Consider the following 72,089-nt stretch of genomic DNA (forward strand, 5'->3'; position numbering starts at 1 on the left):
CTCTATTTCTAGAACAGGCCAAAGTTACTTCTGCCTGTATGCCTTTGTGTTTGCTGTTCCTCCTATCAGTAATATGCAGACCTCTGTTCTTTGCAAGACTAGGTGCTTGTCATGGGCTCAAGAGCCACCTCCTTAGAGTTCTCCAACCACAGTCAAACCAAAATAATTCCTTACTCTTATTCCAGTCATTTCCTGTCATATCACTTTTTTTAGATTCAGTTTTCATTATAGTGCATAGTATTACTAGCTGACACTCCTTTTTATCTGTGGACTCCATAAGGAAAAGAAGGATGCATCCCCAGTTCTTAGAACCATGCATCAATGTCAAGGCCATCATGGGAGTGGTCTGAAATGTTTCATTTGTGTTTAGTTAAGATTGTTCCATTTTAACTACAATGGTTGAGGAGAGCCAAGCTGAAAAGCTGGAGAGCACATGGATGCCAACTTTCTATAGTCCCAAATAGAGATGGCCCAAGTGGCTCTCTTGACAAAACACCACATTGCTTTGTTTCTTTCTGTTTTCGTTTGTTAGTTTTACTTTTCTTTAATATGAACTAAGTTATCAGTAATCAAATAGGTGCTCAACATTAACTTGTGTCAATTTTGAGACATCAAACATCAGAATATTCTGTAATAAAGCCCTAAAGTGTCATTTACCTGAGAATTATTGTATTTTTGCATTATTCTAAATTATTTTTTAAAGTAGAAATTTAATTTATATAGTATGAAATATAGAAAAAAATTTCATTTTCTAAACATGAGACTACACTTTAATATTATTTTAATTATTTTCAAAATACACCCCAGCCCAGCTGCTGTACCATCTGCAGTCATCCTCCTCCTGCTCCTTACCCCCTCACCTTGAGAACCACTGAAGGAAAGCAGAGCTTCTCCAGTCATTATCCTCTTACCCTTGAGGGTGTATAGATGTATTTTCAGGAGTCCTTGAAAATGTGTTTTCCTCCACGGGGAGTGATGCAGCAAACACAAGTTTGAGAATCATTGAGGGAAAAAATTAAATGAAGGAGGATGTCCATTTAAAATGCTAATATCTCTAGGAGAACAAAGTTTTCATCAGTCATTTATGCTATAGAATAATTTTGCTTAGTCACCTTATTTTTTCCTAATGCACAGCTGAGACTAGCTACTCTATGAGAATAAAAGTTTTGCAAGAAAGAAGAAAAAAGAACAGCAATTTTATACCATGAAGCCACTACTCTTGTTCTCTGAACAGAAGTGCCTGTGCAAAGGATATTGACATAAAAAGGAGGTAGGAGAAAATGAAACTGGGACTTCTTTTGCTGAAAGAAGCTATCATTTAAAATTTTTCCCATTGGCCTTGAGTTCAGAAAAAGAAAATGAGATTACCTTGTTTCATCTTTTTATTGTTGTCATAATCTGTAATTTAGACTATACCTTTCAGGCTGTGGTTGGTGTGACTCAGTGGGGAAGGCATTGTACTGCAAGCCAAAAGGTCGCCGGTTGGATTTCTGGTCAGGGCACATGCCTAGGTTGCGGGTCAGGCCCCCGGGTGAGGCTGTGCAAGAGGCAACCAATCAATGTTTCTCTCACACATCAATGTTTCTGTCCCTCGCTTTCTCCCTCTCTTCCCCTCTCTCTAAAAATAAATAAATAAATAAAATCTTAGACTATATCCTTCAGTGGTTTATTTAATTTCTTTAGTTTCAGGCAATTTTTACTGGTTAATTTGGAAAATCTAGTCTCCAAACTTAATGGTATTAATAAAGCATAATGTATTCTGAATTTTAAATCCAATATATTAATTCTTTAGCTCCTTAGACTATAATCTCTCAAGCGTAGGACTTCATTTAATTCATTGCTGAAATCCCAGAGCCCTATCTATAGCCTCTAGAGTAATTCTCAGTGAACACTTTTGAGCACAAGTATTAAAATTTGGGGACACAAATGTTCATATGTTGGAACATGTATTTCTGGTTTTCCAATTTAAAAAAGCTGTTAATTTCTGATCAATTCATATGGCTCAATGATGGTTTCTCATATTCTTTTCTCAGGCCCTTTCCATGCTGAAAAGGATAGATAGCCTCCCATTGCACATCAGCCTCCCAGCAGGTGACAGAAGGACTTAGGGGCAGAGCTGCCAGCGACAACTTCCATGATTACAGGCAGAGGGTCACCTAAGATAGTGAGAGACAGCCATTTCTTGCCTCAAACCAGGCAGCAACTAGGTATGAAAAACTTCAGGGGAAAAACACACACACACACACACACACACACACACACACACACACACACACCATATCCTATCTTCATTCCCTTTGCCAAAGGAGCAGCATGCTCCCTGTTTTATGAACTTTAGAAAACACACAGGACTCAAAATACAACAGGGGGACAAACAAGGTTTGAGTAAAGAATTTAGTTGTATATTTCTTTTAATCATTCAGGGACCAGAAAGAAGTCTGACCCCACTTTCTCTAGAGAATCATCAAGTTATTGCGGTGGCAAAGGGACTGGATGCAGGGAGAATAAAGGAAGCAAATCTACAGCTTTAAGAGTGGAAAAGTTTTGAAATGAGTTTAATAATGCTGGGGGAGGGGTACTGACTTTTCAGCTTCTTATGCATGTAGTGAAGGCAGAGAAGAGTAATGTGAATATCTTCCCTTTACAGCTTAGTCTAATTTGGCATGCCATTATAATTTCTGGCTCAGTTAGCAAATGACTGGAAACACTGCTTTCTGCAATTTTCCATAAAATATGACAATCCTATAAGTTGTTCTATTGATGTACTTAAAACCAACCCAAAATGGGAGTGACTGTTATTCTTAATTTTTATAACTAGGGATATTTTAGAAGTGCCTGTGTGGAACTACCATCTACATACTGTGATTATGAATTTGGGAAAAGATCTGACCAATTTCAGGAATGAAGATGCCTAGAGTTCTAAAAGGTATGAACTCCTTTGGATCAACATTTTGACCTCTGGAATAATTTTTTATTCCAAGGTAATAATAAGGAGTCACTACTGATATCTGCACGACAGCAGGGGCATGAATGTCTTGAAGTCACTGGAGGGGCAAGAGAAGAGGAAGCAGGTTTAAGAAAAGATACAGGAAGAAAATGTTTTAAAACCTGGCTTAAGTTCTGAAGCATGGCACTTAGGACAGGTGTTATTTTTCCTTACATAGATGATAACCTTGGTAAATTAACTCTTTGAAGCTTTATGATTTATGTTTGTAAAGTGAGTGATAGATAGAAAACGAAGTTGAAAAGGATAAGAAAGAAAGGCAAATTAATGCTACATTATCAGACTGCCCATTGCTACAGGAGGTTCTTGATCACTGCGGGTCTTCTGAGAACCCTTGTAGAATATACCCGAGTTTGCACATCAGCTCCAGACTACCATTGGCTGAGGATAGCGCCACATATATTAACTTCCCTGAATGGGGTTATGCACATACGAGTGCAAGATACCCTCAGTTTGCTCCTGCAAGTGACTGGTGGAACTCTTAGCCCAGCTGGTCTCTACAGCAGAGATTGGCATAAGAGGCAGGATGGAGGATATTTTAAATGTCACAAAAGAAATGCCTAATGCATATATATTATATTTATGTGTTTAGTTATTTAACATTTTTCCTCTCTCTGTAACCTAAGCTCTATGAGAATGGGCAATTTGTTTTGACTCACTCTTGTCACAGTTGTTCTTACTCAGTATTTATTGAGTAAAGGAAAGAACAAAAATAGTTGCTTTTATATTTTAACTAAGAATATTTTTTGCTTGTGTTTTAAATCTGAACTGCTTATTTTTGTTGTTGTTTTGATGTGTTTATCATTGATTTTTAGTTTAGTTCTCTTTAAGCACTTTTCCTTTTTCAATTACTTCTGTTTTTACTATTTTTGCTTTGATGCATTTTTTATATGTTCAATAACTGAGTTATGGGTCTTTTCAAATCTTGTTTACTTTTAGATATTTTAATTTGGTTTTATATTATATTATTGATTTCTTTAAATCCTTACTAAACTTGCTTTTAATTTTAATGATTTTGCTCAGAGATTATTTTTGTTTCCAATCTACTTTATTTTCCTTGTGAAGAAAATGGTTTATGCTTTTCAGTTAGCATGTTTTATTACTGTTGTCCTATTTGATCATCAGATAGACACAAACTGGCAGAAGTGATAGGGGAGAATTAGACTCCTTCCCTGTTTTTGCAACCAGAAAGCTGAGGAATGTTTTCAAACTGAGGTCCGCTGATCCTCACTTTATGTCCTTTCCACTGTCCTATGTGGGGTGCATTGTGTGAAACTACTGAAACAAGTTAATTTGAAATCACTGAAAGTATTCTCAAGAAAAGCTGGAATATGGTAACATTTATTTTAAGGAAGCAGTTAACATAAAATGCTACTATAGTCACTACCCACTTAATTACTTGCTTTTGCATAATCGGTTTACTATGTTCTGAATGCTTTACGTCTGTAAATGTGATAATAAAATAAAAAAGGAAGTTAAGCTGACATTGATGACTACATTTAATTGACCATTTGATTTCTATGTCTCCTCCAAAGCAGTCAGTATAACTCATTTTTCTCCCGTATTCAAATAGTTGCCTTTAGAATCTATAAACCCAATATTCTAAGAAATTTTCTTTCTCTGACTTTTTGCAAGAGCTAAATGTAAACATACGGAACTGAACATGGTTAAATATCTATAATTATAAAATGTATATATGTAAAAATAAACACACACATATAACTCAACTATCTCTTCTCATCAACAAAATGAAAAGAAAAATAAAATACTAGTAATTCTCATTATCAGTATAAAGATTCAGTGGAAATTGTAGAACACACACAATTTTGAATTAGTTGGCTGATACTCAGCTTCAATATCTGACTTTGAAGAACTGAGTGACTTTAGGTCACTTGATTCCTTTGCTTTCCTTAGTTACAAATCGAGATAATATCTGTTTCAGACTATAGAAGTTGTTGTAAAAATAAAATGGGATGATGCATTAGTGAAAGAGATTAAAATAATTTTAAAAGTTATATAAAATTTATGTGTTTTGTAAAAACAAGAAAATACATTTATGTTTTCTTATGAAGAAAATGACACATGAGGATTATGGAGAACTTGGAAGATGCAGGTTAGGAGAGAATGAGGTGGATAGCCTCGGATACTCACCCACTTCTCCCTTTCAATAATTGAGCAAGTAGCTGGCTGTGCAGATCTGAGATAACTCAGTGGAAAGAAAGACAGATTCCAGAAGCTGAGCTCATGACACTTTACTCTTTTTGAAATACCATTTTCTCTATCAAGATGATTCTATTATTATATATTTACCTGGATATTCCCTGCATCCCCTTTTTCACATAGGCAGACTACACAACAGTGGGTTTCTCTCAACCAGGCTGCTTTTCACAGCATGGCAAGCTCTGCTGGTTCTAGCCTCATACTTGATGGAAAAACAATATGAGCTTCTGTATCATCTGCTCTGAAACTGCTGTCAATAAATCTTTTCATATGCCTGTACCATGTGACACAAAGAGTGGGTATAGCCATGCCCTTTTGCACAAAAATAAATTAATAGATGCATAAATAAATATTAAGCCAGCAATTCTATAGTCCATGGATAATCATTTACTGACATTTTAACAGCATTTTGAATTCATTTGAAAACATTCAAGTATTTGGAGGTCGCAGATAAAAACAACTCACCTCTGTGAGCTTCTCCCATCATCACTAGAGCAGACTGATTAAGAACGATATAACAAGGAGATTTAGAAAAATCACAGCTTTTTGCCTCTGAACTCTGTGTGTGGAGAGACTTCACTTGTTGGATAGAAGTTTCCTGATATTGTTACTCCCTCTCTGTAAAAAGTATTTTGTGTATACTCATTTATTTTTTCATTTTATTTATGTATTTTTGTTAACTATAAAAACATCTAAAAGTGTTTACAATCTCTTAAATCTAAATTGTCTCCTATATCCTAGGGAATGAAAACAATAACTCAAATTTATGATGCTTACTCTGACTAATTAGAAGTCTTCAAGATTTTCCAGAGAATATACAGTGCACACATAAAGGAGCTTCCATGATGGAAAACATGAAGTAAATTAGTCACCCCTTATCCATACTTTTGTTTCTCATTGTTTCATTTACCCTCAATTCATTAAGTTCTGAAAAAATTAAATGGAAAATTTCAGAAATAAACAATACATAAGTTTTACATTGTGTACCGTCTGGGTAGTGTGATGAGATCTCGAGTTCTGCTCTCTGTCCCACCCAAGATAGGAATGATTCCTTTGTCCAGCATCTGCACACTGTATACACTACTCACCTGTTAGTCACTTAGTAGCTGTCTCAGTTATTAGATTGACTGTCACAGTATTGCAGTGCATGTGTTCAAGTCACTCTTATTACTTAATAATGCCACATTCACATAAGTTTTATTATAATATATTGTTATAATTTTTCTATTTTATTACTAGTTATTGCTAACCTCTTACTGTGCCTAATTTATAAATTAAACTTTATCATAGGTATGTATATATATAGGAAAAAAACATATCTTATACAGGGTTCAGTACTATCTGTGGATTAAGGCATCTACTGGGGGTCTTGAAACATATGCCCTGCACATCAGAGAAGACTGCTCTATGATAATTTGTCATTTCCTTATTTCCTCAAAGGAATGCTTTAATAATGATTGATGGAATTGGATGACAGAACCATCCTACATTATCACAACTGTATCATTTGCATTATTTCATGTGACCCTGTGATTTAGGCAGGGCAGATAGATTCTTTTTCCCTTCCTCCCTTCCTTCTTTCTTTCTTTCCTTCCTTCCTTCCTTCCTTCCTTCCTTCCTTCCTTCCTTCCTTCCTTCCTTCCTTCCTTCCTTCTTTCCTTCCTTCCTTCTCTTGTTTTTCTCATGTTATCCTCATTAAAACAGTCTTGGAATTCTTGATAACGATGGTCACAGAAGTGTGAATGGCTAAATTTCACTTACTGAAATAACAATATTGGCAGAATTTCAGGGTGCTATGAAGTGAGTTTAGTACAGTTCTGGACATCTCCAATGCCATAATATGGTAAAGGCGATGTTATCACAGGTCAGGGCATGTCATGAACAAGCCATGGAATCAAATGAGATTTAAGAAAAGTTAGACTTATGCAGGGATATCAGATTAGATTGATATCAGATTGAAAGGATTCAATCATGTGTCAAGTTTCATAAAATATAAAGACAATAAGTGCTCTACAAATGGGAGCCCTCTGATACCCTAGCTATGATGTAAGTGGGATAAGAAACTGTTTATGACCTTGGCTAGCTCCCAAAGAAAGGGCTCTTATTTTGTTAATATTAAAAGTCATCCTGGAACATCTGTATCTATGTTTAGATCTTCAGAATAGTCTGGTTGAATAAATGGTTTTCCTTGTGAGTACTTTGCTTAATATTTATGAAACAAAGAGTTCCTCATTCACAGGAAGAGCATTTAGTCTTCATATCTACATTCAGAAGAGAAATCCAAGACTTTTATCTTCTCTACAGGTTTCACAGGGGTATATTCTAATTAGAAGACCATCATCCTGGAACTCTGTACTCTGCAACACTGGATGTCTCAAGTCCTGAGGTTTCACCTCTGTTAGATCAAAGATAAAGGTCCAGCACATTCATCTCCAAGACAGCTACCATCTGTCATTGAATCAACCAACATGTCTACAAAAGGGGAGTACAGATTACACAGGGAAACAATTTTTAACATAATTCCTGTTAAGTTCAATTTTTCAGCTGTTTTAGACTTAAATAGGCATGTTGACTTCAAAACTGCAGTTAGTTTTCTTCTATCATGTCAAGTTTTTTCTGTACAGCTTATCTTAATGTGACCACTCTAGGCTGGATAGAGCCTGGATTGAAGGAAGCACTAGTGCTCCAACTGGCTGAGAGCAAAACTCCCTTGAGATGGGAGGGGTGGGGTTTGACCTTGGAGACCAGTGACAGGCTCATACTTGTCTAGGCTATTCAGTTACACAGGAGACAGTGTGGTGAGGGGTTGTGTGCCACTCTATATAGTGAATCGTATTCAAAGTGTAGTCCGAGTTCTTGTCTGTATACAAGGAGTTAGCAGAATTTATTTCTTTATTTACATACGTACTTATTTCCTTTCCTTCAGGTCATGTCTTCCTCTGCTACTTCTCATCGTAAGTGCCTAAACAACCCTGATTTGTTTTGTTATATCTGTGGCAGTTTCACCATTCCCAAAGGACAAACATCAGCGCATTTGTCAGGCAAGCTTATTTTGCATATTTTAAAGTAAAACTTGATGATCAAGGTAAGTGTTGGACCCTCACAAGGTGTGCAAAGCAGTGTGTCGAGAGTTTACGATCTGGACGAAGGGAACACGTGATAAATTGTCATTTGGTATACCTATGGTTTGGCCAGAGCCCAGAGATCACTCAAGTGACTATTACTTTTGCAGAGTGAAAACGTCAGGATAGAACAAGAAAAATAAATGTAAAATAGAGTATCCTTGTCTACCATCAGCTATACACCCAATGCCTCATTCAGCTGAAATCCCAGTTTTCATTGAACAACCCTCTTTCAAAAAACAGGAGTATGGTGAAGAACTAAGTGACAGCAACAATGAAAATTTTGAAATTGAAGATGACTCAGTTTGTAATGAATTTGATCAGTATGAGTTGAATGATTTGGCATGAGATTTGGGACTATTTAAAAAGGCTTCAGAACTCCTAGCATCAAGACTGCACTGCACGAGAAAAACTTGCTTGAAAAAGAAGCAAAGGTATCCTACTTTCAACCAAGAGAAAGTGCATTTCTGCAGTAATTTCAAAGTGATGGTGCCTTTGTGTATTGCCATAACACATATGGTTTAATGGAGGAATTGCGAATTCCAATCTAGAAGGCAACTGAATGCTGACTGTTCATCGATAGCTCAAAGCGGAGCTTGTAGTGTGTCCTCCTCCACAATGGCGATTTATTTGGTGCAGTCCCAATTGGCCATTCAGTCTGTTTTCATGAAGAATATAAAGACATAAAGAGAGTCATTGATCTGTTGCAATATCACAAGCACAATTAGATCATCTGTGTTGACCTTAAAATGGTCTGTTTCCTTCTTGGTCAGCAACACAGATACACCAGGTAACCCTTTTTTCTGTGTATGTGGGACAGCAGAGCTCATGAGAAGCATTGGGTGGAGTCAAATTGGCCTCCAAGATCTGACTTCAAACCTGGTGATCCAAACATTCTACACGAGCCACATGTTGACAGAAAAACATTATATTCCCACCTCTGCACATAAAACTGGGTCTCATGAAGCAATTTGTTAAAGCTCTGCCAACTGAAGGAGACTGTTTCAAGTATCTCATTTTGGCATTTCCTAGTCTGTCCTGTGAAAAGATAAAGTCTCTTAATATGTATATTTGGTAGCAGAACTTTACTACTTGTACACAATTTGACTTACAGTAACAACATATAGCCTTTATATGAATAATATAACTCTAAATAAACAGTATATTCAGGTAACTCTTTTTTTATTTTCCTTTGTATGTACATTTTGTATGATTTGGGGGACAAAAGGAGGGTATCCTGTACCTTAAAAAATTGATGCGATAGAGAAAAACTGTGATTATTTCTGAATTCAACTGCCAAATGTTAGTCAAAAACACGTGTCAGATCTAAACGAAAATAATATTCTCCAGTGTTATACATTAGTTTTGTAAATGCTGTAAGTAATTTAACACTATTAAACTGTGTGTGCATTGTCTTTCATTCAATTACATTCATGTTTTGCTTTAATATTCTAGAAAGTTGTCATAGAGACTGGGAAGACCCAAATCTCCATTTTATCTTCCACCTGAACATATGGGTGAACTTTGTGTTCCTGTCTTCTTTCATGCTGCCATGTGACCAAGTTTGGACCAATAGTATTTGCATGAACGTGTCATATACCACTTTCAGGTCTGTTTTATGCATTCTTCTATGCTATCTTCAGTGATTTTTCTTCTTTTTTTAATCTCCCAATTTGATTAAAGCAGGTCCAGTGGAACATTTCAAGATTTTAGATCTTAACAAAGCCATTAGATGGAATAAGCCTGGACATATAAATAATTACATGGAGCAGAAATAACCTTCCTCCCATCCAATTTAAACTGGGTATAATATGACTAGGAAATGAAAGTTTATTGTATTAAGTCACCAAAACTCAGGGTTGTTATAGATTTATCCACTGCGACTAATGTATGACTCAATAGATATTTTAAAATGTTCTATATAATCAAATCACATTATATGAAAATGAAGATTTCAACCATGACCAATGACCCTTGTATTTTAATAAGCCAACATTTTTGCATACATAATACATTAGCATCTTGAATTTTGAAAATCAACTCTGATTTTCTGAACCCAAGAACAAGACTTAGTCTACTGTTGGAAATATAAACCCTTAATATTACTTAAATATTATGATGATAATGATGGTGATGGTGATAATGATGATAATATCTATAAAGTTATTGACTTAATCACTTTTTTAAACCAAAGGTCATGTTTTTATTAACTGGGGATTGAACCTGCAACCTAGATATGTGCCCTGACCTGGAATAAATAGAACCCATAACCTTTTGGTGTATGGGATGACACTCTCGCCCAGCCAGGGCTGAATTAGTCATCTTTATAATATATTAAATTGAATTGTCTCATTCTCAAACATATTCACATGAACACTATTATTCTCATTTTAAAAACACTAAAACTGAAACCCAGACTAATGTTATTAATGTTAAGTAACTAATAAAATTATTAATCCAGGGCTTTAAACTGTTGTCTCTAAAGTCCCTGTTTTACTATTACTCTTCAAAATTTTAGGCAGAACCTGTCCCCAAATTATGAGTGTGCATGAGTCTACTTAAAGTGTACAAGCTCTTTGGGAATGTCACTTGACAGATGTTACTATAAAGCATCTTATTACTGCAAATCAAAGCATTTCCATTTAATGATGTCATTACTGTAGCCAGGACATTATATTGCATTTAAGAGATATATAGTCATCATTTAAATACTTACTGTTTTGGCCTCAATTTTATTATCGATAGCAGCTTTGAGATGAGAATTTAAACACTTTTCTACATTTATTTCTTAAGCTCTGCCATAAAGGATTTCTGCACAAGACAATCAGACAATTTTTGAAGTGGCTGCTTCTTCCTAGCCAATTGTATCTGGTCAAACTTATTTTTCTACTTGCTGTTAATAACTGTAATAAGTGGCTTCATATTAGGGATTGAAATGGGACAATTGTCAGCTTTCCAAAACTTTTTCTAGAAGAAATGTAATCTTGTAGGAATGATATATCCAAATGCAATACTAAAAAAAAAAGGATCTAAAAAACTGCTATAGACTGAATATTTTTTCCCCTCAAATTCGTACGTTGAAACCCAAACCCATTGTGATGGTATTTGAAGGTGGGCCTGTGGGAGGTGATTACATTAGGAAGGTGGAGCCCTTATAAAATAGAACCCAGAGAGCTCCCTTCCCCTACACATGAGGATACAGTGAGAAGTTGACAGTCATCAATAAACCAGAAAGTGAACATTTACCAAACACCAAATTCAGCAGCACTTTAATATTGGACTTCCAAAACTGTGGGAAATAAATAGTTGCTTATGCCATCCAGTCTGTGATATTTTTGATCTGCAGCCTATAAAGATGAAGACAGAAATTGGTACTAAGAAGTAGAATGTTGCTCTAAAACATATCTAAAAATGTGAAAGTAGCTTTGGAACTTGGTAATGGACAAAGGCTGGGGGCTTTTGAGGTACAAGCTAAAAAGAGCTTGCATTATTGTTGATGGACCCTTAAAGGTGATTCTGGTGAGAACTCAGAAAAAAAAAAGGGGAAAGAGTGTAAAGAAAGTTTGTTTTCTTAGAGAACACCTGCATAACCACAAACAGAATGTTGGTTGACATATGGACCATTCTGATAATTTCTCAGACAGAAATGAACAAGTTACTGGAAACCAGAAGAAAGGTAATTTTTGTTATAAGGTGGCAAAGAACATGGCTGAATTGTGTTTGTGCTCTAGTGTTTTATAAAAGGTAGAACTTTTAAGGGATGAAATTAGATGTTTAGAAGAGATAATTAAACAAAAATCTTGAAGTAGAGGCTTGGCTCCTTCTGACAGCTTATACTAAAATGCCAGACAAAAGAAATAACTTAAAGATTGAATTATTAAGCAAAAAGAAAACATAACTTAAAAATTAAAAAAAAGTTTTTTTCAGGCCATCCATATTGCCCAAAGTGTGAACACTAAGGGAGTAGCCAGGAGACGATAAGATAAGGAGATTAGTATTGATAAACCGTCTCCATAGAGGCCAGGCCCTGTTCTATAAGACAGTGAAACAATGAGCATAATGGTGACTCAGAGGTCATCAGGGCTGCCATACACATTGTACCTACAGTGCATGGCCTCCTCTTAGTTTTCAAAAGACAGGGCTTCCTGATGCTGCAGAGCTATGATCTCAGCCCAGAAGAATTGCAGGTACAGGATGCCAGCTCAGCAGAGCCTCAAGACCCAGGCAGGGAGCTGCTGGGAAGCCTTCCTACCAAGCTTTGAGATGATGGTGTCACCCTAGTGGGCTTGGGATTCAGAACATTAAGCCAAAGAGGATTATTCTGGAACCTTAAGGTTAAATTTTGTTTGCTTAGGTTTTAAACTTACTTGGAACTCATTTCCCCTTTCTTCTTTATTATTTCTCCCTTTTGGAATGGGAATGTTTATCCTAAGCCTGAGGCACCATTGTATTTTGGAAGCACATAACTTGTTCACTTCACAGGTCCACAGCTGGAGTAGACTGTGCCTTGAGATGAATTGAATTTTGAGTTTCATTCACCTATATCTGATTTGGATGATATTTAGATAAGACTTTGGACTTTGATTTTAAAGTTGGTGTTGGAACAAGTTAAGAATTTGGGAGATAGCGAGGTGAAATAAAAGTACTTGGCATGTGAGAAGACATACGAATTTTGAAAGGCCAAGGCTGGAATGTTGTAGACTGAACGTTTGTCTCCTACCCCATCCCCCCCAATTCATATGTGGAAACCTAATCTTAAATGTGATAATATTTGGAGGTTGTGCCTTTGGGAGATGATTAGGAAATGAGGGTGGCACCCTCATGAATGGGATTAGCACCCTCATAAAGAGTCTTCAGGGAGCTCTCCACTGGTACCTTGATCTTGGACTTCCCAGTCAGCAGAACTATAAAATAAATGTTATTTAAGCCATCTGGTCTATATTATTTTACTTACAGCAATCTCAACAGACTAAGACAGTAATTTCTTCAGACATGTCTGTGGGTAACAAATTCTTAAGGACATGATTTGTAAGGTGCAAAACCCTTGAGAAGTCTTAGGGAGAGCGGGGGGAGAGGAAAGGCATTGTTTCTAGCATAGGGCAGTATTGCTTACGGCATACAATTACAGGGCTTGAATATGTTGCTCTTCTTTTTTTTAATATTAAAAAAATTTAATTGATGAGAATATGGTCATTAGAAACAACACAATCTGCCAATTCTAAGAGAGTATGTTTTCTTTACTTCAAAAGAAAAGAACACGTTTATATATTGTATAAAGCCTGCATCAACTGTTTTTAATAAAATAATTGCAAATTTTTGTGTGGTAAGAATTATTTCACCTATTGTTTTTAATTATGTGAAAACAGATCCTTTAATAGTCTTTTTGACTACCACACTATTCTCTGTAATTATTACTTTATCTCCTCTCTGATAATTTAGATTCCTTTTCCAGAATTCTGAATGCCCAGAGATTTGTTTCTCTACACACTTCTCTCTCTAATACTTATTATTCTCATATTTTCACTAATTTTATTTAATTTAAACAACTGAAAGGTTAATACATTAGTTTAAAACTTGCTCTAATGTAATTTACTTCATTTATCCAACAAATACATATTTTTAATTTTCCTATTTACCATAATGAGCAAGACTCGGGAAATGCAGTTATTGGTTGCTGGTAAAGTGAAGTTCTTTAAAAAAAAAAAAATTCTGATTTGTAGTGCCAATTTTTATGGTATAAGTAGTGCCATCACAATGATTTCAATTGCCAAAGATTTAGCAAATGCCTCACCAGCTTCTCATATATATAAATCAGTTTTCCTGAGTTTATACATGCCAACTGCATTACACCACTGGCTGTGTGAATTAAAATCAGTGCCAGTTCCCATGGAGCTTATGGCATGGTAAGGAAGATAGGTATTCAATTTAAGAAAATTATTAACTGTTAGGTAATAATTGCTATAATGAAAGTGTTTACTAGAAAGAGAGACATCGCAAGGGAAGGAATGATCAATTATTTGGGAAATGGAAATTAGGAAAGTTTTCTTTGAAAAAAATACTTGAATCCCTGCAACCTTGAAAATGAGTGTGGGTTTTTTGTTTGTTTGTTTGTTTGTTTGTTTGTTTTTCTTGACATAAGTAGCAATGGTCATGTAAGTAGATGGAGTGGTGTGTTCGAAGGCAATGATGTGCGACTTGCCATGGCATGGTTGTTTACTCTTGGCGCAACAGGGGAAGCTGCCAAAATAGGAGAGGTAGCCGGGCATCAGATCATGGAAGGCCTTTGGTGCTCTCTCTAATTGCTGTTTAGTTGATCTCTCAATTAGATAAACTCCATGACAACTAAGATGTATCTGCATCTAATTCTTTTCTCTAAAACTTTGTCTAACTCCATGCTTTATCTAAAATCAGTGCATTTTCCCATCCTGTCTGCAAAAATTCATCTCATCTGTCAACCCCTGGGAAGATATTCCGGACCCTTCTCCATGCGCTCCCCTTCTCTCCTGCTTTGTGCATTCAATCACAATGAACATTCTCTCCTTCGGGGCAATTATCATGTGCCTCTGTGCATTTATTAAATGTAAATTTATTTACTTGGACATCTCTCTCTGTCATCCAAAGTGGCAGTTCCTTAGATTTAGGACTGCCCTCCATTGTTTTTATTGCCAGAACTTAGAATAGTGTAAGATATACGAAGTTGCAACCAATATTTATGAATTGTGTTGAATTAATGCTGTTCTTGATTGTAACTGAAAGGTAAAACAAAGGATACTTGGATTCTTAACTGTTGGAAATGGGAACGTCCTCTGTGTTTTGGCTTTACCATTCTAATTAATGCTGCCATATACTCAGAGGGAATGCTTTCTAAGAGCTCATACTAACATTGCTTAGAGAATGAAAATTTACTAAGCCCATCAGTCTGTTAAAACTTTCCCTCAGGCTGAAATCCATCTAGCTTAAATTTAGCTCAAACAAGGTTATAGCACAGCTGATAAGAAAAAGCAAAGGTTTCTATGATGCCCAGAAGTGGAATAGAAATGCTGATTCTTCAATTTCTGTATATGGCTTTAGGACATTTCTAAACTTGGCACCAACATAAGTCTACCCTCAACAGCTTCAGAAGCCAAAAATTTTCTTTTAAAATAAGTAAATTTCAGGGCTGCATAGGGCTTTTAAATATCTACATTGGCACCTCTTAACCTGAATAATACACTGGCTTTGACTCTAAAGGTAGAGTCTATTGAACATTTTACTACCTTTAGCTGCTACATGTATACAACTGGGATAATAAGAATAAGTAAATTATGGAGTTATTGTGAAGATTAAACAAGAAGATGCATATATCTGTCCGTCCTCTAGTTACATCTCTAGTCATGCTCTTATGAAATCATTGTATTATATGTATTTCAAGAGTGGGAGTCAGGACCCAGGCTGGTTGAGTTCAAATTTCATCTTTTCTATTTGCTGCTTGTATCATCTTAGGTAAATTACTTGACCTATCTAGGCTTCAGATTTTTCATCCCTATAGTGGGAATAATAATGGTAACTACTACAAAGGATTGTTGTGATAATTAAATAATAAGATATGAAGAGTTTAAAATATGTATGGTCTGGCCCATTAGGAGATGAAGTTGAGCAGTAGACTAGCATTAGATCAAATTAGCAATTGAACATCATGCTTCAGGAAAAGAAGTTAAATCCTGTAGGGTTTCTACTATACATTTTTAAATTTTTGTGAAGTTTTGGCCCTCTGATAGTACTCATTAGTTACTATTGTTCATTCATTACTATTTCAATGCACTTATACATTATATCTTATTATTTGCAATCATGATAAATGAAGTCATTTCTGCTTCACAGCTAACTTCTGAACATCAAAACTATGTCCAACATTTTATAAGGGTTTCTTCAATTTCCTTTTTAAAAATTCAAGCAAGTGTTAGGGTGTACATTTTTTTTCCATAAAATAAAGTTATTAGACACTAACAGAGTCCTCCAAGCCTCCTGCCTCTTTATTTTATTTGTTTCTCTAATAGGCAAACATGCCTTAAGATTACTTTTTTTTTTTCTGTCAGAGTTCCAAACATGTTGCTCTTTAACAAACATGGCAATAAAAACAAAGTCTCAAGGCCCCGCTCACTCATTGTCATACTGAGGTGGATTATGGAATGTTGTGAATGAAGAACAGGTGCTTTCCGAAGAACAGCACAGGCTCACAAAAAGGCCTCGATTTCACTATATATCCAATGTTCATTATAAAGTATAAGCTCCTTGAGGACAGAAATTGTATTTAATCAGCCCTTCGTCCCTAACCCCTGGCATAGAATAAATCAACATAAGTAAATATAAATATTTGATGCTTCTTAGCCACTGAATTACTGTGGGTTACTGATGTTCCCTTTTCTATTTGATTGTGTGTGTGTGTACACACACACATGCACTGGCATATGACTATTTAAAGAATGGGCAATACAAACATAGGCATTATAGTCAATGAGTTGATTATATAGGATTTCAGTACATTTTAGATGTGGGCTTTTGAAGTGAGTTTCAAGAGTCTAGTAGGTTCAAATTCCTAAATTCAGATATCAAGTCTACATTGCTTCTTTATGGAAATGCAAACACCTTACAAATGTGCTAGGAATAAAAATGCTTGCTTTAATTTTCAATTATACCATGCAAGATAAAGGATATTAATTTAAAACTTGTCATACTTAGCTCCTATGGGGGGAAGGATGTAGAAAAAACAAATATTTACTGATCCTGCATTACATATGAAACCCATTACATATGTTCACGTAGAAAAAAAAAAAAACAGGTTTTTTGAGTTATAATTTACATAAAACAGAAGTCCATGATGAGGTCTGACAAATGCGTATATTTGTGTAACCACCACCACAATTGAGAGAGACAACTATATTACCCCCCAAACTTCATTTGTGGTCATTTTTAGATAATCTCCTACTCATACTGCCAGTCACTGGCAAACATCCCTCTGATTCATGCCTAAGATTTTACCTTTTCAGGGATATTACAGCCCTGGCCAGTGTGGCTCAGTTGGTTGGAGTGTCATAACATATACCAAAAGATTGGGGTTCAATTCCTGGTCAGGGCACATGCCTAAGTTGTGGGTTTGATATCCAGTCAGGGTGTGTATGGGAGGCAATCAATTGATGTTTCTCTCTCATGTCAGTGTTTCTCTCTCTACCTCTCTCCCTTCATCTTTCTCAAAAATCAATAAGCATATATAAAAAATTTATACATTATGTGTTTTGTCTAGCTTCTTTTGTAATGTGGTCTAATTTAATTATTACTAAGAATGCTATTAAGTAGGAGTTGTTATTCCCATTTTATAGATGAAAAAATTGAGGCTCAGAGAGTTTAAGAAAATTACTTTCTCTAAGTCTGGTTTTGATTCTGTATCTGAAGAAGGTGATACTTTTGAGCTGTTAATCAAATTCTGTTACTTAGATTTCTGCTCACAACCAGCTAATGCTAGCATATTGGAACATAAATGGAAAAGTTATTGGGTCAGATCCACCTGAATCTAACATCTTAACATCTAGTTGAACAGAGGCTTAAAATATTGATATAGAAAGCAATTAATGATTAGCTACCAGGAGATGGGCCATAAGACTCTACCCTGCCTCTTAAAATTAGATTGAGTCAGTATTATAATGCTTGCTTTAGCTGAAAATAAGTTATAAGGTGGAAAACTTAAAAAATACAAATGGAGATAAGAAAAAATTAATCCACAAAGTACAATGCTTACAGAGAAATCTCTCATACTGTGAATGAGGGTGATATAATCATTTACCAGCCTAGGTATGTGAACCCCTATATCTAATAAAATCCTAAGACAAATACATGTGTGTTTTGAGTCTTACAGAAAACAGAATAAATGGGACAAAGATTTGGAGCAACATACTATAAAAAAATTTTTGAATTCTTCCACTCTAAAAGATGATTTTTATACCCCAGCAAAAAATATTAGGGTAATCCAGATATAATGTGAGAATTGGGGAAAAAATCCTTCTACCAGGATAAATAATTTAGACTCTACAATAAAGAGTCTTCTTCAATAGTTAATCTTACTTGATACCTATTATTGACGCTATTGCACTGGCCTGAGGATGAAGGGTGTTATGAGAAGTAATCTATCTTCCTTTGAAAAAACACTAGTGCTCTTTATGTGCTTGCTATATGATTAGATTGTGTGACTTATATATATATATTTTTAAAGTTAGAAATGTTTAATGTTTAATTAACCTTATATCAGATTAAGATCATACATGACTATGGAAAAATATGCAATTTTTGAAAGTGTTCTCAAGATTAAAAATCACATGTTTCCCTTTCCAGTTCAACTCAGAAGGTCAAGTGGGTTTTCCCTGTGCTAGGATGAAGTCTCCCTTCCTATTTCCATATTGACTGATATATGAGTGCTATCTCTACAAAAGGAGATCCTTTAGGAAATAATTACTCTGTTTTTGTATCTAAGTTATTGTCTTCACAAAATCTATTGCATTCTTTGTAGAAGCTACACACTGTCTTTGTTTTTCTCAAGTCATTAATTCTTATGAGAATGGACTCTGTCTAGGGACTCTAGCTGCTGAATCGAGAGACAGATGAGGAACCAGACAGGCAAAACAACAAGGGGCATTCTGGTGGCTAATTTGTGAGGACACAGTTCAGGTGAGGACAGATTTACTTCTACAAATGGACTGCTGCCTAGTTGAGCACTGTCATGTGTGAGTCACCCTGCGCACCACTCTGGCTGGACTAATGTCCTGAGCAACAAAAATCTTCACTGAAACAAGTTTAGGATGTAACAAGTTGTCAGCTTCCTCTTGGCTAATATATAAGATGTGTGGAGCCAATTGTCTGACAGAAGTTCAGGAATGCAATTTTCCTCAGTTACTGCTGCTCACAGATTTTTTTCTCAACATATTCTAAATGAATTAGCTTTGAAAAATGACACTTACCAGCCACAACCACCATAAAGTGGGTAAGTGTTTAGACTAATAGATAAATTAAACATAACATTGATAACCAAAGTTCTCTAGTGTATCTGACACTAAAACATCTTTCCTATTGCAGTGAACATTTTTCATTTAATTTTATAACTATTTCTTGCTAAGGTTATCAAAAAGACAATGCTGAGGCAGAATTTTTTTTTTTAACGATTTTTGAATATGTGAGTAGTTCCTGGAAATCCTGCTTATTCTTTGTAGAGAAATGACCTACAGATGAAAGAAAAACAGCCAAAACTCTATAAGTGGAACCTAGGTTATAAAATAAATTCAGAGCTGACTAGAATAGCATTGCTGTTCAAGGTCAAAATTACGCTTTATGTAAAAGATTTTTCTATCTCTTACAGTCCATGTGCTTCCTCCTTTCCTCCTCCAATTACATAAATGTGCAAATATTATGTCTTCTTTTCATGTTTATTTGCTATTTAAATACCAATTAAATTCATTTAAGTGGGGTTACTAAATCAAGGGGAAAGCACATTGTTTTTGAGGGGGGAGTTTAAAATATACTGCTCTTTTTCTTTTGCAAAAGTTGGACTCTTATCAACATTGTGTGAACACTGTTTCTCATATTTTCATGTCTTCATGTAGTTGAATCATTAAGTCTAGCATGTATGCAGATATCTTTGCTAATGTAAAGACCAATTTCATTCCTATAAATAAATTAGAATAAAACTACAACAATAATGTTAGGAATTTCTCCTTCCATAACATATATGCCCCCTTTCCTATATCATGAGGGAGCCTCCTAGGAGTATAGGACACTGCACTGGAGTGGCACTCTGACCCCCCGCTTCTCCCTTACTCACAACTACCCAGAGAAGAAGGAATGCTTTCCATAGGCTTTGCTCATTATAGCGGAAGGAACCTAACATGAATGATTTGGTAGTTTTCCTCTTTGTCTTTTAGAACAGGGTTGAAAACAAAGACAAGTCATTTTGTTCTGTGTATGGTGAAAGGTTTTGCTCATGTTGGGGAGAAAATAATTTTTCCAGCATTGCCTAAAACAGACCAGGTCGTTTTTTGGTCTAATTCAGGGGCAGAGTATGCTAACTCCTTTAGCCAAAGATCTATAGTCTTACTTTCCAATCAGCACATCAGAATAACATTGTCTCTCTTTTCCAGTCTCTTAATTGATGCTAAACTCTGAAGATCAAGAGGAATTTATGTCTCTTAATCCTCCATGTGTCAGTGCATGTGCATGTACATATGTGTAGAACCATGTTCTGTTATATAGGTATTTCTATTTCTATTTGTAATTATTCATAATGAAGCAAATTTGAGCTACTAAAAATTATTAGTGACATAAAATTTGATCCCTGTTCTGTTCATAGGATCCTGCTAATTATACTATTTTTCTCTGACCACAAAAACATCAAAGCAAAATTTAGCAATTCCTGACCACCTGCTCAGTACCTCATGCATAGTACCTCATTTTCATCTTGAGCCTTAAAACAACCTAATGAAGGAATAAGCAATGAAATTAGTTTCCCTGTTTGAAAGAGGAGGCTCTTTCCATGTTACCCTATCATGAGTGTTCTGGGAATTGGGTTCTGGGAGGTGAGGGGGAGAGAAAGAGAGAAAGTATTTGTAGATTTTCTAGAGTAACTGTTCTTACCAGAGCTAATTTCATATTGCCAATAGTTTAGCATTCAGGCCACAGAATTCGTAAATATGTAATAAGAAGCATCTCGCTGCAAAACAACTACTAACCCAACCCAAGTTTCTAATTCTGACTCCTATGTTTTATTCTTCCACACTTTTTTCTCTCTTTATGTGGTCCTCTCTTTTGCCTAATCCACTTTAGTTTAATTTAACCTTTCAAACTCGGTTTCATAATTCTGTCATCTAGATCATCCCCTTTCAATCATTGTCTAAGTGGCAAGCTGAGAGATGGTTCCAATCTGCAACTTTGATTTGGTCTTGTTCTTGATGCATAAAATTAAGTCAGAGGCTCCGCATTGCCCTTATAAAAAAAATCCAGACTTTTAAAGTAGCTTTAAATCCTGCCAGGATTTGGAATGTGATTCCCACTGCAATCGTGTACCATTGATCTGATTCAGATAAAGATAACTTATTCAAATATCGACACATACCATTATCTTACCCATTTTGGATCCTCATTGAAGACAGAGCCAGGTAAATTTGCATTATCTTACATCCTTTAAATCAAACCCTGTGTTTCTGGCAGATGTCCCTGTGGTAAGCAGAATAATAACCCAATGATGTCCCTGGAAAATGTGAATATATTACTTCACATTGTGAAAGGGACTTCACAGATGTAATTAAGATTATGAACCTTCAGATGGCAGAATATCCTGGATTATCCATGTGGGTCCAATCCAACAATATAAACTGTTAAAATTAGAGAATCTTTCTGGAAGCTGTCAGAAAAATGCGATATAAAAGGACACAAACCACTGGCTTTGCTATTTGAGGAAGGGGACAGGAGCCAATTAATGTGACATTCTCTAGAAGGTAGGAATGGCTTTCACTTTACAGCCAGCAAAGTAATGGGAACATGGACCCCCACAGCTGCAAGGAACTGAACTCTACAATAACCGTAATAAGCAGGAAATGAATGCTCTCCTTGAGCCTTTAGAAAAGAATGTGACCCTGCTAATAGTTTGATTTTAGTCCAGAGACTTCTGGACTTCTGACCTCTGAATCCGCTAGATAATACACTTGTGTGGTTTAAGCTGCCAAGTTTGTGGTTGTTGGTATGGCAGTAACAGAAAATGAATGCAGGTCCCTTCAGCAGTTGTCAACAGTCAGCTCTGGGAAGCAAAGTGTACATAAACCCCACCCTATTTAAATTCAACCCATTCTTCAGATCTTGTCCCCAAGCCACCCTTTCCAAAAGATTATCTCTGTTCTGTATTCCACAGGGCTATTACTGCTATCTGACTTTGTTATCTCTGTTATTCATTTAAGCAATTATTTTACTTAACTGTTAATTAGAATATGTTTTTTCAAGATGGAGTATAAAATTAAAGAAACACTGTGCTATTAATTCATAGTTTTCCTTTATTTTGCAATTTTTCAGTGTTTTGTATGTCTTATTACATCCTTATTGGATACATCTTTTTTCTCTTTTATTTCCATTATGTTAGAGGGTGTTATGAACTGAATTTTTATATGATCTCCCCTCCCAAATTCATATGTCAAAGCTCTAATCTCCAGTATGATGATATTTGGACATGGGGCCCTTGGGTGGCAATTAGGGCTAAATGAGTTTAGGAGAGTGAAGCCCTCATAATGGGATTAGAGCCGTAAAAGAGACCCCAGAGAGCTAGCTTTCTCTCTCTACGAGGAGCGGACAAAGAGAGAAGGCAGTTGTGTACAAGCCCAGAAGAAAGACCTTATCGAAAACTGACCATCCTGAAACCCTTATCCAGCATCAGAAGTGAGAGAATGTAAATTACTATTGCTTAACCATCTGTGGACTTTTGTTATGGCAACACAAACATACCAAGACAATGAGTAATCCAGAGGGTTTATCATACAAACTTATTACTGTCTCAAGTCAATCAATGCTAACATTGGTGACCACAAGTATTTGAATACTTTAAAAGACTATAACACTGATCATCCCTTTCTGATTTACATGAATTATTATTTAGCATGTATATGTTTTTATTTTTTAATTCCTTTTCATTATTCTTTTGCATTTTTATTGTATTTTTCCATTACCATTTGTCCCCCTTATACCCTGTCTCCCCAGCAATCACCACACTGTTGTCCGATCGATCCCTCCACCCCCTAACCACCTCCCTACCCCAAGCTGTCAGCCTGCTCTCTATCTATGAGTCTGTCTCTATTTTTCTTGTTAAGCTTGTTTATTAGATTTCACATATGAATGAAAATCATTTGGGAATTTATTCAAAAAAACCCACAATACTAACTCAAAAGAACATATGTACCCCTATGTTCATTGCCATGTTATTTGCAATAGCTGAGATATGGAAGCAGCCCAAGTGTCCATTAGTAGATGAGTGGATAAAACAACTATGGGATATTTACACAAAAGAATACTACTACTCAGCTGTAAAAAAATGAAAAATACTTTGCCGTTTGAGACAGCATGGAGGGCCTGAAGAACATTATGCTAAGTGAAATAAGCCAGTCAGAGCATATATATATTTAAACCTTACACAGAGAACATTATTGTTGTGGTGGTCACTTATTTTTAAAGATAATGCATGTTATATTTACTTAGATGCTTACCAATTTCTCTGCTCTCCACTCTTATTTAACCCTCAAGCTTTTTTTGGACTCATTTTCCACCTTTCACACTATATGTCTTAGAAATTTATTTGATAAAAGTCTGTCATGTTAAAAATTCAGTTTTTGTCTACCTGAAAATGTATTTATTTCAGTTTCATTTTGTTCGGTGTAATTCAGGATTGATTTTATTTTTCCTCTGAGAATTTTGAAGATAGTATTCCACTGGTTTCTGTCTTATCTGTTTACATAAGAAGAGCTTGCTCTCAGGCCAGATCAATGGCTCTCAACCATGTGAGAAGTATTAAAAGAAATAGTGATATCCAGACCCACTCAGGTAATTAAAATGTGCTACCCTCTTTAAAAATCATTGGCTTAAATGTTCTTGCTTTTTCAGTGATCTTTCTTCTTATATCTTCTTTTTATCATCTTCTTTTTAATATCTTCTCCCTCCTCCCTTTGGTATTCTATAATTTTTCTACAACATGCTATAACATGAACACCCTACTACTTCTCTTTTCTGTGGATTCATATCACTCATCATTTTTTGAAACATAATACATATATTTTTAATTGCCTCTCCCCCATTCTCCATACTTACTTCTCTGGTACAGCAATTAGATTTCTCTCTCACCTTTTCATTCTATTTTATATGCCTCCTAACATCAGTTTCATATCCTTTAACTTCTTTTTAGTTATTTTCTTTTAGTTTAGCAGTTTTTCAATTTATGAAATTTATAGCTGCTTTTATCCCACCCATGGAGGATTTTATTATTTTTTATTTTTATATAAGTTTAGATTCATATGTTACCGAACAGCAAGCAGAGCCCTGCTGCCCACCACCACCCTCTGGGAAAAATCTGGAGGCAAAGATTTGGTGATAAAGGAAAGGAGTCTTTATTCAAAAGCTACACAATTTTGGAATAACAGCTTTCCATATGCATTAGTCACTTAAGCTTATCAATTGAAGTGAAAATCTTAACTCTTTAGTTACAGCTTTAATCACTTAAGCCTATCAATTAAGCTAAATTCTTTCACCCAAGTTCTATCATTCCTCTGTTAGTTTTTAATTATCTTATTTCTATGGGGTTAGTTTACAAACTAAAACAACATAAGATGCAAAAGCTACACAAATTTGGAAGGATGGCAGGCTTCTGCCTCAGAGGTCATCCCCTCTAGAACACCCAAAGAAGAATAATAACCTTGCCATCCTCTGCTAGGCCAGCCCTATCCTAGGCTGTGCCATGAGTTCCTTCCCATCCAAAATACCATCTGTTGGGAAATGCGGGCAACATTTTCAAGGAAAAAAGACCAAGAGCCAGTCTCTGCCCTCCTTTTATTTTAAATCTTCTGGCCCATAATTCCATGTGCTCTGGAGACATCCTGCTTCTCAGCCAATCCTGTGTAGACTATTTACCATGGTCTCGGGCAACCTCCTCCTACAGCCCCTCTTTTCTCCTCCCCAGTGATATCTGTATCACATAGAGAGTTGCAGTAAAGGTACATAGGGTCCCGTAAAACTTTCAGCAGTTTTCTTCAAAAGCGACATGATAAATAACATGTGTATGTGAATGTGTGTTTATGTGTGCGTATAGTGCTCTACAATTTTGTTTCATTTATATATAGATAGATTCAGGTAACCACCACCATCAGGATATAGTACTGTGGAAGAAGGAACTCTATTGATATTCAAATCTTACTAATTTGTTCTCTATCTCTATATTTATTTTGTTTTTATTTATTTTATTTTTATTTTTTATTTTTGGTTTTTCAATTACAGTTGTCCCATTTTCCCCCATTTCTCTCCCCTACCCAGCCCATCCCCTCTCCCACAATCATATCCCTCCCCGTTGTCCATATCCATGAGTCATTTATATGGGTTCTTTGACTAAACCCTTCCCTTACTTATCCCCCTTCTCTCCCTCTCCCCTCCCCCCTATTGACTGCTATTCTGTTCTTTGTTCTGTTTAGTTCCTTTGTTTGTGTTGTTCTTTAGTTTCCTGTATTAGGTGATATCATATGGTATTTTTCTTTCTTTGCCTGGCTTATTTCACTAAGCATAATTCTCTCTAGTTCCATCCATGTTGTTGCAAATGGCAGGAGTTCCTTCTTTCTTTCTGCTACATAGTATTCCATTGTGTAAATGTACCACAGTTTTTTGATCCACTCATCTACAGATGGGCACTTAGGCTGTTTCCAGCACTTAGCTATGGTAAACAGTGCTGCAATGAACATAGGGGTGCATAAGTTCTTTTGAACTGGTGTTTCAAGATTCTTCGGGTATAATCCTAGTAGCAGAATCGCTGGTTCAAAAGGCAGTTCCATTTTTAATCTTTTGAGGTAATTCCATACTGTTTTCCATAGTGGCTGTACCAGTCTGCACTCCCACCAACAGTGCAGTAGGGTTCCTGTTTCTTCACATCCTCACCAGCACTTGTTGTTTGTTGATTTGTTGATGATGGCCATTCTGACTGGTGTAAAATGGTATCTCATTGTGGTTTTTATTTGCATCTCCCTGATGGCTAGTGATGTTGAGCATTTTTTCATGTGTCTATGGACCTTCTGTATGTCCTCTTCGGAGAAGTGTTTGTTCAGGTCCTTTGCCCATTTTTTAATTGGCTCGTTTGTTTTCTTGCTGTTGAGTCGTATAAGCTCTTTATATATTTTAGAAATCAGTCCCCTCTCTGTGATGTCATTGGCAAATATGTTTTCCCATATGGTTGGTTTCCTTTTCATCTTGCTGATGTTTTCTTTTGCTGAGCAGAAACTCTTTAGTTTGATATAATCCTATTTGTTTTTTTTTTCCTTTATTTCTCTTGCTTTAGGAGATGTATCCATGAAGAAATTGTTACATGAAATATCTGATATTTTCTTACCTATGTTTTCCTCTAGGACTTTTATGGTGTCGTGGCTTACATTTAAGTCTTTGATCCATCTTGAGTTTATTCTCGTGTGTGGTATAAGTTGGTGGTCTAGTTTCATTTTTTTGCAAGTCCCTATCCAGTTCTCCCAGCACCATTTGTTAAAGAGGCTCTTCTCACTCCATTTTATGTTCCTTCCTCCTTTATCAAAGATTAGTTGACCATAGAGGCCTGGGTTTATTTCTGGACTCTCTATTCTGTTCCACTGATCTATATGTCTGTCCTTATGCCAGTACCAGACTGTTTTGATCACAGTGGCTTTGTAGTATTGTTTGATATCTGGTGTTGTGATTCCTCCTGCTGTGTTCTTCTCTCTCAAGATTGCTTTTGCTATTCGGGGTCTTTTTTGGTTCCATATGAATTTATGGAGTATTTGTTCTAGGTCTGTGAAATATGTCATTGGTATTTTAATAGGGATTGCATTGAATCTGTAAATTGCTTTGGGTAGTATGGCCATTTTGATGATGTTGATTCTTCCCATCCAAGAACATGGTATTTGCTTCCATTTATTTGTATCTTCCTTAATTTCTTTCTTCAATGTTGCATAATTTTCAGAGTACAGGTCTTTTATCTCTTTGGTTAAGTTTACTCCTAGGTACTTTATTTTTCTTGTTGCTATAGTAAATGGTATTTTCTTTTTTGTCTCTGTCTCTGCTATTTTATTGTTGGTGTACAGAAATGCCTTAGATTTCTGTATACTTATTTTGTACCCTGCTATTTTGCCAAATTCACTTATTATATCGAGTAGTCTTTTAGTGGAACTTATAGGATTTTCTAGGTATACTATCATGTCATCTGCATATAATGATAGTTTTACTTCCTCTTTCCCAATTTGGATGCCTTTTATTTCTTTTTCTTGTCTGATTGCTGTGGCTAGGACTTCTAACACTATGTTGAATAGGAGTTGAGAGAGTGGACAACCTTGTCTAGTTCCTGAATTCAGGGGGAATGCTTTCAGTTTTTGTCCATTGAGCATGATGTTGGCCTCAGGCTTCTCATATATAGCCTTAATTATGTTAAGGTATGCTTCCTCTATTCCCATTTTGCTGAGTGTTTTCATCATAAATGGGTGTTGTACTTTATCAAATGCTTTTTCTGCATCTATTAATATGATCATGTGATTTCTGTCTTTCATTTTGTTTAGGTGATGTATTATATTTATTGATTTGCGAATATTAAACCATTCTTGCATCCCTGGGGTGAATCCCACTTGATCGTGATGTATGATCTTTTTGATGTATTGCTGGATCATGTTTGCCAATATTTTGTTGAGGATTTTAGCATCTATGTTCATCAGTGATATTGGCCTGTAGTTTTCTTTCTTTCTTGTGTCTTGACCTAGTTTTGGGATTAGGATAATACTGGCTTCATAGAAAGAGTTTGGGATTTTCCCCTCTTCTTGGATTTTTTGGAATAGTTTGAGGAGGATAGGAGTTAGTTCTTCCCTAAAAGTTTTGTAGAATTTTCCTGTGAAGCCATCCGGTCCAGGGCTTTCGTGTGCTGGGAGATTTTTGATTACTGTTTCAGTTTCCTTCCTTGTTATTGGTCTGTTGAGACTTTCCACTTCTTCTCGATTCAGTTTTGGAAGGTTGTATGTTTCCAGAAATTTGTCCATTTCTTCTAGATTGTCAAATTTCTTGCCATACAGTTGTCTGTAGTAATTTCTAACTATCATTTGTATTTCTGTGGTATCAGTCGTGATTTCTCCTTTTTCATTTCTGATTTTTTTTATTTGGGTCTTCTCTCTTTTTTTCTTGATTACTCGGTCTAGAGGCTTGTCGATTTTGTTTATTTTTTTTGAAGAACCAGCTCCTAGTTTTGTTGATCTTTTGGATTGTTTGTTTAGTCTCTATGTCATTTAATTCTGCTCTGATCTTGATGATTTCATTCCTTCTTCTTGCCCTAGGCTTTGTTTGTTGTTGTTTTTCTAGTTCTTGTAGCTTTATGGTTAGGTTTTTTATTTGAGATTCTTTTATCCTTCTCAGATATACCTGTACTGCTATGAACTTCCCTCTCAGGACTGCTTTTGCTGTGTCCCACAGGTTTTGGGCTGTTGTGTGTTCATTATCATTAGTTTCTAGAAATTTCTTGATTTCTTTTTTGATGTCATTGTTAACCCATTCATTATTTAATAGCATGTTATTCAATCTCCATGAGTTTGGGTGTTTTTGATTTTTTTTCTCTGAGGTTAATTTCTAGTTTCAAGGCATTGTGGTCTGAAAAGATGCTTGATATGATTTCAATTTTCTTGAATTTGTTGAGGCTTGTTTTGTGACCTATCATGTGGTCTATCTTTGAAAATGTCCCATGTGCCTTTGAAAAGAATGTATATTTTGCTTCTTTGGGGTGGAAAGTTCTATATGTATCAGTTAGGTCCATGTGGTTTAGTGTGTTGTTCAATGCCTGTATATACTTGGTGTTTCTTTGCTTCAATGACCTGTCTATTGTTGATAATGGAGTGTTGAAGTCCCCTACTATGAGTGTGTTGTTGTTGATATCCTTCTTGTGGCCTTCTAGTATTTGCTTTATGTATTTGGGTGCTCCTATGTTGGGTGCATATATATTTATCAATGTTATATCTTCTTTGTGGATTGTTCCTTTAACTATTATGAAATGTCCTTCTTTGTCTCTTTTCATTGCCCTTGCTTTGAAATCCATTTTGTCTGATATGAGGACTGCTACCCCGGCTTTTTTTTCTGGTCCGTTTGCTTGGAATATTTTTTTATATCTCTTTACTTTCAGTCTGTGTAAATCTTTTGTTTTGAGGTGTGTTTCTTGTAGACAGCAAATATGTGGGTCCTGTTTTCTTATCCATTCCGTTACCCTATGTCTTTTAATGGGAGCATTTAATCCATTTACATTTAAGGTTATTATTGACGTGTATTTATTCATTTCCCTTTGTACCCCTGTTCCTTTCTTCTCTTTTTTTTTTTCTTCTTTTTTCTTAGAACACTCCCTTTAGCATCTCTTGCAATGCTGGTTTTGTGGAGATGTATTCTTTTAGTCTTCCTTTGTCTGAGAAACTCCTTATTTCACCTTCCATTTTGAATGAGAGCCTTGCTGGGTAGAGTATTCTTGGTTGTAGGCCTTTGTTTTTCATTGCTTGAAATATTTTTGACCATTCCCTTCTGGCTTGTAATGTTTCTGCTGAGAAATCAGTTGATAGCCTTATCGGAGCTCTCTTGTATGTTATTTGCTGTTTTTCTCTTGCTGCTTTTAGGATTCTCTCTTTTTCTTGGAATGAAGCCATTTTAATTATGATGTGCCTTGTAGTATTTTTCGGGGTTCCTCTTCATTGGATCTCTCTGTGCTTCCTGAACTTTTATAACTTTTTCTCTCATCGGGTTCGGAAAATTTTCTGTCACTATTTCTCTTATCAGTTTTTCAATTCCATGGTCCTTTTCTTCTTCTTCTCTAATTCTGATGATCCTGATATTATTTCTTCTCATGCTATCCTGTAATTCCCTTACATCTTGTTCATATTTTTTTAATCTTTTTTTCATTTTGCTGTATTGTCTGGGAGTTTTTCTCTACATTATCTTCTAACTCACTAATCCAATCCTCTGCCTCATTTAGTCTGCTTTTGACTGATTCTACTGTGTTTTTCAGTTCAGAGATTGAATTCTTCAATTCTTCCTGGTTCTTGTTAACAGTTTCTATGTCTTTTTTTATGCTGGTGTAGTTCTTTGCAAGTTCCCTGTAATTTTCTTGGAGCTGCTGGTAACTTCCTTGGAGGTTGTCGTAGTTGTTTTTAAGGAAGTCGAGTATATTGAGCTTCTGTACCACCATTGTTTTGAATTCCATGTCTGACATTTGGCCTATGTCTATTTCTTTTACCTCTCTTTCTGATGATTCCTCTTTTCTTTTCATTGAGGGGTTATATTTGCGTCTTACCATGTTGGATTCTTCTTGTTTGTTTTTATTTATTTTTTTGTGGGGGGTGGTCTGCTTTGACTTCGCTCCTTTGTGGTGTGAGATTCTTTATGGGAGATCTGGGGGTTTCAGTGGTGCAGTCTCTTTGATATCCTGAGCCTGATGTTCTTGGGTTACCCTTTATGTCGTTTGTTTATGCTGTCTGGTTATATTTCAGATGTTCTTTGGTAGGATCTTCCTTCTGGCTAGTTGATTGAGAGTCACTCTATCCACTTTGTCTTGAGTTCTTTTGTGGAAATGCTGTTAAAAACATAAACACACAGCCCCGGCAGGAGACCCACACCCTCAAAAAATATCCCCCACCCTTTATCCGTCTATCATCAGCCAATGAGCCAGTATTAATATAAATGTAAAGAGATTAGAGCTTTTATACTATAAGAAGAATAGATAAGAGTTGTTTTTAGAGAGGAAAAATATGATTTTTGATAGAGGGGGTGATAGATTAATAATAGTTGAGATTATGCAAGCCAGTAGGTAATATTTACATTGTATGTTAATAAAAATGGAAGAAAAGGATGGAAAAATGCATAATATAGTAAGAAAGTGGGATTGTATTGTATTGGGTTTATATAGTAATTATATTCTATTACTTAGAGCGATAGGGGGGCTAAACTAGACACATAAACAAATAAACAATGATTAAAGAGAAAGGATGAGAAGAAGAGGTTATATGAAACACATTAGAGATATAGTTTGTTTTTCTTTTCCTATTTTCTTCCCCTCCTCTCCTCTCCTCCTCTCTCCTTGTTTTAAGGAAGGGAAAAAAAAAACAAGAAAAAAAGAAGAAAGAAAAGATGAAGGAAAGAACGAACGAAAGAAAGAAAGAAAGAATGAATGAATGAATGAAAGAAAGAAAAGAAAGAAGAAAGAAAGAAAAGAAAGAAAAAGAAAAGAAAGAGAAAAAAAAAGGAATGTTTTTACTCAGTTCAGCCTTGGTGTGTCGTCTTCTTTTTCTGCATCTGCAGCTGGTCTAGTGTGGCGGTTCAGAGGTTCTTGTTTCTTGCAGCAATGGTGTGCGCCTGCGGTGGCCGGTTCAGTGCGCTCCCTTGCTGCCCGCTGGAGCCAGCTGAGGTGTCCTTGCGCGCGCACCCCTGCATGGGTGGGGCGGCCCGAGAGCTTGCCCTGCGGTTGGCGCCTATTGTCCCCTGGCTGAGGTGTTTTCGCATTCGCGCGTGCCATGCCCTTAGTCCCGCTGAGCCGAGCTCTGGGAGTTGGTCTCTCTCCTCTTAGGGCAGGGCCGCGGACACTTGTGCTCAGTGGAAGTGAGCGTCTGTGAGTCACTGCCGCCCGCTGTTCTGGCGCCGTAGCCAACTGACTTAGCTCACCGATCTGGGTGGGCATGAACAGAGCCTGAGCTAGTGGTCTGCTTTCTGGCCTGGGACCCGGCGCCCACGGGAGCTGTCTAGGGGTATCTGTGCACCGTCCTCTGCGTGTTCAGTGGGCCCTCCCTGTGCCCGTTGGGGCACTGATCTTATGCCCGTTGGGGAGTGTCCGAGCGACGCCTGGACTCATGGCCCCACGCACCTGGGCCAGTGAGTAAGAGCACTTCCCTATGCGCACCCCCGGGACCCAAGGGGAGGGTTGGGGAGTGGATGAGCGTGCCTCTGCGCCTGCGCTCCTCAAGAATGGCCTACCACCCCCAAACTTTCCTCCCTTCTCCACCGTCCACTAGAGAAAAATATAAAGGAGAATTATGTTCTCACTTGCCCAGCAGCACGCTGTCTCCTGTCCTTCAGCGCCAATGCCACTTGGTCGAGTCCTGTCTCTGCCAGCGGGCAGAGATCCGCTCTCCTCCTGACTCTTCTCTTGGGTAGCCTGTGGTTGCCAGAAAGCCTTTGTGTACTTCCAGCCTCAGCTCAGGCAGCCGCCCCATCAGGAATCCCGTCTCGTCTCTTTTTACTCCACTATCCTCACTAAACAGGTTGTTCCCAGATGGTTTTCTCTAATCCAGCAGTACCAAGGCTCGACTCCTGCCAGTGTCCATCTGCTCACTGAGATGTTCTGTCTGCAATTAGCCCAAACTGCAGACGGGTCTCAGGAGCCTGAGAACGCAGCCTCCCCTCACTCCTCCGCCATCTTCCCTCTATTTCCCATCTCTATATTTTTATTATTCTTATTTCAATAAAGTTATATGGAAATGGAATCACACAATATGTAATTTTTTGCAACTGATCTTTTTCAAAAAACATAATACCCTTGTATTCCATCTAGGATGTTACATGTATTAATAGCTTGTTCCTTTTTATTGCTGAGCAGTATTCCATCATCTGAATCAGAACCCATTCAACCATTTGCCTATGGGAAGATAATTGGATTCTTTCCAGTAAAATTGCCATGAACATGTGTGTGCATATTTTGTATGATAAAATAAATGCTCAAACATGTGATTTCTTGGTCAAATGGTAGTTGCATATTTTATTTTATAATGATGAACAGTGTTTTAGAGAGACTATATTTTTCTAAAATCCTACCAAAGATATATGAGAAATTCAGTTTCCATGCATCCTTGAAAACATCATATACTGATAATACTACTTTTTAGTTAAGCTGTTCTAATAGGCATGTAGTGACCAATAAAGTTATGTTTAATATTTTCAGTCACCCTGGCTGGTTTGGCTCAGTGGATTGAGCGTCGGCCTGCGAGCTAAGTGTCGCTGGTTCGATCTTCCAGTCAGGGCACATCAGAGAAGGAAAACTCTGACTCCAAAAAACCTCCACTGCCTTGCGGCATACCTCTTCAGGGGAAAGGCTAGGGGAGTAAACCCCGACAGAAAATCCGGAGCCGGAGTCCCTAAGGCGGTTTGACGTTGTAGTCAATACCGGCAACTCCTGCGGCGCACCTGAAGCCAAGCTGTATTGACTCCGTCTTTCCCTTGGACCCTTCAGCTGCGAAGAGAGGGGGGGTCTGCTGCATGGGCAACAGCAGACCCTCCATATCACCCTGCCCAGGCTCTGTAGCTTCAGCTTCACTGGAGAGGACACTCCAGCGTCATCGCAAGATGTGATTCAACATGGGAGGAGACAGATACCGTGTCACTCCCGAGTCGGACTGCACAGCCATTCTCGGCGGTGCAGATAGACTCTTAAGAAGCTACACCATCATCTCTCGAGACAGACGGCTGCCGACGACGAATATTTTCAGTTTCTTAAGTCCTTGGAAGTCTAGACATATTTATTATTTATGTACACTCTCAATTGTGGTGGTTTATATCTTATATGTTTATTAGTTTGATTTTGTTGCTATTGTTGTGAGCTCACATTTGATTGAATTTAATCTGTATAATCCCCAAGCGCCAAAAATGGAGATTTCTTCCAGATAGAATTTGACTGCTCATACTGGTAGGCGGAGGTTGCTGCTGACACCTGGAATCACTTTAGACCATGTGCAGGGTCTGAACAGAATGCAACAGTATCAGTTTCCCCTGCAACATTTTAAGTGAGACCCCTCCATGTTAGTTTCCCAGTGTCAGCATTTACAGCAGAAATTCCCAAAAGTAAACTCTGATTTCTAAATTGCTTAAGATTTTTAAAAAAGTATTAGTTAACTATTGTTGTGAATATGTTTAGGGCCATTGCAGAATTCCTTTTCTCTCTTAAAATATAGTAAATATATGTTTTTCAAATTAATCTAAGATTTTATTTTGATCATAGAAAGATTTTTCTGAGCATATCTTCTGCCATATTGCCAGACCATATCTCCTGCCGTCCTTCCTCATATCTACTATGAATGCCTTTTAGTGGTGCTTCATTATTGTTCACTTAATGAGTGAATAAACAAAATAAATGAAAATTAGTTGACAAATGATTCCACTCATAACCTCTTTGAAATGTATCAAAATCATATTTAGACAGTCTTTTTTCTAAGAAAATTTTCCTTCAAAAAATTGAGTAACGCTATAGTGTTATTAACATCAAAGTTTTATAAATACTCCACAACACACATATCTACACTATTCTACCACAACAATAAGTAATGCAATTTATCGTTGCACTGAAAATAGATCAACACTGTAGAGTATAATTTGTATAGTCTGATGATGGTCAGAGGTTAGCCCACGTCTGAAACAATAAAAAATCAAAAGAAAAAATAAAAATCTGCCATGTTACAGGTCACTAACCTTCTGAATATATAGAGTTGGCAATTCCTGATTGAAATAACTGACCCAATATAGAAAAATCATTTTAAAACATGTTCATTCAAAAGCTAGAATTGTACCTCTACTGTCTAGACCATGTATTTGTTATACTACAAAAGCCTAACCTCTCAAAGTCAGAGCAGCTACGGTTTTTTTTCTTCTAATATTTTTGTTATATTCAGTATAAGGTAAATATTTTCTTCTCTAGAGTTAGATACATAAACAAAAAAAATTGAAACAGAATAGTGCATTAATAGACATAGGATTAACATACTTACTAAATCTAATCAGTGATTTATTAATCTGTCATTTCCTTTCTTAGAGAAGAATTTTGATGTACTAGTCACCTTCACAGGGATAACTATCATTAATTAAATAAATCTTTACCTGGTAAAAAGAGATGTCAGCACTTCTAATTTACTGATCTCAACACATTAATTTGTTGATACATTTAAACAATGATATAAACTAAAGGAAATTTGGTCTTATAAAAAGTCTAAAAGCATTCTAATTCCTCACTAGGCACAAACCTTAACTTTGTTTAATTGTACAGATGAATCTTCATGTCAGTAAACTTCAGATCAAAAATTCCCCCCCCCCTTGGAATAACTCAGCTAGAAAGAAATATGAATGTAATAGAAACTTGATAAAAAGAAAGCAATTTTAGAGGCTGGTAATTTCAAGGAAGTGAAAAACAGTGAGATATGTCAAGTATCACAGAATAAAAAATATTAAAATATGCAGTTTTTCAGACTAAATGAACTATCCTTCCACTTTTTGATGTTCACTGCAATACCATTTAGTAATACAGTGTGAGGCATTCAAGTCACTATTTAAGCAGTATTTATCAGAAGTAGTTGTACAAAGAAGCAAACCTTTGATTCTCACAAAATAGTTTTTAGTATTTGATGTGCTCTTTGGAGTGTTCCAGATTTTAAAATGTCTTTCTGCAAAAGAGCCAGTCCTGTGGAGAAAATATAAAAGAAAGAGTGCACTGACTAAAATTTTCACCAGCATCCAAGTTTTATCAGAGAAGTGACAATGATGAGACGACATGAAAGAATCGTCTACAGGCAAAGGAGGATGAGGAAAGAAGATGGCAGGGCTGCCGTACTCAAACTTGGCGAAATTCATTCGTTTGGTCGAGGCTGGAGTCCACATGTGCCAAATCCTAAGTTTCCTGCTGCCAATGTTCCCTTCCCTATTTCCACTGCCATTGTGATATGTGGAACTATAAATGTGCCACTTAAACACAATTCTTTTTTGGGGGTTTTCAGGATCCGTTACTAACACTACCAAAATTTTCCTGACTGGAACTTATAATCATTTCTAATGGACCATACAGCCTTCTTCCATTAGTTTCTTAATCTTTGTAAAATACAAAAACTATTAGTTTTACTTCTAGGAACATAGTTTAAATAAGAAAAATATAAATTAGATTAGGGTACGGAAACAGTATACCCAGAAGAGGTTTAACCAACTTTGGAATTTATTTTATCAGAAATACTTTGATCTAGCAATTCTGAATTGGCCATTTAGCTAACCAGTGTTAGAGACCCCTGAAAGCTATAAGAGAGGGAGGGGTGGAGTGATACCAGATTCTTGCTTGCCAGTCTGTCAATCACGTCAGTGGCTTCTTCCTAGCCCTCAGGATGAAATCCAAATATGTAGCATCACACAAAAGACCTTTCATAATTATGCCACTTCTTGATCCCCAGATTCATTTCTGTATCTGAGCTTCTATGTTCTGAACACTCCACACAGACTGGTCTACAGTACCTCCAAAAGCACAAGCCCTTTTATAGCCCGATTCTCTTGAACACACCACTATATCTTCCTAGAATCCCTAGTCTCTTAATTTTTTTTTTACCTGGAAAATTTCCACTAATCCAGAACAACTCACATCAGGAATCAACCCTTTCATCTACATCATATCTGGGTGAAATGCCTTTCTCTCTGATCACCCAACTGCACATATATATTGCCTTCCTAAGCCTTTCCAAACCAGATCGTATGAACTATTTTACTTCTCTGTCTCTCATCGCAGCACCAGAGTACAGAGTACACATCAGACCACCAGGCACATCAGAGATGTTCAATAAAGGAACACATTTTGCAGAGTCATTCTACTATTTTGTCTTGGTCAGAAATAGTTTTGTGCTTGGCATCATTTTTATTCAGACAACAGTTAAGGCTCAACTCATAATGTTATGTTATGGATCTGTTCTGATGCTGCCTCATAGCATCTAATTGTTCAATTTGTCTATCTGGTTATTGGCAGCCTGCTGGGTGTTAGGATGGAAACTCACAGCTATTTTAAGGGCTAATTACTGAGTCAACCCTGAAAGTTTTGTTTATCCTTTTCTGTATTCTTCTTCCTTTTATATTACTTGGGACCACTTGAAAGAATTTAAAGCCATCCTGCAATTTATTTTACCAATGTATATTTCCAGCTGAGTTATTTTCTATTACTTGGTAGTTCATCTTGCAGAATTCTCATATCAGCTTTGAGAAGAGTTTATGTTACATTATTTCAGCTTCTCAGTTATTTATAGCATTATACCCAGGAAAGCAACAGGAGGGAGAAGAAAGTCAGATTCTCTTTCAGAGGTCAGACAGTACTCCATAGCAATTAAAGTAAGCTGAATCAAAGATGTAGAAGCAGCAGAGCCATCCAGGTGGATTCTTGATCTAAAGTTTAGAGCTTTCTCCAGAGCTGCTGTTTAAAAGGAGAAGGTCTCTGTTATGAATTTATCCATACTTCAAGAGTGTGCCAAGACAGATAATTAAAGCTAAGGAGGTGATTGACACAGGAAAAGCAAATAAAAGCATTGGCTAAGAGAAGGTGTAGCATCTGCCCCATGAATTCTGTTTGTGCTTGGAAAGGGGAGAATCAGCCATCAAGTGAGACAGAGAAAGTAGCAGCTAGCATAATGTTTCTGAGCCCTAAGTAGCTCTCCTATCTGCCTTTTTGTCATTGAGGGGCTACATTGAATAAATGTGCAATAGAGGAAAACAAGCCTCATTAGGCAAAATAGAAAATGGATGTGTTTCCTTGTTAGAAGACTTCTTAGAGCCCTTCCCTTGAGTTTTGAATTCCTCAGAGGGGGAATGTGAACTGGGCATGCAGTTGGTAGCAGTAGCATAGTGGGAAGCCGGTAAGCTGGCTTTCAGACTTGCATCGATTTGGCTAAGACAGTGGGCTCAAGTCGATTTAGAGACAGTTTATCATTGTCATCATAGCAGGAAACAGAAGCTCCACGCTGTCCTTGGTTCCTCTTGCCCCACAAGTCTATTGAGAGTGATACATGGAGGGCTCAGGAGTCTGTGTCACATCTGAGTGACACTGAGTTTAAAAGTCCCCAGTCTTGTAAGAGAAATGCTAGCATAACCTTTTATGCTCCTCTCTGTGCAGAGTGACAATCTGTTTATTTCCCAGGAATACAAGCAAATCTCTGCAGGAAGTACCTTTGCTTTACTCTCCTGGAATGTCTCTTTATACAAACATTCTTAAGTTGGCATTCTCAAATTCTTAAAATGCTTTTGCTCAGAAGATTGTATAAAAACAAGAGATCTAGTGAGAATTGCCTCTCAACAGGGATTTAATATATAGAGTTTTTCAAATTTACTTAAATCACTAAAACAACCCATTCTCCTTTTCTCTCCCCCGCCCCCACCCCACCCCCAGCTAGGTATTTTGCTCAGTTAGCACTTTTTTAAAAGCTCTTTGAAATACACTGGTAGAAAGATTGTGTTAGGGCTTAAAGTCAGATACTTTGTTTCAAAGGACAATTTAAGACCACTAGTTATGTGATACTGAGCAAACTTCATCAATGTTTTCAGCTATAAACATGAGAGAAATAATAAAAAACTGAAATATGGCAACAATTTATTTATGTATGTGATGTACCCAATAACCAGTCAAAGTAGCCAGAAAAGAATTGTTAGTTTCCCCTGCTTTAGTTCTAAAAATAAATAAATAAAAACCTTTGTTTCTAAAATATCTTCATTTTCTCAGAGTTGTATGTATTTGTTCATTTTCTGAGAGTTCCTCAAATATTTTCCAAATACATCTAGTAAGAAATAGTGATGTTTAATCTATATGATATCAGAAACTGAATTGGATTTAAATTTTAATACAATTTTTACTTATTTTCATGTTATAAAATCTCACTAGAATGAAGTTAAAAATACTGTTTTGACAAATCATGTCATTACTCTAAGTTAAAGAACTATATTTAATTGTGCTGTCTGTGTCTTCTATCAGATTACCCAGAAGCAGGGCCCCCCACAAAAGAATTTGTATGAGTACGAGAAAGCTCAAAAGAAAATCCTGTGAAGAATTGAGGACACTGGAATCGTCGGCAGCCATCCGTCTCGAGAGACGATGGTGTAGCTTCCCAAGAGTCTATCTGCACCGCCGAGAATGGCTGTGCAGTCCGACTCGGGAGTGACACGGTATCTGTCTCCTCCCGTGTTGAATCGACATCTTGCGATGACGCTGGAGTGTCCTCTCCAGTGAAGCTGAAGCTACAGAGCCTGGGCAGGGTGATATGGAGGGTCTGCTGTTGCCCATGCAGCAGACCCCCCCTCTCTTCGCAGCTGAAGGGTCCAAGGGAAAGACGGAGTCAATACAGCTTGGCTTCAGGTGCGCCGCAGGAGTTGCCGGTATTGACTACAACGTCAAACCGCCTTAGGGACTCCAGCTCCAGATTTTCTGTCGGGGTTTACTCCCCTAGCCTTTCCCCTGAAGAGGTATGCCACAAGGCAGCGGAGGTTTTTTGGAGTCAGAGTTTTCCTTCTCTGATGTGCCCTGACTGGAAGATCGAACCAGCGACACTTAGCTCGCAGGCCGACGCTCAATCCACTGAGCCAAACCAGCCAGGGAGCCAAACCAGCCAGGGACACTGGAATACTGCCAGATTAAAAGGTCAGTGAAGCCCTGGTTTAGCTGATATCTAATCTCACTCAACCTGATCCCCACAGGAAGCTCTGGATATGAATAGCACCACAGACTTAGCTTCAGGCAAGGGAGTTGGCTTTTCGAGTGTCAGTATCCGTACCCTTTAGAGGTTGGCTGCAGGATACATTCAGAGGTGAGAATGCACTCTCCCAGGTGTTTCCCATATGCTGAGGATAGTTCTTAGGGGAATGATGCAGCTGCAGACCATTAGCAGCCAATGCTCACAGCTGCAGGGGGTGGGTACACTTTCCTGGAAAAGAGGATCTAGGTGGGCCAGCATCTCCTGCATGGGGTGACCAGTTTTAAGAGAGTTGGGTAGTAGCAGAGTTTATGGATGAGATATGACAGCTCAGATTAGGGGGTGCAGATGGTGAAAAGTGGATGGATGCAGGATTTAAAAAGTAATGAATGTGAAGCTAAGATATATCAACTGGGTCTTTGTTAGTGTCCTTTCCTTATATCTGATTCCAAATATTGTTTCTTTTCTTCAAATTCTTCCATGGCTTCAATTTTCACCAGTCTCTTAGTTGCTAACTCTTTTGCCTGGCACTTTGACTTCTCATTTCGTTCTGACCCTCCAATTCTTGGCAGTTGCCCAGGTGCTAATTACACAGCCTTTAGAGACCTCATTTGCCACTCTTGATCTCAGCTGATTTCCTTGGTCTCTGACCTACTGCTGCCTAAACACTTATGAATCTTCTGTGCTCTGCTTTTCTGATCCAAATTTCTTGTCTTGTCCCCACAGCTTTCTATTTGTGAAGTTGGATAGGCAGAGACACTTTCAGGTTAGGGCCCAAATAACTTTGTAGAAAATCTTGCCCCAGACTATAGTGGCACTCTGAGATAGCAGGAAGTGGAGAAAAGGCTCAAGAGTTTCCTTCCCTTCCCTTCATTCTATCTCTCTTTCAAGATTTACCGACCACTAGTCTGGGGCCATTTACTATAGATAAGAAACAAAGAAATATATTGAGTTTTACTGTTGGAATGTTGGGAGAATACGAATGTTTTATAGCCTAGTTACTACTATATTAACTGCTCTCACGAATGATACCAACACCATCAGCTACATCTAACGACATTCTTTTGTGTAACGAGTCTATAAACAGTTTGATGATGACTAAAAGGGTTCATTTATAAATGTTTTGGTACTTAATATGGAAAGCATAAATTTTCTGAAAACTTAATTTTTCTGGGTGACTCCCTCTTTCTTCTAAGTATGATCAATATATACAGTTACTATAATAAATGTTTGATTAAGTAAAACACTTAGAAAGTGGTCTTTTTGATAACTTCAGAATTAACCCAGTTTGTCTCAGTCCTAGTAAAAATCCTTTGAAAATGCATGATGCCATAAATATCTTGCAAATGGAGACTTTGAAAATAATGAACTTTTTATTTCATAACTAAAAATCTTACTGGATTACAAGGTTATCTGAACAACAGTTTTCACTTAACTAGGTAACAGATGTAAAAGGCATAAGATGTTGCTCTGAATTTTTTGAAATAATTTTAAAATTTTATAAAACTTTATTGTCCTATCCTTTATACCATTTTCCAACAAGTTAAATACAGACAACATAGTTATTTGAGGTTCCTGCTATTTTCCAGCATGATTAATTCAGATTTTGCTGTAAAATAATTTATTTTTCATACATTGAGACATCTCTAATTTAGCCTTATTCTATACAGGAACAGAGGGAAAATTTAAGCCCATCCATTTACTTGAAATACAATTAGAATAATGGAACATCTATATCTTCTTAGCATTAAAGACTGTAGAATAGACAATTAAAAGCTATCCCAAATTAATATTATTAAAATGTCATGAATAATATAGGCCTGGCTATCTGATTTATCATTCATCATTACTATATAACTTACTCTGAAGCTATGTAATGAGGAAGGATGCTAAATTCACACAGCTATGAATTCTTAAGTAGAGGAGAAAAAAAAAATCCTAAGATTAGATTGCTTCTCAGAATAACGGCTTCAAATGTCAAATATGTGATTCATGGAATGGTAGCCTGAGAATATATTCAGCATATGCTATGTTAGTAGCACCGGGAGAAGTGTGGATGGCCAGTCATGAAGGTTACAATGTTCTGAAGAAATTTTTTGGTAGAAAGTGTACAGGGTTGAACTGGCTGTGTATATCAAACTGATAAGTGCTTTAAATGTGTTTTCCAGTCAAAAGTTCTGGTAATCATTAGACATGTAGTTGTGTGAATTGACAAAAGTATGGATCTAAAATTAATCAATAGAAACAACTCCTCGTGAAGAACACATGCAGAGAACCATGGAAACTCTGGAGTCAGGCAACATTGAGAATTGTGTTTAACAAAAATGGGGACTCAAACCTGCAAATCCAGCTGATGAGATCTTATTCTGTGAGAACCCAGGAACCCTGTAGAGAGGGTCCTCACAGAAGTGTATTTAGGGTCTGTGATTAGATAGGGTGTGGGAATTATCAGCTATTTGACCAACCATGTTTCAACCAAAGTAAATCTACCTGTATCTATGCCAGTGGTTTTCAAACCTGTGCACACATCTGTAGCACCTGGAAAGCTAGTTAAATCAGAATGCTTGATGCCATCTGCAGATCTGCTGATTCAGTAGATCTGGGGTGAGTTGTGAGAATTTGCATTTTTAACAAGTTCTATACTTGTTGGTCTGGGAACTTATACTATGAGAATTAACAAATTCAATTGTATATTTTAGGCCACCAATTAAGAACTTATTTGAAGAAAGCATTCTGAAGCTGAAAGGATTAAGTAACATGTTAAAAATGTCGAAAGCACTCATACAAGTAAATTTTCTCTGACAGGCCTATTTTTCTTTTTTGTACCCTTTTTCAGAGCTCTCTGGTACCTGTGAACTTCTGGCTGCCAAAGGCACCCCCACCCAGTGTACAAACTAGTTCATTCATTCTTTCTCTTTTCCTCCTCCATGTGCTTAGTGTAGTATAGACCCCAGGCCAGGTGCTATGCATTGTAATATAACTAAGCCCTCAAGAAATTTATAATCTGATATGTAAAGTAGTTACATAATGACCAGCAGGAGAGGTAGTTCAACAGAGCTTTCTTCATACTGTTTTACCAATGAATAATTCATTTGTCCTGAGTATGAATAAATGTTTGACTTGGGAGATACTAATATTTAAAGAAAAAAAATTTATTGACTGATTTGAGAGAGAGAGGGAGAGAAAGAGAGACATGGGTTTATTGTTCTACTTATTTATACATTCATTGGTTGATTTCTGTGTGTGTCCTGACCGGGGATTGGACCTGCAAACTTGGCTTATTGGGGACAGTGACCTAACCAACTAAGCTACCCAGCCAGGACAAGAGATAATATTTGAACTGATTCTTAAAGAATGTGTAGACTTTTCCCAGTCAAGAAACAAACAAACAAACAAACAAACATGTTGTTTCAGGCAAGGAAAATGACATCATGAGAACTTGCTTAGAAATTTCTGAATGTCTGACAGGACTGGAAGGAGCTGAGGAAAGGAGAGCTCAAGGGAGACCCTGCAATTTTGCCATGCTGGGCTGACTCTGTATGAAAACGGATGCCCTGTAAGGGCAGGGATGATGATTTATACTCTTCCTTAGATATATTCCCAGTCCTCAGTGTCATTCCCTGGCCCTATCCCATAGAAATTCAAATTTATTTGTCTGCTGTGTGGCTTAGACCCAGGGTATTGATAAAGCTCCCAATGTTACTCTAATATGCAGCCAGAGCTAAAAACCACTGTAAAATCAGTTTTGATTGTGAACTATGTTAGAAGCACTCAGATTGGTTGACAAACAGGGAGAATTGAACTGAGTTGGTTCTCTAATTTTCTTACCTAGGTGTACGCACTTTTTTCCTATTTAAACACATGTGCTTCTCCCCTCCAACTTCAATTGTTGCCAACCAAACGACTTTGAATCATGACTATAATTCCCCATAGTCCACAAGGCCCTTCTTATGGATAAGTTCCTCACCAATTCTCCTAAAACCCAAGTTGTACTAGATACCTACCTTCCTTTCCTTTTTCTATGACCAAGATATTCCTTTATATCTTGTAAGTAATGTCTCCCTTATATCATAATTCTTGGTCTTACCAATTTTTTTCTATCTTTCTTTCTTGAACCCTCAAAGCCTATTTTAACTCCTGCCATATGGGAAATAATAAAAAATACTGACTTTCATGATGCGAAAAGAAAAAACAAATAAATAAAAGGCACACAAGAGATGTAGAGAATACAGTTGGAAAATAAAATAAATAGTAATGAATGGATGGTTGTGACAGCTCTCTATTTTGGCACGTATTTCTTTCCCAGCCGGAACATCTTAAGTTCTTCCTTGCCTTAGTGCCCTCTGCCTCGCAGGTCCCCTTGCCTTACAGCTGGCTCCACTTCATCCTGCAGTCTTGGCTCAGACGGAGGAGAAGGCCTTCAGATTCTACCACAGTACAGACTTTCCTCCCACAACACACACACAGTTTTCCTCAATCAATAAATCACACGTGTTTTCTTCATTGCACTTAGTACAACCTATCATGTGTTTCTTCTTCACTATCTTTCTTCCATTAGATAAGTACCAAGAGGTCAGGAACCAAATCTGTTCAATCACAGATATTGTAACCATTTCCTAGTCCAGTGTTAGGTAAACAAAGGAGATTATTTAATAAATATTTCAGAAATAATTAATTAATTAACTAAGATTAAGAGTCTGGGCACCAATACAGATTCCTCAGTCTTGCGAAATTAAATAAGATTTTGCCACTATTAATTTAAACTACTACATACTAGCAACAAAGACATCCTATTTGAGAGCTATTAAAAATGAAAAAAGATAAATCTGTGTTAAATGACCTCATCATATTCAGTCATATTGATGTTTTAAGATGTGACTATGTCCTCAATCTTTTTTTTGCAAAATAACTTGCATAATTTATTAACATCAAATTTAATCATTTATTTAAAAACAGTCACTTTGTTTGGCAGACCACTTATTTACACACAAATCAGAATCCCCATTTATATTTGAAAACATGTTGTATTTTAAATTTTATTTCCTAATTCCATGCAGGTATTGTTCTTGTCTATGGGGATACTCACAGTCTGGTTAAATGTTGTTAATTGTTTCATAATTACTTCTGAGGAAATCAGTGATTGAAATGCCATCTCCATACAAAGGAGCAGGCTCCCTTGGCCTCTAGCAGACTTTCCTAACCAGGCTGCAAATTAGAATCACCTGGGGAGCTTTTAAACTGACTGCAGATGGCACACTCCATCCTCTGAGATTTGAATTTCATTGATTAGGGGTGCAGTCAAGGAATTTCTACTATTTTTAATACTCCTGGATGATTTTAATGTGCACCCAAAGTCGTGAGTCAATGATTTAAAGAAAGAAAAATAACTGCGCTCAAGCAGAGAATGGACTACTTGCTCTCCAGACTTTGAGCGTTTCCTTGACATTCAATCAATTGAGCCATTATACATAAAAGGCGGAGGAATTACTGCTACTGGTGCTCTCAGTGCTGGCACACTGAATGGGCAATGGATATAAAGGACTCGAGCTGGGGAACCTGTTAAGTCTGGTGACTGGCTAAGGACTGAAACTGGTTGTGATCACCTCATCCAAGTCTGGCCCCTTGTTTCACTGGCCCCTTGAACCTCTGTGCTAAGCCTCTGTCCACATCATCCTCCACCTCTACAATGTCCTGCCTTCCCCCACTGTTAGCAGGCTGGATCTCCTCCTGAAGCCAACCAACACACAGTGCTCCAGTGGAACCACTCCAGGACAAGTGCAGATCCCTCACCCATCTTGCAGTCTGAATTATACATGTATATTTAAAATCTTGAACTGAGAAACTACTGTGTTAAGCATTCCATTAGGCATTCTATGTATTTCCTTTAGTCTTCACACTAATTTTTTTTGGACCATTTATATATTGCCTTTACTATATTTAACATTTTTATATTTGTGCCCTTTTCTTCAAGATTATGAGTTCTTCAAGGTCAGGTAAAATATGAAATATTTTATTTTATTAAGTCACAAGACTGATGGATAAAAAAAGAAAGAGAAGAAAAATTGATTGCTATAAGAGTTCCTTCTAGAAATAAAGTGATACATTCTTTAGTTTTCACAACAAATTTTTAAAAATTTGACTTCTTATCCTGATTGTATATATGTAAAACTGAAGCTCAGAGAGGTTGAATAACTAGTCTAAGATAGGTCAGAATTTGAAATCAATTTAGTTACTAACTGAATTCAGTGGAGGTGGGGGGCATTAGCCTGGTATTTGAGGGGAAAGCATGTTGGCAAGCTTGACCATTAGGTAATTTTGGGGGGAGAAATACTAATTGATCACCCACTTCTGTTTCCATAGGAAGGATAGCCCTTAGCTCATCATTTCTGTTCTCATTATAGTTTCTCATTTCCTTTCTTTTTGAGGGGAGAGTAAGAAACAATGTACCTGATTGGCGGGCCTGGCAGAGAAACTAAACTTGCTCACCCCTGATTCTCCCTCTCATCATTTTCCTCAGGAGCTAACTGCCTGAAGGCAACATGAATTTTCCTCTGCTTCTCCACACCATCAGTTTCCCAGGGGCAGGTCCCCAGAAGGGGATGCTGGGGGCTTCAGTGCTACCTGTGAATGGGGATATGTGTCTATCTAATTCTAGGTCAGCCTTAAGAAAACCATAGTTGATTTATGCCTAAGACATATCCTCTGACATCAACTTGATCAGCACAGGTAATAGTTTAGTTTTAGTTTCTGTCTTAATTGGTAGAAGACATAAGCAGGTAAAGGGGGGGGGTATCCTTTAATTTGATCCCTTAAACAGTGGTTCTCCAAGATATCTGGGACTAGAAGCTTTAGTAACACCTGGGAACTTTTTAGAAATACAAATTCTCAGGCCCCATCCCAGACCAAAATCTGTGCTTGAACAGGTTCCCAGAGACTTCTGATGCCTACAGAAGGATGAGAGGCATGGCTGTGGACAGGACCTTGACAGGCGCTTGAGGCCCTGTGACCATGGCTAATAGAGACGCTCTCACTGTGCACTGTAGGCAGCAGTTTGAGTCTGAAATCAGGTACAAGTGGGTGTGGGATGATAAGCAGGCACTACCAGTGCACGCAGACTGAGGGACAGTAGGTAGAGACATCTCACCTTTCAGTTTTTCCTTCTAGGCTCTAATCAGAGTGGTTGCATGATTTTCTTTTGCTTTGTTTCATCTTATCTTTCTTTTCTATTGCTGTAACATTTCAGTGTCTAAAAGGTTGGGAAGCTTTCTTTTACTTTCTATTTTACAGATAGATGAGAGTAAAAAGATTATTATCTTTCCATTGTTATCCCTGAATAAACTGCCGAGAAAGGGGGAGGGATTGATACATGTTCAGCGGAAGGGGTCCATCCTAGCCTCCTGAATAGTCACAGCTGAAGTCAGTTGAGAGCAGCAGAGTCTAAGGCAGTGGTTCTCAAAGTGTGGACCCCAACCATCAGCATTACTGGGGAACTTGCTAGAAATGCAAAGTTTGGGTTCTATCCCAGACTGCAGAATCACAAACTCTGGGAGTAGGATCCAGCAGTCTGGGTTTTAACAAGCCTCCCAGGTAGTTTTGATGCACTAATATTTGAGAACCACTACTGAGGCCTTGTTTTTATTTTAATATTTTATTGTTTACGCTATTACAGTTGTTCCACTTTTCCTGCCTTTGTCTCCCTCCACCCAGCCTGTCCCCCACTTCCATAGTCAGTCCTCACACCATTGTTCATGTCCATGGGTCCTTTATATATGTTCTTTGACTAATCCCTTCACCTTCTTTCAATCAGTCCCCACTTCCCTCCTTCCCTCTTACCACTGTCAGTCTGTTCCATGATTCTATGCCTCTGGTTCTATTTTGCTCATTAGTTTATTTTGTTCATTAGATTCCACTTATAAGTGAGATCATGTGACATTTGTCTTTCACTGACAGGCTTAGCACAACAGAGGCTTTGTTACTCACAGTCTGGTCTGGCATGATAGTAGAGGCATCACCTGGAAGCTTGTTAGAAATTCAGATCTCAGGCCAGTGCAGGACCCACTTACCTGTCCACAATCTACATTTTAGCAGAATTCCCCAGTGACTGGTGGGCACATGCACATTGAAATTTTAGAGCTAATGTAGAGTGAAGGATGCAAATGTAAATCATGGAACAGAAAACTGAACAGGATTTTAACGAGGTGTTCAGCCTAAACTACAAACATGTTAATTACAACCTGGGGAGTGAGGCTAGAATGAGAAAATGGATTGAAATCTGGAGAGAGGTAGCTGTGTGGAAACCTCCTCGGAGTCTGAGGTACCTACTTCAGTCTGGTTGGCCTCATTACCTCAAGCTTGCTTTTTGGTTAATCCTGTTCTGCCAAGTACTTGCATGGGCCTAGGCTACCTCCAGGGACTTACTGTATCTCATCCCACTACATGAATCTTCACGAGCCACTGCTTTAGATCTGCATTAAATTTCCAACCAAGCTTTTTTGGAATTCTTTTCACAGCAGGACAGGCCTCCCTACATGTTCACAGAAGGTAATTTCTCAGCACAAACAGGTAGAGGCCTGGGATCATGTGGGGCCAATGTTAGACATGGCCCTTCTACCACCCATGATGAAAGGCTGGCCAGAGGGCCCCTGGCCAAAGGGAATGTGTATTGTTTTGAAAAAAAAAAAAAATGTAGCTCCCTCCTTACCTCCCCTGGGGATCGTTTCTTGCCTGGTAACTGTTTCTTGACTTTTTCTGTCTGCATGTGCACACTGAGGTAATGTAGCTTCGGGCCACAGGTAGGTTTATGCAGCCTGGATCCATGCTGCCTTTGTCTGGCAGCCTTAGAAGGGGCCTCAGATTGGAGGAGGTGTGGCCTGCCTCACCAGGGTCTGCCACCATCAGTGCACTCCCCTGTAATGTGAGTAATAAATAGCATGTCCACATCTGCTGGTCTTCCTGGTGGACTTTTCAGAATATCATGAACATTTAGGCAGCTCCCTAGTTTGGAGCTCCTGCAATACAGATCAATAAGAGCCAAGTCAACTCTGAGCATTTAAACATGTGACTGGAGTGTGAATAAGTAGTTGGAGAAATTGTAAAAAGGTCAGGTAGCAAGTACTACCAGCTTTGTAATGAGCAAAAGCACTTGCACAAAGATTTGGCATTTCACAGTACCTTCAGGCTGAGTTTGATTAGTTATTAAAATTATGGGTGGCTGGTGGGGAGAATCATGATAATTGGTATAGGTCATAGATAATCAAAAGTGTCCCTCCCAGTGGGATGAAGCTTATTAAAATTTGTTATTTAAATCTCTTTGTCATTTCCACATTTTGCTCACATGCAAAATGGCTTGTTCCTATCTTGGTCTCCAAGGAAGCAGGCAAACATCTTCCATTGTTCTTTGTTTGGCACTAATTAACATTTTCAAGAGGACTGACTTAGATGCATCTTTTTATACCCTAAAGCAATCTCCCCATTCAACTTCCAGATCATAGCTTTACCTCATTAAAGAATTAGTTTTTAATATTCAGAATGCTTAGATTATTTCAACTGGTGTTTCCAAAACTTGTAATCACACACAAATAGTCTTCATCTTTACCCCACCAGCACTGAGGCAAGAAGGTGCTTCTGTGAGAGGGAAAAATCCCTTATTTCTAGTGTTTGCCTTATGCTTTGGAATAACACAACTCCAGTTCCTGAAAGCCAGACAACATGGACTAATTTGATAGAACAGGTGAACTATCAACTACCCCAGTGGCTCTGAAACCTGGTGGGACTTTGGAATCATTTGGGGAGGTGTTAAAAATATTGATGCTTGACTGTTCCTTCAAAATACTAATTCATCTGGTCTGAGGTTGGGACCAGTCATCTTTTTTTATGCAGCTTTCAAATCTCTGGTGTCATTGAACATTAGTTTTGTTTTCTCCACTTCCCCCACATACATTGCCTTCATCATATCCTTGTCTTGCACTATTTAACTCCTCATCTTTCTCAGGGGTCCTATTACTTTCATTATAAACTTTCCTAGCTGCCCCATCCATTCACTTTCTTTCCTATACATTAAGCAAAAATGAAAAAAAAAAATGACTTAAACACAGAAAACACATATAGGGAAAATAATAAATCCTATCACTCAAGAATACTTATTGAGAACACTTTTATGTATGCATCTTTTTACATGTGAATACATGTTTCTTTATCAAAATTTTTTATACTAAATATATACTTCTTTTCATCTTACATTGTTTCCCTAACACATTATGTAGAGTATCCATAACAAATTATTCTTTCACCATAAGCATTTTGGATTATTGAGGGCATGCCATCATTGTATGCACCATAATTTAGTATACTAACACTGTTCTTTTGCACTTAAGTATTTCTAATGTTTCTTTCTTTCTTCCTTTCTTTCTTTCTTTCTTTTTTTTTTTTCTATTAAAAATAGTGCTGGGGTAAGTCTTCTTGTTTTGATATATCAATATAAATCTCATAATTCTTAACCACCACTCGTGGGTTGGCGGTCATGGGCACAGGAGACACTGATAAGTCAAACAAATAAAGCAGCCCATTCTTAAGGCTGAGTGTTCAAAAAAGAGCTAGTTTGAATGCCAAGTTCTTCTGCTCAGTTTAAGACTCCCATTGTCCCAACTGAAGAATTTCAGATACCCAAGGTGTCTGTATCTCACAGGTTCCACTAAGTGAAAAGTATTAAAGTATTCTATGAGCAGTTTCTACACCTTTACAGCAGTGTCTCCCAAATTACCCTGGTGAAGGGTGAGATTTTTGCCTGTTTCATTTCGTTTTACTTCCAATTTTTCATAGATATACAGTTTTGTAAAATAGTATAAAAATAAATTTCTGGAAAAATGAAATAAAATAACATAAAATACGAAGCCCATTTTTTTACTACTAGATTCAAGAGTCATAAAATTTCTTTGACAAGTTGCCATAAATATTTTAAGAGCTTACCCTCAATCTTTATAGTCAATTTCATAGCAGGCCAATAACTATCAGTTTACAACTCAGCACTCATGGACTGTAATTTGAGTGGCACTGGTTTAGAGAAAATTCTCAAGGAGCAGTGTTAGCTAAGTGAGATAGTCCAGTGTTTGAATGGGAAAAAGTTTCCTAGCAAGGGTACGACAGAAATGCAAGGCCAAACTATTTTTGGTAACAGTGAAATAAACAAGGGAGACTGTTGTAGTCAAGATCAACACTAAACATGTACAGGGCTTTAAAGCATGTGACCCACAATTGGAATTACCCAGAAAAAGAGAGAGAAAAACTATACCAGGATGACATTCAAACTTATGAAGCATTACGTATTTTTCCAAATATGTTCTATTTCTTGATCCAGCAATGGTTTTACAGGTTTTCTCCTTAGGACTATTTATTAAAATGTACCTGTAAGTTTTGTGCACTTCCATATATTTTATAATTAAATAATGCTACATATACACCTGTGTGCTACTGCTTGCTAAAGCTGTGACAAATGCTTCTGTATCAAAACTGAGTGCAGCAAAGTCCTGGGAAATGGACATTTTAGGTGACTTTAGTAACACATATTTGAAAGTACAGTATTTGTATCTAAAATTCCTATCAATAGCCCTTAAATAAAGGATATCATATGTATCTCCCTTACAAGGACTAAACAACTGATAAAAGCAAAGAGAGACCAAAGACTCATTTTTGCTGGTGAAAGGCAGAGTTTACTATTCTTAAAGGAATGTTGTCAGGTAAGATGTATCCTAAAGCAATAATTGTGTGTGCGTGTGTGTGTGCGCGTGTGCGTGTGTGTGTGCGTATGCATGTGTGTGTGACTAACATATAAATGCCATGAGTAAGAGTGGGAAAGGGCTTTCTTATGACCATCTCTGTCTTAGTTAATTTCAGTTGCTTAATGAGAGAAAGAGGAAACACTCCTTCACTTACCCTTAAGATGGCATAACAAAATTCCCAGAACTAACTATATGATATTTAGAGTACATTCTCACTAAGAATATATATACATGGATGTATATAAACATGCACATATTGAGATTACCCAAGGAAGTCTCTTCTTTTTCAACTTGAGCTTCAGGATCAGTGTTTCATTGGTAAGTTATTATTTGTTTTCCTGATTTTTACTTGTTTCATGCTTAAGTGACGAGGAGGCGTGACGTAATGACACCTTGTTATTTGTCATATTTGTTCCCATTTCCATTTTCATTTTGCCATTACAAAACTCCTAGAGTAATTCTAGGAGTTCCTTACTCAGAGTTCTAAATGCAGTGTTGCTCCTGGCTCCTTTGGGTTTGCTCATCAAATACAAAAGAGGATAGAAGCTTGGGACACTTCCTCTAGCATGATTCTCAGGTCACCCTCCACAGCCCTCTGGAAACCTTTGTGTTCTTCTCTGTAACTGGCTGGGGCGCCAGAATCAAGTACAGTTCCCCTGGCTTCTCTCTCCTGAGGAGAGATTGTTCATGACTCAATGTGTAGCTATGAGCAGGTTGTTTATCCATTTGGGGCTTTAGTTCTCTCATTTTTTGACTGATTTTTAAATTATCTCTTGAAATTGTTTAAAAATACATTTTTTTCCTCTTGGATAAACTCCAGACATTATCTAAAATGTCCTGATTTTCAAAACATTTAATTTTTACGGACACTTGTCTTTATTCCTAACTCTAAGGAAAAAGGAAAAGACAGAAAAAATTAAAATTATTTCTTATATTAATTCTCCTTCCGTAGAATCAATGTTGCTTTATATTGGTTTCATTTATGGACATTTGCTTATGGAGATTTAAAGATTCCTAAAAGGCAGTCATCATGTCCTTATGTTTGTTCTCTATGCACAGACTGGAGTTTAGAGTTGATTTAGAATTTCTGTGACTGAATTAAAATGACCTGGTCATACATTCCTTTTATTTTCCTCTCCCTAGCAGAAAAAACAGAAACCTATTATTGCATATGTTAACGTGGCAGACTTTTGTCAATAAATCAGAAGTGTTGGCATGAAGCAGGTGTAGCCTCTCTCCAAGTTTTTCTTTAAAAAATGCTAGTTCCCAAGCTTCTAATTAAAGTCTTCAAAATTCAGAAGACTTTCAAAAGAAATAGCAAAGTGATTACATAAACTGACTCAAAAATTTTCTGAAAGTTACCCCAATATCAGAATATTCCTGACCAGGTGGCCAGTGAAGGTTTTCTGCAAAGGTAAAGGTCCAGAGAGGGAACATTTTATGTTTTGGGACCATATATTCACAGCTACTCAACTTTGCCCTTGTAGCACAAAAGCAGCCACAGACAAGATGTAAACTAATATAAGTGGCTGAGTTCCAATATAACTTTACAAAAAGACAGCAGACAGGATTTGGCCAGTTGGCTATAGTTTGCCCACCCCTCCCTGTCAGAACATGACAGCAGCTGGACTGCCCTCCCAGATTTTTGATGTATGCAAATTAACTTGGACTTAGTCTCTCCCACAGGAAATAAAAATGGACTTTGCTCAAAATATTGAAGGACCTAGCACCACATATTGACTGGCCTGGTGGGGCAAAAGCAAGGAGATGTAAATAACCTGTTGAATGTGTTTAATGGGTAAACTCACCCTAACTAAATGTATGTTCAGAAAGGGGTGGAGACAGAGCCTGCAGGCACACAGCCAGGTGATTCCTATAGGCCCTTCTGGGTGTCTAGGAGTTCACTCTTCTTCTTTCCCCTTCCCTTGCTCTTACAGGCTCTCCAGTAAATCCAGATGTTTTCTCTTCTCTCCAACTCCCTTCTTCCTCTTCTTTCAAAAAGCAGGCTGATATTCCCTACATGAAAGTTCTTTCCTTAGACTGAATTCTCTAGATAACTGCTTCTATTTCAAATTCATTTCTAGTATAAACAACTTTATTTAATATTTTCTTCTACTTCCTGATCACAATTGTCCCTTTTCTGATCATTATGAGGCAATCTATCCAGGCCATTCTCACTTCTGATACTTGCAAATCATTATTCCATCCATTACCACATTTGTATCTCATTTGGTTGTTGAAGATAGCTTCCAAATTGTTTTTTCTGTAACCTCCCACACCTTCAAAATAGTATGCTAAGATATTCTGATCTTTTTTTTACAACTGAAACTATAATTTTGTGACTCTTGGTTCAAACATCTTCTATGGCTCCCTGTTGCCTGTAAAAACAAGGTCTAGGCTCTTCAACAAGGACATGACCACCATTAGACCTTTTCAGCTATAAACATATCCAATTATTGATCCCTGTGTATCCTATGCTCAGCCAACTCTGAATCTTTACATTGTTCTGTGCTCCTGAACAATGTTTAGTTAAATCTCAGTTTGCTTCAAGACCACTTCAAATGCCACCATCTCTAAGAAGTATCCTAGGTTCCCCTCAGCGAGAGTAACCTTTCCTATATCTGTGGTCTAGAACTTTGTATCTTGCTTAGAATAATTATTACCGTTAGTCTTAAACTACCAGAGGGCAGAACCAAAACTTCATCACTACCACCAACTTCTAGACCAGCAATTGTACTCATAGGAAACACCATCAACAAATATGATTTTACTCATATGTAGAATCTAATGATCAAACTGAACTAACAAGGAAAATAGAGACAGATTCATAGAGGGAAAGCAGGCTGACAGCTAAAAGGGAAGAGAGATAGATCAGGAGGTAGAGGGACTGAGCAAAAAGGAAAAAGGACTCGTGGACGTGGACAACAGTGTGGTTATTGCAGGGGGTGGGAGGTATATAAGGGGACTAAACGGTATGGAAAAACAAAATAAAATATTTAAAAAAAATAAATATTCCATTCTTCTTTAAAAAGTTAGGATTTATCCAGCATCTTCTAATGAGTCACTATAAAACTTTGTAATTTATATATTTTAAAAGTATTAAATTATTTAATCCTTAGAACCACATATTTTACCAATGCATAAACTGAGTTGATAACAGAATATTTATTTTATAGATGGGGAAGTAGGCACAGAGAAATTACACAGCTACTTGATTGCAGAGCTGATATCTAAACCCAGCAGTGAGGCTTGGGACCTGGGCTCTTAGTTTCTATACTGGAATGTACAGAAGAATGTAGATTCAGTACATTTTTACAGAATTACATTTTGCAGAATGTGGTATGTATCTTGCTCTTTTCACTTATAGAATTTGTAATAATTGCATCTATGCCTTAATGGCATTTCCTAGATGAGAATTATGATGCTTTTGGTACCGAGTACACTGTGTATAAACAAACCCCTAGGCATATGATTGTTTTTGAAAATTAAAATCTGTTTTACGATATTCTGCTTGATTATTACTAGAATACTAATGTTTTCTCAGGATTTAAAATTTTCATTTACCTGCCTTTACTCTTATTTTTAACTTTACAAATTAAAATTGTTTTCACTTTTATGCAATCTTCAAGTTTAGATATGAATAATTTAATATTAAAGCAAATTCAACTTCTTTGTTTTCTCCCATTTATCCATAAATACACAACATGGCGTTACCCCCTTCTTGCAGAGAGGTAGGAAAATCACTGGTATGTGTCCTAGAAAACCTCCACAAGCATGGGTTGGTTTTTGCCATGTTTCTAAACACAAATCTGTTGAGATTTTTTTGTTGTGTTTTTTGTTTGTTTGTTTGTTTTGTTTTCCATATTAACTCGCCTGCATTTGATATTTCCAATCTTGTCACAAAGACCTCTGGATCAAGTTCCAAAAAAAATCCACTTGGAGGGTTAGCACACTTGCCTTGATTTGTATGTTACTGGCCTGAATAAATTGGGTTCCCAATATTCTTTCTGTAGCCAAAATAGTGTTTCAGTTTGGTAGCAGCTAGAAGTCCCTTTCTTTCCTCCCTCTTTGACTTTAGGCTACTTATGCCTCATACTTTCTCTTAATACTTTAGTAAGCACATAAAGGGGTCTAGAATTAATAACTGGTGGGAAGCAAATGCTGATCAATGCATATCAGCTTTCTAGGATTGTGCAGCAAAGGAGAACAGAATGGGTGGGTGGCTTAAAACAAGAGACATGCATACTTTCCCAGTTCTGAAGGCTAGATGGTCAAAATCAAGGTATCTGCAGGGTCATGCACTCTCTGAGACCTCTAAGGGAGGATCATTTCTTTCCTCTTGTATTGAGGCAGAATAGAAAGAAGTTAGAGAAAACTGGACCTGTGGGATGAGGAAGTAAGAGCCAACCCCCCTCACCAGAGCTCCTGCCTCCAGGCATGATCAAAGAGAAAACAGTTGAAGGCAGGAACCCTCAGCAGTGGTCATGGAAGGCACAACAACAAGGCCCCCTCCCAACCAGAACGCAGTCAGAATTTGGCACCACAAAGCTTGGAGACAACCCTTCCTTGGAAACACATAAAACCCCCAAAATTAACTGACCAAGTGAGCGATTTCCTCTGAGTTGGCCCGCTTCCACACAGACGTGTACCTTTTGCTTCTTTCACAGCAGCGCGAGCGCCTTGGCGTCTTCCTTTTTCTCTAGCAGAATAAAACTTGCTTTTTACACACTCTGATTTAATCTTGAAGTCTTTCCTGGGCCAATCAAGGACCTGACGTCTCTCAACATGTGAAAGGTCCTAGACCCTGCTGGGGCAGCGCCAGCCCCAGTGCAGAAGTAGTTGGGTCGAATGCTTTGTGGTGAAACCAGCCAGGAGGTCTTCAGCTTCCTCTGTTTCAGTCCCTTTCCTGTCACTATCGTGGGTTGTGGGCGTGGAGAAGAGTCCCCTGACTGAGCAGAGTGAACCCAACATCAGAGTGTCTAGCCACTGCCTTGACTGTTGATAAGTCTGCCTTCAGGACACAGGGTAAAAGTATGTCCAAGGACCATCCCTGGTGGTTCCCGGTGACGGGAGTACCACTGCAAGCAAGGAACTGATCACCCATAGCGACCAAATGAACATGCCCTGTTTTGCGTCTGTTTTCTACAAGCACACTTCCTTCTTGTATCTCTCTCTCTTATTTTGAGGACCAGATATTCTCAGCTGTGTTCAGCACCTAGCCTTCTGTTTAAACAACTCTTTGAAATGTACGTATGTGTTGTAATTCCTTGACTAGGGCTGAGACTTCCTTTGCTTCCACCATTCATTCACATCCTTTGAAACTTTCATGGAGGGTCTCAACAGGTCTTCCTGCTGGGTAACTAGGACTGTAAATGAGGCTGAGGTAACTGAAGGAAAATAAAGTGACACTTTAAAGTTAAAATGGCTAAAGTCACCCATGCTTGATACCTTCCCAACAACTTTCTCCAGCTTCCTTAAAACTTGTCAAGGGCAATGAAGAGTCTTGTGTATTTTCTATAAAACTTAGTGATTTTGGTTATGTGTATGGTCCTTTTTTGTGATATGTGTTTGTCTGCATATTATATGTGCTGCACATTTGGCCTTTGGATGGCATTACCATGATGTGATATTTTATTAGCTTGAAGAAAGTAAATTATTATATAAATTAAAAAATAAAAAATTTTCCCAAATATCTTCTTTCAGAGTCATATGGTCTGGGAAAATATTTAATAATAAGGGTGGCTTAAGTTTGGTTATGTCTTCTTTTATTATTGTATTATTTTTTCCATTACCACTTATCCCCCTTATACCCCTCTCCCTCCAGAGTTACTATACTGTTGTCCATGTTCATCAGTCCTTTTTCTTTTTTCTCAGTCCTATTATCTCCTAATCAAACCCGCCACCCTGTTATTGATGAGTCTGTCTCTATTTTGCCTGTTAATTCAGTTTGTTCATTAGATTCCACATATGAATGAAATCATGTGGTACTTATCTTTCTCTGACTTATTTTATTTAGCTTGATGTTCTCCAGGCCTATCTATGTTGTCAAAGGGTAAAATTTTCTTCTTTTTTAGGTCTGAGTAGTATTCCATTATGTAAATGTCCCATAATTGTTTTATTCAGTCATCCACTGATGTCTTTTAGAATTATCAACATAAGATATGTGTTTGTTTATGTTATCTCTGTTACACAATTTGTGCAATAATGGCTCGGATAATAATTGGGTTTAAAATCTTTAGATTTGTGAAGAATTAATATGTAGATATAACTAAAATGAAAGTGTTCTTTTTTTGTGATAAAGAAGAAGTCTTTATTCAAAAGCTACACAATTTTGTAATAGCTTTCTACATGCACTAATCACTTAAGCCTAGCAATTAAGGCTGAAATCTTTAACCCTTTAGTTATAGATTTAATCACTTAAGCCTATGAATTAAGGTTAAACTCTAAAACCTGAGTTCTCCTATCATTCCCCATGTTAGTTTTTAATTATCTTATTTCTATAGGGTTAGTTTACAGACTGAAACAAGATAAGATACAAAAGCTATACAATTTTAGAAGAATGGAAGGCTTCCGCCTCAGAACCCGTCCCCTCTATAACAACCAAAGAAGAATAACCCTGCCACCCTCTGCCAGGCCAGCCCATTCCTAGGCTGCTCCAAGAGGTCCTTCTACCACCCAGAATACCATCTTCAGGCAACTGTAACATGATCATCCAAGCACTCTTCAGGAAGAGAGCCCCAAAAGTTTTTTTTTTTAATAAAGCTTTTCAGTAATAATTATATATATATGCTAAACATAGTTTTCTAAAGTCTGTTGGTAACTTGAAACTTCAGAATTTTACAAAGTTAAATTAAATAATAAAAAGTATTGAATATTAGATATGTTGAAATAACATAAAATATTGAAACACTAATTGCTAGACAAGTCTTAAGTTCACCTACTCTTGCGTTTATTGCAGAAAAGCTAGAAAATAGATTTGGAGCTGCTAATGAGTTCCTTATACTTAATTAGAAGTATGTTTCTTGAAAGTGTGTTTCTAGAAGTTACAAATGTATTTGCCAATTTAAAGAATGCTAATTGATTATGTTTTAGTTATCACTAAAAATTAAGGTTTCTAAGAGTTAGGAATTCTAATTAATTTAGAAATTGTATGATTTTGGTAACAGCAGGTATAAGGTATGGAAATGCATTTTTTAAGGATATAGAAAGTTGGTTGTTCTAAAGTTGGTTCTTACTGAATAAAATAAGAAGAGGTAAACTAGAAGGAACTAGGAAAATTGTATAATGTTTCTAGAGAGAAATTTTAAGAGGAAATTATATAGTTAAGCTGAACAATAAATTTAATTAAGTAAAAGACTTTAAATATCAAAAGTAAACTAATACAGAATTAGAGTTTGTTTGTTTTTTTACTTTGTTAAAGGGACAAGGATTTTCCTGTATTGATTGTTGTACTTCAGATAAAATATTATAAATTTTTTTCTACCTAGAAAGCAAATATTCCATTTTAAAAAATAATTATGTGTCATATTAATCAGATACTTGATTAATTTAAAAATATCTCAATCCTAAGAATTAAAGTTATGCTAGCCTGTATTTATGTTTGATACTTTTTATTGTCACTTTGGTTAAGTAAATAATTTAATATTGTTTCATAAGGATACATAATCTTTGGGTCAAGTATATTTGACAATGTTACTAAGATTTAAATTTTAAGATTCTTTCTTAACCTAGAAATGGCTTTGAGATTTTCCAAGAGGCCCCTGTAATACCTCAAGACTTTGTTCTCTCTCTTTACAAAAGACAAATTTTAAACTAACCAGGTCTATTTGATAGACTTCAAGTATATGGGAAGCTTTGTTAAGTAAAAAATAATAACTGTGTTCTATATGTATACATACATTTTTATTTAAGTAAATGTTCTAGAGATTATATAAAAATCTTAAAGGGTCTACATATTCCTGATAAACTTTCACTTGTGATTCTAATTATTATTTTAAAATGTTGTTACAGAAAAGCAACGTTCTTTGCCAATTGTATTATAATCAGATCTTTACCCATGTCATTTTAAGTTTTTGTCATTTAGAGAAAGTAATTGTTTTATTCTTATGCATTTGCAAATATGTTACATGCTCAGAAAATCCATGGTAAAAAATACGACTTTTTTTAAATTGCAAATTTCTAAAAATAAATGTTCAGATCATACCTAAAACTGATGAAGATTAATAGAACTCTAAGAAATAATTAGATAAATAAAATACTGGCAAATAATTAAGATAAACAAAAATTGATTACGAGACTAAATTAACTAAAGATGATTATAATTTTTATGGCTTTGTTAAAATATTACTGATTTTTATAATTGTCTGTTTTCCAGATATAAGAAAACATTTTATCTTAAAGTAATATGGTAAGTTATGTCTTTGTAAGCAATATTGAACATTTACATTTTTATTCCTACCTGATCCCTCCAGAAGTTGGAAAGTCTTAATGCATCAGTATTAATATTTTCATGGCAGTAGAGTCGTTTGCATGAACCCAATAAGAATCTGTTCTTTTTATAATAGGACACAATTGGAAACTGATTTTATTAAGCAAGATTTTGACTGGAATGTCATGTTTGAGAGAGGCATGCCTAGACTCTGGATGTCACTGGAAAGCTTTAAGAAATTAAAGTTGACTTGAAAAGCCAATAAAATCCCATTGGAGAAGTTCATTGTGTAAATGTACCACCGTTTTTTGATCTACTCATCTAGAGATGGGCACTTAGGCTGTTTCCAGCACTTGGCTATTGTAAATAGCGCTGTTATGAACATCAGAGTTCCTAGGTTCTTTTGAAGCAGAAAGAAAGGAGTAACTCCTACTATTTGTGACAACACGGATAGAACTGGAGAGTTTTATGTTAAGTGAAATAAGCCAGGCAATGAAAGACAAATACCATATGATCTCACCTAATACAGGAGACTAAGGAACAACACAAACAAACAAGCAAAATAGAACCAGAGGCATGGAAACAAGGAACAGACTGACAGTGATCGGGGGTGGGGGGGCGGCAAAAGGGGGGAAAGAATGGGAAGGGTCTAATCCCTTGACTAGTATAAATGACCCGAGGACATGGACATGGACAACAGGGTAGGGATTGACTGTTGGAAAAGGGGTGGGTGGGGTGGGGGCAGCAATGGGGGGAAAAGTGCAACAACTGTAATAGAAAAACAATAAATACCTTGAAAAAAATCCCATTGGAGAAATGGCCTGGTACCTAGCCTATTTTCATGGTTCATGGCAGTCTTTCCAGGCAACAAATGAAGATTGTTTTTCTGAGAAATGGCAAAAAAAAAAAAAGAACCTCAAGACATTTTGGGGGACCTCAAAAACTTGAGGAATTCTCCCAAATTAATAGGTATTATAGGCAAAGCCTACTGAGAACTGACTTAGCTTCTTTGCCTTGAGAGGCTAACTGGAGTTCAATCTGGAGATTCTTTATGAGATTTCAGCAAAGCATACTTATGAGAGCTTATATGATCAATTGCTAATCTTGTTGTTTATGCAAATTATCAAGCCAAATTGAAAATGGACTTAATGCAGTAAATAAGTTAGTCTGAATTCGGCTCTTTGATAAAAATGAGTCTGATTTTAGGGGAAGAAATTGTGTTTCAATAGAATCTATAATATACAGTTGTGGATATTAGACTTTAGTTGAGTTAATTGTCCTCAAAGTTTTATAATTGTCCTCAAAGTTTTATTTTTCACCTATAAACTAGACTGAATCCTGATTTTTTTTAGTTTATTTTTAGTTTTTTTGTTTTTGTTTTTTTTTAAATATTTGGCTACAACCCTCCAAACTAATGTTTTATTTTTCTCTCAGCCTTTGTCTTGGAATTACTGAGAACTAAAATATTGTTTTTTCTGAGCTTTGAATTTGCAAATTGCAGCTAAAGGATTTGATATAAACCTGAGAAATTTCTACGACAGCTTAAACTTAGTGACTGTTGTGTAAACCACACAGAATTCACCTGAGCACCTGATGACATCATCCAAGATATTCAAAGTGCAGATAGGAAGATCTATTAGACTGTCACTGCCTATTTTCATTATAATAAAAGGAACTTTAAGACTTCCAGACTCAGAAATTGGTTTATAATTTTCTCTGATCATTAAGTCCTGTTTCTTTTTTCTGTTCTCATAGGCATACATTTTAGTAAAAATCTGATTCCTTGCTTACACAACATAAGCCTCACTTTGGGAGCCCATCTCCCTCACCACCCCCTGAAATGAGACTCAACTATTTAACTGAACTGGCTTATTTTCAGGATTAAATAATTGAGTCAATTAAATATGGAGCAATGTACCAATTTTGCTTCTGGAAAGTAAAACTTTATTATTTAAAAGGTAGGATTAAAGGGACCAAAGTTTTGCCACCTTGAAACTGTCATCTTGATTAGGGTACACCCTATGGGGTCACATCTTAACTTGACACTATTTGCAAAGTCTATTTCCCAATAAGGTCTTATTTGCAGGTACCAGGAATTAGGACTTCAGCATACCTTCTTCAGGGACACAATTCAACATATAACAAGAGGTTGTATTCCTTCCTTTCTCCTTGCACCGAGGTCAAGGTGAGTAACTGACAGGATGGACTGTCTTCTAGTGATTTAAGCAAGGGTCTCTAGTCCTTATTACCACTTTCCCCTTGACTTTATCTTTTACAGCCTACTCTCTATTTATATTTCTCTTCTGGCCTTTGCTACTGCGCAGAAATCATCTTAGACTGCAAGCATAATTATGGAAAGGGGCTCAGATTATTCTTATTCTTCTGATAATCAGATGTCCCTATATTTGCTAGAATCAGGTAAGAAAATGTTACAGATGCCTGGGAAGTGGCTTCTGTAAGTAGACAGAAGAATTCCAGTTTTGCAATTAAAAAAAACTGGATTTCTATTTAAATCCTCTCTTTATAAATTCAGTAATTCTTGCCTATTTGAGATTTGGGTTCTTTATGACATAAAAATGAAGGTAAAATCACCTTATAGAATTATTGTAATGATAAAAATGCCATAATATATAAGATGTCTGGTATCCAAGTATCGCTTAGCAAATTAATTTTTTAATTTAAAACTCAAGTAAATTTAAAAAAAATATTGGCACATTGTACAATTTATAAGAATTATGCAAGAAGCACTGTCAGGTGTGGCTCAGGTGGTTGGGCGTAATCTTATAAAGCGAAAGGACCCAGTTCGATTCCCAGTCAGGAAGATGCCAAGGTTGTAGGTTTAGTCCCTGGCTGGGTGCATATAAGAAGCAGCTGGTCAATGTTTCTCTCTCCCATCAATGTTTCTCTTCCTCTCTTTCTCCTTTCCTTTCCTTTTCTCTATAAACAAATAAGTAAAATCTTTAAAAAAAACATATTATGCAAGATGACTAGATTCCATAGTGTCGTAAAATCTTTAGTGCAGGTATAATATATACTGCAGACGAGCCCATGAAAAAAATGGACCCCATATTTAAACTGACCTAGGACCAAGCTTTTGGAAGACAATCTGATCACTCTTTCATAAGGTTTTAATTAATTTATAGCATGACCAGTGTCATAGTTTGTCACTCCTTCCAACATCATGCCTTCAAAAATATGCTATGATTTTAGATTTATTACTTAGATTACTTGGTTGTAGGTAATAAAATGCATTCTGACTTAGAATAAAAAATAAGTTTATTGAAAAGAAGGGAGCAGCCTACAGAATCAGATAAATTGTTTAACAACCCCATTACAGGAAGGGTAGAAACGTATCTGTGAATATCTAGACAACAAGAACAGATGTACATCCAAGCTCTAATGATGAATGAACAACCCAGTGTCATTTTGGCTCAAAACACTGGGTTATTATGAGAAGAGATCATCTGATTGAGCTAGCTTTAGACCAGGAATGTAGGGCCTTTAATTTGACAGACTCAAAAGAACAGCATTCACTGAAAAGAAGTTCCCTAAAGAACAATCTAAAAGTATTGGTACTAGAGGAATGTAAATGAATGCTTGACAGGCAAAACTGACAGATGTCTGCTATGCTGTCATTTTAAAAACAGAGATTTACCTTGACTTTCAATTGTCATTCAACAATTAATCAAATATACCAACTGAATGAATGACAGATTGCCTTGTTCTTAAAACACTTCTGAATAGGTGAAAAATGTAGTGGAAGGATATTAGGAAAGAGACTCCTACACCTAAATCTCTCAAAGAATTTCTCATATGAAAATTCTTTTATTTTGATTAATGTACATTTTCCTAGCACATAGAAAAAACCTTTGTAGTATAGCAAACATTTATCAGATGTCGACAAAGGATTACATTACTTTGATATTTTAATCCTGTTGGCAAATTGAGATTCTGAAACCTCAAACTAGGAAATAGGGAAACAAAACTAGAGATGAGTTGGAGGGGAGCCTGCATTTCTAAGGACGGGTACTGTGGGAGGTCCCTGTCTTGTCTTAGGATAAATAGAAGCTGCAGGGGTGGGCTTCTGGGTTTCCAAGGACATGCTGAGCATCTCACACATATGGAGGAAGAAGAGACTCAGAAGAGGAGAGAGGAAGGAATAGTGCAGAGATTCCAAGATAATTACCACAATACCACAAACACTTAGGAATCTGTGCCTCCTTATCAGAGGTCAAAATGTGGGCTTCACGAGCAGAGCAGCCACTGAAAGGGCCAGGGGTCAGTGCACTAGTCACCCGTCCTTCTCCTTTTCCACTGCACTCCAGTTCAAATCTTCTACCCCACATTTTTATTTCCTTCATTTACAGATAAGAAAAGTGAGGCTTGAAAAAATAAACTCCCTCCAAGTCCATACAGCTGGACTGAGTTGAAAGGGCTTGAGTTTCTCTTTTAATCTGGTGATACATGGCTACTCTGTTTCCAAGCCTGAATTTTTTCCATTAGGGATGTAATAAATAGTTTGTCCTTCCTTAAGACAATAAGCAATGATCTGAAAAACTCTGTTTTCAGGGTGTGCCATAGCAGTGAGAAGGGGGATTCCTTACCTGCCTGAAAGCATCCAGGCAGATAGCTTGCTGAAGCATGAGAAAGTCTTAAGCTATGACTGTGTTTTTAATTCTATGTGCCAAGCACTGCAAGGGGTGCTTTTACATATTTTATCTCATTCTATTATCACAAAAGTTTTATCAAGTATATAAAGCACTCTGCATCACATAACTGAGGAAACAGGCTTATGTGTCTTGCCCAAGGTTATAGACAAGTCCCTAAGAGAGCAAAGAGTAGATCCCATGTCATCGATTCTCGGTCTCATACTTTTTTCATGCTCTGTGCTGTCCTTTGGGGTTTCAATAATTGCAAGTCACCATGTGACTTTCTGGGATGCTAACCTTCTGAAATAAGAACACCCAGATCTCTGGATTTCCTAAGGTATAATAAGTTTGCCTCCTATTGATTGTATCTCTCCACTGTTTCTCCTTGAAGTCTTAAAGATTTTCATCAAGCTTGTTTTACAAATAGGGATTAGAAAATGCTGGAGGGATGCTTATTTGTCAGGCAGATTTCTCTCTACTGCAGATATGTTAGCCTTTTCATTGAAGGGAGCAAGATGGCGCTGGAATAGGAGGATCTGTCTTGCACCACCACCCAGAACCAAACAGGAAATAAAAATGAAGAGGAAAACAGCTACCTGTAATAAACAAATGAACACTATCTGAAGAGGAGACTCTCAACCAAAGATAGGCAGAAACCACGTTAAGACAGTAAGGAAGGGTAGGGATATGAAAGGGGCCAGCACCATTCCCATGGGCGACAGGCCAATCTTTTGCCAAAAAGTGAAAGCTACCCCCTGAGAAGAGTGAAGCCTGGACCCTAGACCAGGCTCCAGGACCAGGCTCCAGAGCACAGTGCACCAGTTCCGGGATCACCTGACCACGTAGCACCTAGTGGTGAAAGGCCATGGGGCTTTTGTCTGCTGTGTGGAAAACAAAGCCCACTGGAGACAAAGCCACTTTTTTTTTTTTTTCCTAAGGGGCTAAAACATAGGTTTCTCACTAGTAGGCACTCAACTTGGGCGCAGGTAAAGGGAAGGCAGAGTGGACTGGAGTTATCTGAGGAGAGTTGGGAGTGGGAGGCCTAGGGGAGAGACATAGGGGAACAGTTTCTGGGTTCCCCATGCTGGGACATACCTCAATACTGCAGCAGCCATTTCTCCAGAGAAGCGCAAGCCCCTCCCAGAGGAAACACAATTACCCTGTCCTGGGGGAAATTACTCACTCCACCCACTGAAATCCTGCTCACCCTTCCCTGCATCTTTTTATTTTATTTTTTTAACCTTCCCTCACACTGCATCTTAACTCCCCTGAGACAGCAAAATAGACTCAGGACGGGGGTGTCAGACTCTGGCTATGGGTGTGCCCATTCCATGAACTTTCTCAGAAACCAGACTGGCACTCCCCACTGATTGGAGAGCCATAGGAACACCCTTCAGGTTTCCAGCAGACCCAAACTCTAGGCTCTGGAGCCTCTACCTGCTTTCCTACTAGAGGCGTTACACTACTGAAATCAAGGAAACAATCCAGGACAGACAGGATGGGGGAACACACTCACCATCTTCTCTGAAGTCCGAACAGTGCCTCCCATGGGAGATTCAGGGGTCCCATCCTATCAATTCCACCAGATTCCATATCAGAAACAGGCAGGTCAGTGGCTAGACAAAGACTTGACAGCAGGCCAGCAGGCAGAGGCAGGTGGAGATGGAGTCATGGAGCCTAGGGTCATTTGCAGACCCACCTCTGGGCTCTGTGCTGATAAAAGCCTACCTTGCAGTACAACAAGGCTGATCCTGGGCACAGCCAAACCCAGAGGAGACAGCCACAAACTGTGGATCATTTGTAGCTTTGAACAGGTTGCCAAGTACTAGACATGGACAGCATCTGACATTGGCTTACACCAGCTTCACATAACATCAAAGCCATATCCAAAGGGAAAATATAGCAGGCAAGCACTAAACTCTGCTGAGATGAATTCCACTTCATTCTTTTTCATTCTTTGTTTTTTGCTGTTGCATAGCCTTTTGATTATATTTTTCTTTATTTTCAACTTTTTCTTTTACAATTTTTTTCTGTTTTTTTCTTTCATTTTCTCTCATTTACTCTTTTCTTTTCTTACTCCATTTGTTCCTTATTTCTTCTTTTTATTATTTTTTTTTATTATTCCTTTTATTTGTACTTTTTTTTTCTTTTTTCTTTTGGCAATTTCCCCTAATTTCATACTCTTATTGTTTTTCTTTTCTCCTCTCAATCATTTTTCTTTCCTTTAGTCTTCTCATATTTCTTTTGTGTTCCTTTACTATTCTATTTCTCTGTTCATTTTTATTAGTCTTTGCTCTTTTGTTGTCGATTTTGCTATTGTTTTGGGGTGATTCCCCCCCTTTTTTGTTCTTTTGCTTCTTTTGGTTCTGTTTTTTTGTATTGTTTTGTTTTGTTTTGTCAGCGCCTGTACAACAGTGTACATATTTGGTGGGGGTTAAGTCTTGCTGTTCACCAGCTGCAGAGGAGATCCCACCAACAGCAGGCCACAAAAATCAAGACCCAAATACAACAGCAGCGCCCACATAACCCACACAAATGACATTCCTGGAGCATCCAGCACAAGAGATCAAGGAGACTGCACCACTGAGTCTCACAGGACTCCTTTCACACAAGATCACTGCACAAAGACAGGGAGTCAAAGCAGATCTATTAAAAATAGAAACAAAGAAAAAGTCAGCTAAAATGAAGAGACAAAGAAAAAAAATGAAAGAAAAGGAGGAATTCCCAGAAAAAGAGCTAAATAAAATTGAGGCAAGCAATTTATCAGACACAGACTTCAAAGTAATGTCTATAAGAATGCTCAAGGAACTTAGTGAGAACTATAAGAAAATTAGTAGAATCTGTATCAGCATGAAAAAGGACATAGAAACTATGAAAAAGAACCAGATAGAAATGAAGAATGCAACATCTGAAATGAAGAATATACTAGAAGGACTAGATGAAGCAGATGATTGAATCAGTGATTTGGAAGACAAGGTAGAAATAATACCCAGTCAGAGCAACAACAACAAAAAAAAGATGTAAAAAAGTGAGGATGGTTGAAAGGAGTTTTGGGACAGCTTGAAACATAACAATATCCACACTATAAGGATACCAGAAGGAACAGAAAGGATAGAAAACCTGTTGGAAGAAATAATGACCAAAAAAACTATATAACATTGAAGAAAGAAATTGAGGAAGATAAAAATAAGTAGAAACATATACCTTGTTCATGGAATGGAAGAATTAACTCATTAAAATGTCCGAACTACCCAAAGCAATCTATAGAGTCAATGTAATTCCTACTAAAATGCCAATGGTATGTTTCACAGATCTAGAACAATTATTTCAAAAATTTATATGGAACCAGAAAATACCCTGAATAGCCCCAGCAATCTTGAGAAAAAAGAACAAAGTTGGAAAGCACACAATACCTGATATCAAACTATACTATAAGGTCACTAATCAAAACAGACACATAGATCAATGGAACAGAAGAGAAAGCCCAGAAGTAAACCCACAAATTCTTTGACAGAAGAAGACAAGAGCATACAATGGAGTAAAGACAGTCCCTTCAATCAATGATGTTTGGAGAACTGGACTAATAATTGTAAAAAAATAAAAAAGACACATAGACTACCAAGTTACACCATACATCAGAATGAACTAAAATTGGATGAAATACTTAAATGTAAGTTGTGATACCACAAAAATCCTAGAGTAAAACATAGGCAGTAAAATGTCATATATCTCACATAGTAATATTTTGCTGATATATGTCCTAGAGCAAGGGAAACAAAGGGAAAAAAAACAAATACAAATGTGACTACATTTAGCTTCTGTACAGCTAAAGAAATCATCCTCAAAATGAAAAAGAAACCCAGTATGGGAGAACTTATTTGCCAATAATACATTATACAAAGTTTTATCTCCAAAATATGATGACACCAGATAGACAAATAATTCAATTAAAAATGGTCAAACAACAACACAAACAAATGAGCAAAATTGAACCAGAGGTATGTAAACAAGGAATAAACTAACAGTAACAAGGGGGGGGGGAGGGAGAGAAGAGGGTAAGGAGGGGAAGGGTCTAGTCAAAGAACATGTATAAATGACCCACAGACATGGACAATTGGGTGGGAACTGACTGTGGGAGAAGGGGGAGGCAGGGTGTGGGGAAGCAAGAGGAGGAAAAAAAAAAGAAATAAAAAGGTCAAAGACCCTAAATAGACTCTTCTCCAAGGAGGACATACAGATGGCCCACAGACATGAAAAAATGTTCAGCATCACAAGCCATCAGAGAAATGCAAATTAAAACCACAATGACATACCACCTCACACCTGCCAAAATGGCTATTATTAATAAATCAACAAACAACAAGTGCTGATGAGGATGTGGAGAAAAGGAAATCCCTTTCCCAGTGCACTATTTATGGGAGTGCAGATTCATGCAACCACTCTGGAAAACAGTATAGAGTTTCCTTAAAAAATTAAAAATAGAACTGCCTTTTGACACTGGGATTCTACTGCTGGGAATTTATCCTAAGAATCCTGAAACACCAATTCAAAAGAATATATGCACCTTTATGTTCATAACAACATTATTTACAGTAGCCAAGATTTGGAAACAGCCCAAGTGTCCATCAGTAGATGAGTGGATAAAAAAACTCTGGTACACTTACACAAAAGAATACTATCCAACAGTTGAAGGAATTTTTACTTTTTACGGCAGCATGGATGGGACTGGAGACTATTATGATAAGTGAAATGAGCCAGTTGATGAAAGGTATATACATTATTATCCCACTTATAAATGGAATCTAATGATTAAAATAAACTAATGAGCAAAATAGAATCAGAGGCATAGAAACATGAAACAGACTGACAGCTACAGGAGGTTGCTCTAGAGTGGTCCCTAGTCCAATCTAACTGGTGTCCTTATAAAAAGAGGAAGTGATACGAGATATGGGCATGCACACAGGAAAGGACATGAAAAAGGGGGTCACCTGCAGGCCGAGAAGAGTGGCCTCAGAAGGAACTAGGCCTGCTGACACATTGATCTTGAACTTTCATCCTCCAGAAATGTAAGAGCACCAATTTCTATTGTTTAAACCACTCAGTCAGTGGTATCTTCTTATGATAGCTCTAGCTAAGTAATGCATGTGCCAAGCCACAAAGATTAGTATTTTCATCTGCTCCAAATAATAGCAAGGACTGAGCAGTAAAATATTTGAGGAGACCTTGTGGATATTTTCCTGTGATAATTCTTCCTATATCTGGGAAGAGGTTGGCTTAATAAACTAATAATCCTGAAGTGTGATGCCATAAGGCCCTGCCCATTTTATCTCAAGAAATAATTTATATAAGTTCTTTCTATGGAAGAAAATGGTAGCACCTGGCTCTTTCTCTAGAATGATTATGTTTGCTACTCTATAATAATTCTGTTTGAAAAACAGCAAAATCTAACCTCTCTGGTTCAAAATAAGAAAATACAAGTTGTGCAAGATTTCATCACTATCCATCATCTAAAATATAAAGGAGAGGGTCAAACATCCTCTTGCAATTTCTGGAGAAGGGCGTGATCAACCCATACCTACCTGCAAACCTCTATAGTGGATGAACTGTTGTCACCTTCCCTCTGTGCTTCCTGAGACTGTAAGCCTTATTGGTTTAGATATTTGAAACAGAAAAGCAAAACCTCTCTAGCAAAAGATTCAGAAACCAGGGCTAGAAATAGATGTTATTACTTGATATTATTGTAAGCAATAAATAGAGGTCATGTTTTTCATTTTCATTGATCTCTGTCTCTTCATATAATGTTTTAAATGTTTTGTTAAAGAATCAATTAATTTGGATCTGATAAAAAGAATATTATCACAATTTTTTCCAAAGATATAAAAGCAGGTAGGAAGTGTAATCAACTACTGAAGTTGGAGAGAGCTGAAATAGCAGTGTGTGCAGAAGAATGCAGAAGGTTTGAGATGGTTCCTGTGAAGAAAAAAGATTGGACCAACAAATAAGTGAAAAGATTGCCTAAGAATATAGATGGTCCAACTTAAGTAGAGACCCCGTGCCAACCTTAAAACTTCTTCATACCATCTCCCTTACCCTAACCCACCACCTAGCTTCAAGCAATCACCAAGGCCTGCCCCTTCTAGTGCCTTAATAGCTCTCAAATGTGTGACCTTCTGCATTCTCCCGCTGCCACTAACTGGTTCAGATCATCTCCTCTGGCATGAAGACAGCAGTAACAGGTGAGAGCACAGGCTGAGCTCATTTCCTGTATGTTTAACACTCACCTGTTTTGTGAACTTGGGCAAATTACTTAAACTTTTTAAGAGTGATTTTTCTTATCTTCATAATTAGGGTGATACTGGTACAACCTAACTTGTAGCATTGTTATAAAGGCTAAATTTGATGCATATAAAATGCTTGGCATACAATAAGAGTAAATTCTTAGCTTCTGTTATTAACTAACATATAGGACTATACTGAAAACAGAAACAAGGAAAATTAAGGCATTTTTTCCTTCAAGTTTTGCCCCCTTTCAATCCATAGTATAACTTATAACCAGAATAAACTTCTAAAATCCAAATTATGCTGAGCTTGGGCACGGGCTCACCAGGCAGTAAAACAAATGCTAGCGAGCAGGTCCTGCCACCTCAGGCAGCTGGAAGCGGTCTGACGGTCAGAAAAGTGGGTGTTTTCAGGCCTGTCCTCATGTCGGCCACCTTCCCTTTTACACCTGGCCTTTCCCACCAGAGCCCCTGGAAGGTAAACTTGTCACCCAAACAACTCTGGTCAGTCTCCTCAAAGAAGGCGCAGCCAGGATACGCTGTGCCCATGGACCCTGGGCATTCTTCTCGGTGGTACTGGGGAGGACAGGTCATGTACTGAGCACCCATCCTGTGACCCACAGAACCAGCTTGGTGGTGGCCACAGGCCACTGAGCGCTGGACGGCCGTCAGGGAGCAGTCACGGCTCCACGGCCCCGGAGAGGACAGCTGGCTGGGCGGGAGCCGCGTGCAGAGGAACCCCTTCAAGGACCCCGACCCCAGCAGGTGTGGTGCGCGGGGGCCCCTGTGACTCTCACGCGGCTTCTTGTTGAAACTGCGAAGTGAAAGCTGAAACTCTGAGTCACAAACCAGCTCAAGTGCGTGTTATCGTTGCTTAGGAGACATTTACGATCCCAAATTTACTGGATCATCTTTTATATTTCTGAACTTTGATTAATCATTTTTCTTAGATCGAAATAAAATCTGCTATCAAAAAAACAAAACAAAAACATAAATACCAACTCCTTGGCAACATAAACAAATTCCCTTTTGGTTTGGCCCCCATTTATGTCTTTAACACAACCTTTTCTCATTTTACTCTTTTCCATTTCCTCTACTTTGTGCTGGAGCTATATTAATCCATCTGGTCCATCAAATGTGGTGTGCTCTACCTTCCTTTTGGAGTTTAGCTTCGGCCACTGACTTTGCTTAGAAGCCTTCCCCTCTTCGGTCCCATTCCTTTAGCCTTCGGCATTACTACCCTAAGGAAGGCTTCCCTGATTTCAGTATTAAGGTCAGCTGTCCCTCTTATGCACCATAGCTTACCACTTCCGCTCTCAATTTATGCTATTTATGTCCCACACTACTGAATTATAGTTGCCTGTTACATTGGCTGTATTTTCAGT

Source organism: Furipterus horrens, unplaced genomic scaffold (genome assembly GCF_987537825.1).
Source record: "Furipterus horrens unplaced genomic scaffold, mFurHor1.1.pri manual_scaffold_1, whole genome shotgun sequence".
In the NCBI taxonomy this organism is placed as follows: domain Eukaryota; kingdom Metazoa; phylum Chordata; class Mammalia; order Chiroptera; family Furipteridae; genus Furipterus; species Furipterus horrens.